This window comes from Akebia trifoliata, chromosome 14, assembly GCF_017979445.1.
Source record: "Akebia trifoliata isolate Shusen 1 chromosome 14, ASM1797944v1, whole genome shotgun sequence".
NCBI lineage: Eukaryota > Viridiplantae > Streptophyta > Magnoliopsida > Ranunculales > Lardizabalaceae > Akebia > Akebia trifoliata.
In genome coordinates this window covers 26,652,169-26,724,257 of record NC_141388.1, presented here as the reverse complement: position 1 = coordinate 26,724,257, position 72,089 = coordinate 26,652,169, and the positions used below count along the sequence as shown (strand labels likewise).

The 72,089-nt window shown below is 35.8% G+C and overlaps 1 protein-coding gene and 2 long non-coding RNA genes across 7 annotated transcripts; 1 reads left to right on the top strand and 2 right to left on the bottom strand.

Annotated features, from left to right (window-relative positions):
- Nucleotides 1–18,905: 18,905 nt before the first annotated feature.
- LOC147386633 (uncharacterized) lies at nt 18,906–30,471 on the bottom strand. Its single transcript, XM_086422189.1, has 8 exons — nt 30,400–30,471; nt 30,208–30,316; nt 29,086–29,145; nt 28,929–28,975; nt 28,644–28,739; nt 28,508–28,554; nt 27,265–27,320; nt 18,906–19,192 (listed from the first exon to the last, which is right to left on the bottom strand). Exons 3-8 carry the CDS (start codon nt 29,120–29,122, stop codon nt 18,927–18,929), a joined length of 549 nt encoding a protein of 182 aa, XP_086278315.1. The 5' UTR covers nt 29,123–29,145; nt 30,208–30,316; nt 30,400–30,471; the 3' UTR covers nt 18,906–18,926.
- On the top strand, nt 22,953–25,674 carry LOC147386634 (uncharacterized). 2 transcript variants are annotated; one of them, XR_015171708.1, is made up of 3 exons: nt 22,953–23,408; nt 23,706–23,847; nt 24,058–25,674. It is a non-coding gene; the product is annotated as an uncharacterized LOC147386634 (long non-coding RNA). The 2 variants fall into 2 exon arrangements; XR_015171707.1 differs by lacking the exon at nt 24,058–25,674 and having other exon boundaries at nt 23,706–23,976.
- A 515-nt stretch (nt 30,472–30,986) lies between the features above and the next one.
- Nucleotides 30,987–37,762, bottom strand: LOC147386632 (uncharacterized). 4 transcript variants are annotated; one of them, XR_015171705.1, is made up of 6 exons: nt 37,337–37,752; nt 36,253–36,398; nt 36,082–36,153; nt 35,962–35,991; nt 31,214–31,374; nt 30,987–31,095 (listed from the first exon to the last, which is right to left on the bottom strand). It is a non-coding gene; the product is annotated as an uncharacterized LOC147386632 (long non-coding RNA). The 4 variants fall into 4 exon arrangements; XR_015171706.1 differs by lacking the exon at nt 36,253–36,398 and having other exon boundaries at nt 37,337–37,373; XR_015171704.1 differs by lacking the exons at nt 30,987–31,095; nt 31,214–31,374; nt 36,253–36,398 and adding an exon at nt 33,702–35,312 and having other exon boundaries at nt 37,337–37,762.
- Between the last annotated feature and the right edge of the window lie 34,327 nt (nt 37,763–72,089).

The window sequence follows — 72,089 nt, the reverse complement described above, 5'->3', positions numbered from 1 at the left end:
TTAAATATAGATTGAAATAAGTGTAGTAGGATTATTTCATTTATAATAATTATTGTATAATTTTGATTGTAATAATTTTAGGATTGTAATAATTTTAGGTGAGGAAGACATTGGGACGAAACAATCATGGCTCATTGGTCAACTCTAATTGACTCATCACCCATCTTGAACAAGAGGTAAAACTCTTTCCCCTCAAGAGTATTGCAAGTGAGTTTTTTTTTATTGCTTTTGTGTGATATTTTGTACACCATTGATTGCACAATAGTAATAAGGCCACCTCGAAAGGGATGTCACTGAAAAGATAAGATAAGAATCGAATTTCATCATTGATTTCTTTCCTTTTAAGATAATCAACTCACCTAGTTGAGTCAAATCAATTTTAATCTAAAACTAATTACACTTGGAACTTAGGGCCCATGGGATCAATAGGTGAGGATAAACCGAAAGCAGCACCGATTGTGCTTTTTGATCAAATTGATACCTCAGCAAAGTCATGTCTCCAGGAAGAGTAATAAGCTCTGTTCAAGGGGGATGCTACTTAAAGTGAGACCATTGCCAAATGCATTGTGACTCCACCAAGCACCTAGGGTTGATCTAGTCAATTTGGTTTCATAAAACCGAATCTGAGGCTTAGGTAGTTCTTCAAAACAGTTAGGAGCTGTCTAAAGTCTAGGACCCTATTAGGTCAAGTTTATTCTTTTTCTAATTTGTAGACTCAGGAGATTTATATGCTGGAAAAATAATCGAAAAATTAAGGGTGAATACTTTTTTTTGGAATAGAGGCAAATAATGATATCAAATATGTCATGTCAAACTTAGTAAGTGTGGTAAACAATTTAAGTAGAAGGATAAATGATTTCCAAGTGACAGCAAATTACAATCCCCTTCATGAGTCAAATTATGTCATGGAAGTAGGAGAGAATCATGGACCATGTGTGTCCTGTGCGACTACTATGATCACTAACCGGGTGTTGTCCAAGTTTGCCCATGCTTAGGGGTTGAGCAGGCTAGTGTAATCAATGAGTACAACTCTTACAGGAACTTGACACCCGATTTGTTCAATCAAACATATCATTCAAAAAATTATTTTCATCAAAATTTCTAGTATGGGTAGAAGGAGCCCACTCATGATAATCCTCCAAGCATCCATATGAATCTTCCTAGGCAAAACACTTTTCTAATGAACCAAGTCATGGTTCCTCAACAATCCTATTCGTCTCCACAACAATTCACTCAATATAGAGTCTTAAGGCAATATACAATGTCCAACTACCCTACCCCTACTTTTCAACATTCTTTTCCGTTAAATTCCATGATGGTTGAGTTGTTAAAACAACAACAACAACTCATTTAACAACATCCGAAAATCAATCATTCACAATCATAGATAAATCAGGATACTGCTTAAGCCTTAGTCAACATGGAAATCCAACTAGGTCAGTTAACCTTATCCTTAGAATAAATGGAAAACGATCAATTCCTAAGTGAGTAAGTTCCAAATTTAGAAAACCAACATTTACTTCACCATCTCTAGTCTCTTGAGGAACTCTATAATTACCCAACAATGACTGACGACCAACAACCAATGGACAGTGTCCCACCAATGTTTCATGATACACCAATAAAAAATATACCATCAAAGGAAAATATTTTCCAAGAGAAAGAGAAACGATTCTGACCCACAAAAAACTTTTAGTTACGTCAATTCTTCACTTCTTACAAGACTTGACTATAGTTTAGTGGAAAACCCCTTGGAAAGCTATTATGGTAGCCCAAGCTTTGTGTCTCAATCAAAAAATAATTGCATTAAAACATAAGGACCTTGGATGTCCTACAATTTCCATTCTCATAGAAGACAAAATGGTTGAGATTTGTTTCATCAGGATAATAACATTGACAATTGGTGACATAAATGAAGGCGCCGCACATCTTGATGGAGCAACCCTCACCGCCTAGTTTAGGTCTAGGAACCAAAATTGACACTGAATCGAATTTGGGTCGGTCTGCGTTTGAGATTCTTGGTACGTTGGTCAGGTTATGGGATCTGGAAGGTATTAGGCACCGGTTTCGCTTGATTCAAAAGTTGGTCTCTACTATGATCCATCGACTATCTTGTGGGCCACCTAAAAGGACTATGATTAAAATGCCATTTTAGGGGAAAATGTCCTCAACAATTTCCTATTAACTTGTTGTAAACAAAGAGATCTATTTTCAATTGTATTAATGTCACTTAGTACAAAACTTTGAGTTGAATCTATGCAAATTAATGAAATTATTTCCAATTCAATGCATGCTACATTGCATAAAAAAAAAAAAAAAAATCAATTCCAGTTGATGAAATAAATTTCATTTATGTACCATGTTGCATAAAAACAATGAGTTGACTCGAAGTACATTATGTGAAATACTTCAATTTTGGACAATGGAACACCCCAAAATAACGAGTCAACTTGTTGCACTTTTTTCAAATGACCAAATTTTGTACCATAGATCAACCCCATAATCGTGAGTCAACTCATGTTTTCCTTACAAAGAAAAAAATCGACTTTTTTATGTGGTGTCTTAGCCCGCCCCCCCCCCCTCAAAAAAAAAAAAAAAAAATACCAGTAAGTTGACTCGACACTATGGAGATGGGTAATATGATTACCACGTGTCACCATGACCATCCACCATGTAACTTCACTAAATTACTATGCTCTACCACAAAAGCCGCCACATGGCATCATATTAGACTTTAACTCCAATAGTACGGAAAGAGGGTTAAGTCTCACATCTTGACCATGGTGCACATATAGAATCACCAATAAAGAGGAGGCACCAGACCATATAAAGGTTATGCCAACGACTGACACGTGATAGAGGTCGACAATCCTGACACTTACATGCCTTTAACTTGGGTAGACTGCTACCTCACCTCGGACTTGATAGAGACAAGTCGTCGACACCATGCTAGGATGTAATCTTACCTTGAACCTGACAATGACAACTTGAAATAACCATGTTAGAGGGGTTAACTAAGAAAGGGACCTTTCTCCTCCCACTATAAAAGGAGCTAGAGGTTACCATTGAAGGGGTTGGACCCTTGGATCACATATCACTCTAGATCCTTCTTCACATTTTATCTTCATTTTGTCTTGTATACAACAAGGTCCACACGATTGTCTACAATCAGCTCAATGGGACCTTGAAGTCTTTGTAAAGAAAAAATATAATTCAATGTAAAAGACTTTATCAGCACCTTTCAACATTTGGCAATTCCACTGGGGACAAACACAAGACTCATTCGCAGGATGAGGATGCAAAGCCAATCTAGATCCACATGTGGTGATGACAACAATGAAGACACCAATCGCAAGCAATGGCATGACCAAACGCCAAATACGGTTCAAATACCAACAATCCCTGATGAAGGCCATGCTGTTATTGTGATTGTTATGGAATCATTGACCAAAATTCTTCGAGGATTCGCAAAGACAAACTTGGAGATCTTGGCAAGATTACAACATGTGGGGAAGTAGCCACAAGATTCACTGAATAACCAACCAATCCTTGAAGAAGTCATCAAATCAAGAGGCGTCTCGAGTTTTTTCGCATGTCATCCGATAGTTGGTGGTGCTGTGTCATTTGACCTTGCGTAAGCGACTCAAAGCATAGATTCAGAAGTACACGCTCGTCAAGAGGACACTCAACCTGGGTATGTCACAATTGAAAAATTATCACGGCTTTTAAAAGAAAGAACATGGTGCTAAGGAAGGGGACATTTATGAATACTACCTGCTGTATCCCAAAAATCTGCAACACAAGCTTTATCTGAAAGGGTATGTTACTCTAACTTTTTTCTTATATGATAGCAAGGGTAATGCGCGAGAACACATATCTCAATTTTTGGAGGCGTTTGGAGAACATAAGTGTGAAGTGGATCTTTGACTACGCGAATTCTCAAAATCACTAACTGGATGAGCATACACATGATACAATTATATGGCACATGGTTCTATGCCTTCTGGGAGGCATCTTGCAAATGCCTTCCACCGAAATTGTTTCCATGTTAGTGAGTAAGTGACCCTAGCAGATTTAGGCCATCTTCAGCAAAATGGTGACAAACATCTTAATGCATATGTGATGCAGTTCAAGAATAATGCGATTGTTTGCCACGAAGCGATCAAGGACTCGCGACTAGTAGAAATGTGCATTGAAAGAATGTTAGTTTCCTTGCGGGCTTACTTGGAAAACTTGAAGATATCATCCTTTTCGGATCTCCATGATGTAACCAGGTGCACCACGGTGTCGGTGACTATTAGTATTGAAAAAGTAAGAGTGTGGAAGGCGCCTAAGTGGTCACAAGTGGAAAAATGATAGGCCCAACACATATTTTTTTGTTGATGATAGAATCAAAAGACGACCGAATGATGATCAAAGGGCAATTCAAGAGAATAGGAGAGTTGACAACGGCAAATATCTAGACTTTCCTTATACTATGGATACTACCTCAAAAAGCTAAAATTCGTTATTATTATAGTGTTAAACTCGGCGGCCCAAGTCTTACGTTTATTTTCATTGGCCCAAAACCCACATTTAAGCCCAATAAAAAAATTCAACAGCCTAAGCCCAACGAACCACCGAATTTTTTTTAACCAAACAAATTAAAACATCAAATAGACTTTCCTTCTCAGCCATCTCAAGGAAAACGAGTTTTGTTGCACAGAAGAGCTCCCATTTCAATCGACAACTAAAAAATCCTATTTTGATTTGGTTTGATCAAACCAGACATTCGAGAACACCGAGCGATTGAGAGCACCGAACGATCTCTCAATCTTACTCATTGAACGATCTTTGAATCTCACTCACCGAACGAACTCTTTTCACTTTGTCAATGGATTTTTAATCTTTCAAAGCTCAAATTAAATAAAAAATCAGAGCTCAAGTTAGAAACCCTAAGAACTGAAGCTCACTTATCAGTGCCACCGATTAAACCACTCCAAATCTCATCTATAAGTCATTATCTTTCTCTCTCTTTGAAAAATCCTAAAAAATCCCCTAAAAAACCATCTTGTGTTACATGATGTTGATGTTTCAGGTTCTACTTATATATTTTTGGTAGATTTAATGTACTTTTAAATTTTACTTTTATATTTTTTGTTCAACTTGATAAAAATATCATGGATATTTATAAATGAAGTCTAAAACTGGTAGATCTGGTGGTGTTCTTTGCTTAGATTGCTTGGTTGAGTATGGAGTTCAAATCTATAACTTTCATAACGTTTCATTGTCTTTCTTCCCTATTTCCCCTATTTCTCATCCATTCTACTTCTTAAGCTCACTAGAAATTACCCAGAAATGCTTCTGAGATAGAGATCTTCACTTTTTGTTAGAATCTCATTATTTAATTGCTTCATTCAGAATCAATGTTTTAAAACTTGTTGGAGTCATCTTGTCTTTGTATCAATCCATTTAACTTGGTGTACAATTATATATTAATAAATTTATTTATATATAAATAATTATATTTATTTATTATAAAATAAAGTGGATTAAAATATGCTTATTCACAATACCATCTTTAGATGATAAATGTTTAAATTATAAAAAAAAAAGTTATTTTAAATAAAAAATGTAAAAAAAAATCTGATTAACTTGGTCAAGTTTTACCAATAGGCAATAATCAATATTATCAAAATATTGCCCGACTCATCTCGATTATCAAACGAGATGATTTTGGTATGATTCACTTTGGATGATATCCTGTTCATTATTAACTGAAGTCATCTTGGTGGATGAGATCCGAAATCACGTTTAGAAGACTACTATTATATTTTATAATTAGCTTGGACATTTTTTTTAATGGATTAGATAAGAAGGGGACTAGATAAATTTAATTGAGGTATATCTTTAAATTTTTTACATGCGTTGTATGAAATATATATGTTGTATATAAATGATGTAACTTTTAAATGAGTAATTTAGGTTGAATGTGCTTTGTAAAATATGTTTGGGAATAATTGAATAATCATAATAATTTTGTGAGAAAAATATGTGTTAGTATTAATGTTAATGTTAATGGTAGTAGTTAAAAATATGTTATTTTTTCCTCTTACCTATTAGTTGTATGCTTGATGGAGAGGTTCGAAGTTCCAAACAAAGAGTGGATGTTGAAACCTAGGTTATCAATGAAATACATTGATGGTATAGTATCATTTATTGATGGAATACATTAAATACTTAAATGAATAAACAAAATTTCAATAATGATGATCATTAATTTTGTCCTTATATCAAATGTTGTAATACCTTATCGGGAAGAAAAAATATAGAAATAATCATAGAACACTTAGCCTGTGACGATATAGATACCTCTTACACGAGATGGACATTCCATGGAGAACTTTAGAGTGGCGAGGATCATGTAACAGTCGGGGCTAGTACTCATGTTTATTAATGTGATGAAGATATGATCTCAAAAATGATTGAGATGTTAAATGACGTGTTTGAATATTTTTTTAACGAAGAAGATGAAATTACTTGCATAGACAAGTGTCCTGATAGAAACAATGACCAAGTTCATGATGATTCAACATATGATATTCAATATTACCAAATGATAAAGGAAACGATGCAATCTTATATCACTCATATTGAAAAGATGATACAAAATTGTCAGTTGTAGTTGAGTTGTTGAGTATGAAGACTAGACATCAATAGTCTTAGAAGAATTTTGATGAATTATTACAAATGATTAAAAGGAGATTGCCACATTATAACTCCTTACCAAAAGAGTACCTAGTCCATGAAGAAAATGATCAAGATTTTACGGATGAAATGAGAGATTATTCATGCATGTTCTAATGATTGTATATTGTATTGGAGAGAGAATGAAAATAGAGATAGTTGTCCAAAATGTGGCAAGAGTATAAAGAAACCGGTTAATGAAAAGAAGTTAAGGAAAAAACTTTTATCAATGAAAATATTGAGGTATTTTCCACTAACGCAAAGATTGAAATGAATGTATAGTGTGTCATGGATTGTAGAGAACATGAAATGACATTCTCAAGGAGGTCAACAATGAAAAAAGTTTATGTGACATCTAGTGGATTCATTTTGTTGGAGAGAAGTCGTTAGTAAATGGAAAGATTTTGTTGTTGAGCCACACAATATTCTGTTAGGACTTAAAATAGATGGATTTAATCCATTTGGGATGAAAAACAACTATATAGTTATTGGCCCGTTATGGTTATTTTGTATAATTTTCCACCATCTTTATGCATGCAGAAGGAGTTTACGATGTCGATACTTTTGATTCCTAAGAGAAATAGTCCAGGACATGACATTGATGTGTATTTGCAACCACTGATTGTAGAGCTAAATGAGTTGTGGTCTACAGGAATTGAAACATATGATGCCAGCACTAAACATATGTTTACAATGAGAACAATTTTGTTATGGACTATACATGATTTTCCAATATACGGTTATTTATCAGGTTGTAAAATAGTAGGAAAATTTGAATGTCTTGTTTGTAGTGAAGGAATAGATTCAATATGGTTAAAACACGGTGGAAAATTTGCTTATATGGAATATATAAATTTTTAACTAATCTCAATTATCCTTTCAGAAGTTAAAAATCTCAATTTAATGGGTATGAAGAAAAAGAAAGGCAGAATCGTTGTTTTAGCGGAGTTGATCTATATAACTAAGTTGAAAATAATTCATACAAATTTTGGAAAATTAACAAGAAAATAAAAAAATCTATGAAAGATGAGTCTTCATGATCGAAGAGATCAATATTCTTTGACTTGACTTATTGGTAGGATTTGCCACTTCGCCACAATATTTATGTGATGCAAATTAAGAAGAATGTGATTGAAAATCTCTTCGCAACAATTATAACAATGAATGATAAGATCAATGATGACTATAAAACTCGATTAGACTTGAAAGAGATGAAGATAAAAAAGAATTTGTGGTCAATGAACATTAATGGCAATGAGGTTTTACCAAACGTTCTTTACAAACTGTCTAATAAGGAAAAATAATTAATTTGTAAAACTATGGGATTTGAAAATTCCTGTCGAATATAGTTCAAATTGAAAATAAAATATGAGTTTACAAGAAATTCAATTGAAAATTTTAAAGTCACATGATTATCATATACTTATGCAACATTTATTACCGGTGTTGCTAATGCAGGCGTTCAAAATGAAGAATCAGAAGTCGTTGCGTGCCACTATTCAACAACTCTCGATATTTTTCAGTGTCTTATGCTAAAAAAAATCAATTGTATGAAGCTACAAAGCTTTAAAAGACGTATTGCAGAAACAATGTGTGTATTCAAAAAATATTTTCCACTTTTTTTTGTTTTATGATACATCTACTTGTGCACTTGGTGGAGGAAGTGTTTATGTGCAAACCAATTATATATCGTTGGATATATCTTTTTGAATGGTATGTGGTGATCAATAAGCAATGAATATTTTAATTAATATCTTTATTTATTTTATCATTGTCTAATTTGTAAAACATTATTAGGATGATGAAGAGTTATAAACGATACATAGTGAGTCAAACATTCCCAAAAAGTTTTATCATAGAATATTATCTCATGAAAGAAGCAATGATATATGCTATGTATTAGGAAGTCATCAAGGAGGCCAACATATGATTATGAATGATGATTGTGAACCTACCTACCCTATTGATAAAAATGGGACATGATCTGAAAAATGTGGAGTACGAGCAAGTTCGTAAATGGGTATTTCGTCAATCTGCTGAGAATTCTCAGTAGGAAAAATATGCAAAAACAACTCAAATTTATTTCTATATCATATGAATCTAAACATCATTAATTCATACTATCTTCTATAAGAAATATAATGAATACCTTCAAAGTTTTGCGTCAAAGGCTAATAGTTGAAAGACCAGTTCACAAGCAAAGAAGGAAATACCATACACTCATTGGGTTAGAGAACAATTACAAGACGATTTCAGCCCCTCAATCACAAAAAGACTTGCTAATGGCCCAAATGCTTAAGCAATTTCATATAACACATATGTAGTAAATGGGAATATTTTCTATACAGCGAAATATGAAATAAATTTATCAACACAAAACTCTAGGGTGTCAATGAAAGCTGTAACTAGTTTTCGAGCAAATGCAAGAGATATGAATTATGTAGATGAAGAAATTACCTATTATACTACTGTAAATAAAATACTTGAGTTGGACTACCTAGATTTCAATGAGACAATATTTTATTGTGATTGGGTGCGTATAAAAGATTCAAATGGGTATATGATTGATTGAGACACAAATTTATGATATGTTAACCTAGAGAGATTGATGAGAAATACAAAAATGGACGATGAACCATTTATTCTTGCCTCATAAGCAACTCAAGTTTTTTATTGTAAGGATCATAGTCGGCCTACGGAAGCTTAGCACATAATTTTAAAAACTCCGAAGAGATTGAACAAAAATGTAGACGCTTTTGAAAATCCTCTAGCATTTGCAGCAAGTAACGTGGATATTTTATCATTTGTTCTTAAAGAAGATATCATTGAAAACGATGATGAAAACTAATTATATTGGTACATTATGTATATATTTATGAAAGATAGTGTGTTGTAATAGTAATGATATATTTTTATTTATTTTAAATGCAAATTCATTGTTAATATTGTGTAATATTTCTGTTTTGGTTGTTATTTAACTCACTATTTGATTTATTACTTTCATTTTAATCTTATTGCTTTCAAATATCTATACTATTTTTTTTAATGTTATTCCATATAGGCATTATATTGTTGATAAAGGATTCTGATAGTTTGGCACCCTCGATTTCTACACGAGATAGTTATCAGAGCTCGTTGAAATCAGATCCACATTCATCATCTGATTTACGCCTACATTTGAAATTCAATTCTATAGGACAATGCATTGGGGATAATTTGATAAACTTATCGACAAATATAGGCCGCTATGCGATGGCACACATGCCACCTTTCTATTCTTCTTAGAGGAAGGTACAGACGGAGTTGCTTAAACTTATTTAGCATTTTCTCCAGGTAGTTTAAATATTACATTGATTAGTTGCGATAATTATGTATATTTTCATTATATTAGAATTATTTATTTGTTCATATTTTTACAATCCCGTTACAACATTTTCGAGGACTACAAGAAGTTTTGCCTATAGAAAGTCGACCATGCATGGAGAGATTGGAATATCGATTGGGGAAGGAATATTGTAGAGTTGGTAGTACTAATACAGAGCGAAAGTTGAATAAACCCAAAAGTAGATGGATCAAACAGGATGATTGGGAGAAGTTTGTCGATTTGAAATCGACATTGGCTAACCAAGAAAAGTGTGAGAAAATGAAAGAGCTTCGTAAGAAAAATAAAACTCCATATACAACCGGTAGAAAGGGTATAAAAAAAAAAGACAGAAGAAATGATAAGTATTAATCTAAAGTTTACAGCTACAAAAATGTTAGCATCCCTCTTGTTGTTTATAGAAATGTTAAATTTGCATTTTGAATATTGTGTCGGTTGATTTTGTAAGTCATAATACCATGTTGATATTTCAATGTCAATTGTGGCTACTGGCTTGGAAAAACTAACGAGGCCTCCATGTGGAAAAGTGTGAGGTAGGAAGAAGTTGAGCGTGTGGAGAAAATGGGGAAGGGAAACCTTTAAAACACAAATAAATCATTTTGGGTAATGATTCAGAGATTTGTGGGTAGGGGGGAGATTTTGGAGGTACTTGACAAGCCTACAGGGATGTCTAGGTGTTATCATAGTTGGTGGGAAAATAATTCAGTTAGACTATACTTTTATGTGGTGATCTGTTTGTTATGTATTGGACTAGTTAGAGGACTTATGCCTCTTCGTTGTTTGGATGTATTTTGGAGTCTAGACTACTTGATTAGATACTCGAAAATAATATATTTCTTTTTTACGGTTTGAATAGGAGTAAATTTTCTTGAATTTGATTGACTTCTGACTGAGGTTGGTTTTGGTAGTCACCCCATGATTATTCTCATCATGTTGAATGTGTATTTAGCTTTAATAACAATAATCAAAATGCAACTGATCTGCATTCTGTGGTGGACCCATTATTAGAATCTTCACGAAAATCTTATGCGTTGAAATCTATATCTTTTTACTTGTGAGCTCAGGTTACCGTAGAGAAGTAGTGTTGTGTCAATGTCTTGCATTTTGCATGGGTGTATTAAAGGGCAGCGTCCTCTGGCAAAGGTTTCCATTGCTTTAGAAAATTTAGTTAACCAGTAGAATGGAGAAGAAAAGTAAAATTTCTTGAGAGTTTTATTATTTCAACTTGAACTATGTTATCAAGCACATTTCCAAATTATTGTGAAAATAATCAAAAATTATTCTGCCACCTGTCATCAAGTTTGATCGGGAAAGATAAATAGTAATTGAAAACTTGTTATGGAGAGAATGGCAATGGATAAGGTGGAATGGTCAACCCCCACCCTTTAGTGTTTTAACCTTTCCAATCTATCAAATGAAAAAAAATGTTTGTCCTTTTCATTGAAATTTTCTTTGTACTGAATGTACCATTAAACCAACAGTACTGATACAGTGATACATTCATACTACTATTTCATACATTATGGTATATGTACTTTTAAAAAAGATTAGTTATGTACAAAATCAGCACCAACAAGATTAGAGCCCCACTAGTTGTGTTGGTGGGAGATATTGAGGTAGGCTCTACATAATAAGGAGATGTGGGATCCTTTTGTTCCTTTGTACTATTTTCTCTTGTTTGGGACTTTGAAACTCCCTTAGTGGTATCCTTCTTTCTTTGTATAAAATTTCTACTGTGGATAATATCTTTACTTGAAAGTGGATCATAGTTGATTTATGTTCTCTATGTAAAGCAAACGGTGAGACACATGGAACACTTGTTGTATTGTAACCTGTTCATAAACATCTAGAGATTCTTCTTCAATTAGTTTGGGATTTGCTGGATAATATTAATTACCGTACGAACATGTTGAGTAGTTGGGCACATCTTTTCTATTCACATTAGATGTGCTTGGTTTTGATCATTTGACCTCAAAACAAATAGCTAGTTGAAAAGGCTTATATGTTTTTTCTCTATGGGTTTTGTTCGTTTCTTTTGTTCTTTTTGGAGTGTTAGCTTAGCTCTTTATGCAATCTTCTGTACAAAGTTTTTAGCTTTCTTCATAAGGTGTAATGGGTTTCATTTGTTTTCCAGTTTAGTTTGCTATGATTTAGAGTTCTGTTCTAAGGTGTAATGGGTTTCTTTTGTTTTTTTTTTTTATCGAAACAGAAAAAACATAAAACGGGTGGTCGGTAGCCCACAAGAACATAGCTTTTCATTGATAGTCATACGAGGAGTGATAGTAGTGCTCTCACTCCTGAGTTGACCAAATCCCTCGTAAGTGAAATCATTTTTTGGTCAAATTTTTTATTTTTATTTTTGAAAAAATTATTTATCATCTTAATGTTTTCATTGTTTTGTAGGGTCAAGAAGATCCTAGCTTTGCCCATAAAGATATCGACCATGATCCTATTTTCATTGTATGTATGACTTTTATTATTTAATTTTAACTTTTTATTTACATATATTATATTAATCGTAGTTGTGCATTGGTGTTTGTGAAAGATGGAAAAGGAAGAGTAAAAAGTATGGGGTGTGGAGTTTCAAAGACTTCATTACATTATACAACTCGAAGTCGAAATTATACGGATAAGTTTGAAAGTGACATTGTTAACTTAACTAGTTCATGCACTAATGAAAGATAAGAAGAAAAACAAGTACAAGAAGAAAAAATCATCTATTTTTAAAGTTTGAGGTCCTTCTTTTCAAGTAAGATGTAAAAACACTTTAGCTTGGGAGATTCTTCATTTAATTTTTCATTAATATTTAATTCATTGTAATGATGAATTTCAACTTACATATCTAATCATAAACAATAATCCCATTTTATTGGCGACATCATATTCTACAGTTCCTAATAGGCGAGGAAGTAAAAAATCAGTATTATAACCATTACCATCATTGAATAATGGTAGGGTATGCTTATTGATGAACTTTAGAAGGAATGTGATCTACACCAAATGAACACTAGTAGATCCTGAGAAGCCAGATAAGGAGTATTATTCGATTTGTATTGATGAGATCATTGACTCTTCGATAGAGCTGGTCCCTAGAGGACTTTACTTGATATTCTTTGTGGTGAGGTGATTAGATGGCCTAGGAGCCACTATCATGTTTTTTTAGAGACTCGTGTTTTGTTAACTTTTTTGTAACACATTTTCACATATAACTTTGATTTATATTACTTAGATAAGTGAAAAGAATTTGTAACATGTTAAATCCTTTCTTTAAAGTCTTATTATTCTTTGATACTATTGATTGAATGCTAATTGGATGTGGATGGATGAGATGTGGATGTGGAGTGGATGGGATGTAGATGTGGATATGTGATTTTTTTAGCAGATATAGGTTGAAGACATTTGGCATTTGGGCGCATAAAGAAATGGACTCTGTTTAAGTTATACAGTAATTCGACGGCTCAAAGCTGTCAAATTTATGATTAAAAAATACCAGATTCGACGGCCCAAAGCCATCGAATTTATATTTTTAATGGTTCGCAGACGTCGAATTTATTTGTTTCGACAGTTTTTAAGACCGATGAAAATAATTTCTATAGCTTATGGCTGTCGAAATTTTTTTCGACATGGCCCAATACGACGAACAAATTCGATGGGTGAGGCTGTCGAATTTTGATGAATTCAACAGTTTTGGGCTGTCGAGTTTAGGGTATTTTCACGTAGTGGGAGGAGATCGAAAAAATATTAGATTTGTGGGTACAAGATGATGTTATATGTCTACCACCTGCAAGCAGAGAAGTCACACCTCAGTTGTTGTCTAACCCACGATTTTGTCGACATCATAGATTTTATGGGGCATGCAACGAGGGAATGTAACACGTTGAAGAGAATCTTTTTGGAAAAATATAGTAACAGGGAATTATAGTTCGATAACGTCGAAGAAATGACTAATGTGAATCCTTTGTCGAACCTTGATTGCCCCGTTGCAATGATGACTGTAGGAGAGACAAGTCTCCGAGGAGCTTCCAAAGAATTCACACATATTGCAACTAAACTTCAATAAACATCTATATTCAAGCAGTTCTTCAATAATCTAGCATTTACTGAAGAGAAGCATTATGAGGCTGCGTTAGAACTTGCGACAATATCGACCCAAGATGAAGGATAGTTAATAACAGCACTAGACTGCAAGGTGGAAGGATTTATTACATTCGCAAATGCGAAAATACTCATGGATTTAGATTACATGCGTCTATTGTATGTCACGATGCTATTGAATAGAAGAGAATTAAGAAGAGTTTTTGTAGACACAGGTTCTTCTCTTAACCAATTACTAATGGGGATGTTAAATATAGTCAGGATATCGAGACACAAAGTGGTACAGGTACCGACTAAAATACAAGGTTTAGTGGTCATAACTTTAGCATGGTAGGGTACATCACGGTCAATTTGCGGGTTGGATCAATTCGATCTCCTACACATTTTCATGTTCTTGAGACAGACGCCTTGTACCACATGTTGTTAGGGTGCCTTGGCTTCATGCAAATGAGACGGTGTCCCACCACCAATCTGTGAAAGCTTTTGTTTGTGGCAATGTAATAGTAATCTCGACTTCAAAAAGACCTTTCACCCTAGAGGAAACTCACTTTCTAGAGGCAGCCTTCTTCGAGAAGAAAGTTTTGCCAGGAGAAACAGATAACCGCATATACTCCACTCTATTGCCTAAATGGGATGATATAAACCAAATGGAAAAAAAAGTGCCTAAGGCAAGAAAGGTTGAGCGGGTTACAAGGCCCGATGGAAAAATTGTCGATGGAGGCGCCTCCTCTAGCAAAGTACATGAAACACACACCGTCGTGGATGATGAGGAAGGAGAAATGATGGAGGCGCCTCGCCATATGGAAGGAGAGATAAATGAGGAAAAAAAACTCGAGGAGACAAACATAGGAACAGATAACGAGAGGCGCTCTCTGTTCATTAGTAGGACATTAATGCGTGACTAAAGAGAAGGAATTATAAAACTGTAGAAAGAATTCTTAGATGTGTTTGCATGGGTGAACAACAAAACGCCTGGTTTAGAAGAATCTGTGGTCATGCACCACCTTTATGTCAAGAACAGCGCAGGCCCAGTTAAGCCAGACACTTAGGCAATTTAGACATGAAATAGAGAAACAGATTAAGGAGGAAATTTAGAATTTTTATTAGCAAGTTTCATAAAACCTATTCAACACCCTCTATTGTTGGCTAATGTTGTACCATGAAAAAATGAATGAATGTATACGCTGCTGTGTTGACTTTCGTGACTCAAATATCAATTTTTTAGTAGATGTTATGATTAACCAAGAGATCTTTTCGTTCACAGACGGATTTAGTGGGTATAATCAGATCCGTATGGCGTTGAAAAAAGCGGAAGAGACTGCTTTCCGCACACCAATAGGGAATTTCTATTTACTTTGATGCCATTTAGACTTAAAAATACGGGAGCAACATACCAACTCACAATGACAACCAGTTTTCATGATATGCTGCATTCTGATGTGGAAGACTATGTCGATGATATAGTAGTGAAGAGTAAAGATTGAACGCAACATATAGGTACTTTAAGGAAGGTTTCCGAACAATGTTGAAAATTTCTACTACGAATGAACCTCCTTAAATGTTCCTTTGCGGTATCTTCAAGACAATTCTTAGGTTTTGTGGTTCATAAGTGGGGCTTCCAAGTTGATCCCAACAAAGCTGTCACTATCACAAGCATGTGCCCACCTTGCATGTTAGACATGTTAAAAAGAGCTTCTTAGGAAAAATTTCATACATAAGGAGGTTCATCCCCAAGTTGGCTCAGTTAGTTTCGTCTTTTTTGACATTACTGAAGAAAGGAACCAATTTTGAATGGAGTAAAGCACACCAACGCACGTTCAACAGGATAAAGAGTCTCATGGGAGCCACCCAAACTATGATGGCGCCGATACCACAGAAAACATTGTTGATATACATAACAGAAACAGATGAAGCTATTGGAACTTTGTTGGCCCAAGAAGATAAGGAAAGACATGAGAGACCAGTTTACTACATTAGTTGAGCATTAAGGGGTGCAAAGTATCAATATTCAAAAATTGAAAGAATGGGCCTTGCCTTGGTTTATGCCTCTCAGAAATTTAGACATTACTTGTTAGCTAATGAAGTCCACGTAGTGACGAAAGCTGATTCCATCAAGTATCTTTCGTCATAGCCCGCACTAACAGGTCGAGTGGCAAAATGGTTACTTCGGCTGATAGAATTTGACATCAAATGCATCATGCTTAGAGCCATTAAAGAACAAGCAGTTGTAGACATTCTGGCTGCATTTCCAGGAAACGACGTATGTCCTATTGATGAGGATTTTCAAGGGAATTGTCTCGAAGTTGCAATGGAAAATGAGCAACCTAGATGGACAATGTACTTCGATGGATCTTCAATGACAAAGGGAGGAGGTGCCGACCTTGTATTTAAGGGCCCAGACAAGTCAACAATCTCTTTTGCGTTCAAATTATACTTCATATGCAGTAAGAATGATGTGGAATAAGAGGTGTTCTTACTAGGTCCTACTTTTGCAAGACAAATGGGCATCAAGAGTCTTGAGATTAAAGGTGATTTCAGCCTTTTGGTGAATCAAATGATTGGGACGTTCTCTTTAAAAGAACTGAGGTTGGCACCTTATCCGATGAAAACTCAACATCTATTACGTTACTACGAGGACTCCACTATTACGCATACATAGCAGAATTCCAACATGCACGTTGACACTTTAGCAATACTGGCTTCAAAGTTGAAATTCAAAAAAAAACTAAAAATGTTCAAGTTATCAAAAGGACGTTACCCTACTTATGGGATTGCATTGGAACAAAGTGAAATAAAAAAAATGATTGGTGTAAAGAGTTGATTGGGTTACTAAAGATAAGTGATACAAGTACAAGTCAAAGTGAAGTCCCTTTAAAGAAGAAATGTGACTATTTGATTTACGATGATGTGCTCTATTTTCAAAGACCTGATGCACCTTGGCACACTGTGTAGGGAAACAGGAAGCACAAGAAATTTTAAGAGACATGCATGATCAAGTGTGCGGCCACACTTTGGATATCCCACTTTATCGAAGAATTCAATGTTAGGGCTACTTCAGGCTAGAAATGGTTCAAGAATCTCAAGCTCTACAAGAAGCATTCCCAAGCTGTCAAAGCCCGTAGCATCATGGAGAAATTTGTGTCATGGAATCCACCAATGATTTGAGGAAACAATATCAAAAGTATCTCGAAACTAAGGAGCTACCTCTTGACAAACAAGCAACACTAAGGATATGAAAATCCGCCACCAGATTTGTGGTCATTGATGGTGCCTTATATAGGAAGAGCGTCGCTGGAAAATTGATGAGGTATCTTACAAGTGAGGAAGCGAAAGCTAGTTATGACGAAAATGCACGAAGGTGAGCACCAAGGGAAAGCCAAATAGTGTCAACAACTACTAAGTACCAGGTACTGCTAGTCGACTATTATCAAGGATATGACGATATACGTGCAAAGATACAATGACTGTTAGAAACATGTTGACCTTATTCACGCCCTGGTAATTCCATTACAGGCAATATCAACACCATGGTCAATTTTATTGCTAGGGACTTGATTTGGTAGGACGGGTCAACCCTAAGTTGTCAAAAGGACGTATATGGATAATCACGATGACAGAATACTTTACGAAATGAGTTGAAGCAACAACGCTAAAATCACGCCGAGGACCGTTCACTGTCAATTTTATCAAAGAAAGGATCATTTTCCGATTTGAGATACCAAGGCAGTTAATTTCCGATAATGATACACAGTTAGTTAATCAACATGTCAAGCAATTGAAAAGTGACTACAACATCCGTAACTTAAGGTCAACTCCATACTATCCTAAAGGGAACAGTCAAGCAGAGGCTACCAATAAGATGCTACTATGCATACTAAGTTGAACAATTCATGATTACCCGAAGAAATGGGTTGAGCAATTAACTTTAGCTCTGTGGACTTATCGTACATCACCGAGAAGTGCGACAAATCCGACACCCTTTTCACTAGTATATGGAATAGAAGCTGTGGTGCTAGTCGAGATCAGAGTCAAGTCAGCAAGGATTGCAATGGCTAGTGGCTTAAGTAAAGGTGCACTTAATGTTGTTACAATGGTGGAAATTGATACCATTGAGGGACAAAGAGAGAAAGCAGCATTGAACGTCCAAAATTACAGAAAGAAGACGTCGCGAGCATATAAAAAAATGGTTAAACTTCGGACGTTTGTTGAAGGGGAACTTGTGTTTGAGTTCGTGTGCACATGTGCGAAAGAATACAAATGCGATCAAGTTTGCACCAAAATGGGAAGGGCTGTATGTCACTCGAAAGGTGTCACCAAGTGGATACTATCATTTGGAAATGTTAGAAGGCAAAGAGATTAAGGAGTCTATCAATGGGAAATGGCTAAAATTGTATTTTTCTTAACAAAAATGTAGTGATTGTTTTGTATGGCACCTAACTATGCTGTTCAAGGTGCCTAGCCTGAGAGTATGCTCTTAAGTGCTCTTAAGAATAATCTTGTTTTGTTAAGGTGTCTAATCCTTTGGTTAAGGCACCTTATCTTTTGTTAAAAGACACCTAGGATGGAGCCTCTCTTCATGTGCATATGTAGTAATTTTTGGTATAATTAAATTCTTAATGTATGGGTTAATGCACCTAGGTCATGATAGTCAAACTCTGTAGAATAATAAAGCAAAACCGTACTTAGTGAAATACGAAAAAAATACATTGTTAATATCAAATCACTACAAATCATCTATTGCAAAGGCATTCAAAGATGCCTTGAATAATTTCTTACGGTCATGCATGGAAGCTACTGTGCCCGGGTTCATCTCATACTCTGCATGAAAAGAAAGCACACACTTGTGTGCAAGGGAAATTTGCTTCTCAAGAGCAACTGTGTTTTCCTCCGCCAAGCGCAAATTCTCCTTAGCCTCCTTGTGAACTGACTCAGCAGACTCCATTTCCAGCAAAAGGGTCTGGTGTGAGTAAATAAGTTGTAGAGCCTGATCTGTACGAAAACGAAGACACCCAACGTTAAAGTGTAATTTCTCGACAACAGTTATGCGATGACTCCATGAATTAAGTTGTTCAACGTAATGTCAGCCAATCACTTATTTTTCAGAGCACAAACAATCCACAATACATCAGGGGTTTTGAGATGATTACAAGGTGAAGGAGGATCATGTATATCAGGGCTGTCAGAAGTATCATCAGGGGTTTTGAGAGGATTACAAGGCACCTTGACTGACGTGTAAGGAGCCTTGTGAAAATCACAAGCACCTTGAGTCTACTCAGATTGGTGCTGATCGGGAGTTACAAAGTCACTAAGTAAAGCACTACTGTCAGACGCTCCACTAGATACATGTGGAGGCAAATTGTCAAGAACCCCGAATAAATCCTCAATGACACTCTGTGGCATTGGAAATTGGAAATTTGTGCTTTTATGAGGATGTTGGTCTTCATAAGAGCGTAGTTCGACTGCAAATTTGAACATGTGCTCAGATGTTAAATCAAGAAAATTGAAATCATCTAAAGGAATATCAACTAAGGTAAATCCTCCCCAGGGCACCGAGATGCATCGTGCTTTGGATGGTTTGTTGATCATGATGGAGAACAACTAGAATGGACATGAGGTGATGAACCGTCCTCCCATTTCTACCAAAATTGACACATTAAACCAAATTAAGAGTGATTCTAAATAATAAGGGAAGATTATAGTAGGAAGCGGTATGTACCTTTCATTGCAAAAGCATGTTCAAAGGGATGTTGTCTTCAGCGTCTGAAGATTTTTCTACCATATTAGGGGAAAGATTGACATCAGGAATCAAGATCTCACTGACAATGTTCACAATGGCCTCTGTGTAACCCATGTCACAAATGTGAGACACTGCAGCCAAGCGAGTTGGAATGTCTCTTAAATCTGGTGACAGAGCAAAAGACTTCATTGTATTAAAGTCATAGCAAGAGGAAGCTAGGTCAGCCATGCATATCACCGCCTTCTGAATTCGATCGAAGACAGAATGGTCATTGTCACTCACATTAGTCGACGAAAGGGACTTATTTCTTCTCTTGGGGAATCGAGATTTCACCTTTCTTACTGACGTGGGATATTGAAAACAATCACTAAGATCATTGTCGCAAGAGTATGATGACTTACAAGGAGAAACGTTAGGGGATTACTCACGGTGCTTAGGCCAGGTTGCCTCTTCACGGCGCCAAACGAAGGGCCCGACTCATGGCGCCGAGGTGATCGTGCTTGTCATAGCTCCTAGGTAAAGGTGCCTTGCCTTTCTCAATATCTTCTACCCTTTTACCTTTCCTAAGGGTGATTTAAGGTCCTCCGAAAAGCATTTAAGACGGGGGTTAAGATCAAGAATGTCATCTTCTAGGGGTGTGTGCTCGCAATACGACATAGTAGCATAATTATGTATCTCGGACAACACATTTTCCCAATAAGAATGAGCGGAGTGAATAAGCAGACCACCAAGTTTCTTGCGGGGAAAGAATAGCGAGGTCTCGTGAAGGCGAACTAATTGGTGCATGCAAAGGCAATAAAACGCATCTAAAGCATCATCAACTGAAGGAGACATATGAAAACCCATAGGGACATCGTGATCAAACCTGAATTGGAGTGCGAATCGATCCGGATTATACGATAAAGGGATCCATATCCCCTTAATAAAACTTATGACGAAAGAAGGCGTACTATATAATAAAAAGATGATCTCAGCACAGTCGAGGGGAGGCTACTAACATCAGGGTATACTTCAGCTGGAGAAACCCCCCTAGGTGTATGTCTGTAAGGTCGAAAGACAAAATAATGGTATGAGTTTAAGTACGGCGCCAACCCAAGTCCGCCTTTCGTGTTGAACCATCGCCAAACCCAAGGCATATTATTTAGAACATCATCAGTGGCAATCAAGGCTGAACTAAGTACTCCCCCTCTCTTAATAGATTTTGCAAATTTAGTCATAGGAGGAGCATACTTTGGGAAGTGTTCCCATAGCCACATCTACAAGAAAAAGGCACTGATAAAACTCTGAATTATCCTCCGGCCATTTGACTACCTCGCATCTTTGACAAATAAGTAAAGATTTTTACATAAACACCCTAAAAAGACTACTCCTATAGGGAGAGTAGTGCCCGATGACATTTTGGCGGCTAAAGGAAAGATGAAGTCTTGAACCTTTTCGAAAGGATACCATTCAATTACATGGCGAGATAAGCATAAAGCGATCAGCACAGCAACATTACAAGAATCGTCCCAACAGGCTCCTCGTATAAAATCCTCTTCAGTAGAAAATCCGTAAAAATGATGTATCCACCCGCAAAATTGGCCCGCCTTGAATGATCATTCTTTGTATGCTTATTTAAAAGGTTGGTGTTTCGTTTGGATGCCACAAGACCAACTACTAAACCGTCGACTAGACTTCTCCTCTGAAGATAATATGGTAAGATCAGCAGACAAACAAGATGGTTGTCATAGTTAATACGCCCGTGGTGATATATTCACAAAAAACGCCGGTGGCTCCAACTATAAGTGTAGTCCATTTTTCTAAATGGAGCAACAACTTATTTTTTCATCAAACCATGATGATAATGTGCCTTCTAGTCTTTGCAGGAAGAATCAAAATCCGAAAAATCTTGCCATGCCTAGATTTTGTTCTACACACACTATTATCTTCTAACCTAGAACATGTAATACAAAGGAACGTCGCTTGAGACTTCAAGAACTTGAGCAATAGTGGCATATTCGATGACTCTTCGAATTTTAATTTGATAAAAGCCATGGCCTCAGGACGCAAACCTACTATGGTCATCGATGACGGTCCATAGAGAAAAAATTGTGAAACGATATGCATGGTTCTTTATTGCATTTCCACAAGAATTGAAGATGCCCAAAGAATAAATGTCACTTCTGCTAGAGACATAAGATTTACTAACATTCTTGCAGTTGGAGAAATTTGTTAAAATGCATTGTAACATCTTCAAACTCCAGCAATTGACAAAAACCAAAGTCAAATTGTTGTATTGTAAAACGTTAAATATGGAGAAATATGGGCTATAAAGTTGTGATGAACCTTCCCAGTCACCACATAACTCGAGGAATTTTTTGATGAGATATGTAAGATCGAATAGTTTAAAATCATTAAATTAATAAGTCTAAAAGAGCATTAGAGTTACCCAATAGTTAAATTGACCATGTCCAGTTGAAAGTTGACGGAGAACCGAAACGATGAGGAATATGTCATAAGGACAAGTTATATAAGATACAATTTTGGGAAAACATATTTCCATCAGATAGATCTTGAAAAATTATTCACACGTTGTATTTCGACGAAAAGCGCGCTTGGACCCGAAGTTGGATTCCGAGAAATGGTCAACCGTATCAACTTGGGTTGATTTGGGTCAAAGTCCAAATAATTCCTATTATTCTAACCTAGGATGGGTCCCACCACTAAATTTAACTAAGCTTATACAATTGGGACCATGGTTAACAACTAACCATCGTTAAGTTGCGAAGTCAAAATTTTTTGAATTTGGTAATGAAAACCAAGCCACCTCCACTTGTATCTCAGGGAGTGTCCATCCCATGGACACATGTTGATATCTCCTCAGCCCGTAGACACTTGTCATGCGGAGATCATGTAAAAGTTAACCCATGTTTAATCAAACCATGGTTGATTAATCATGGTTACTCAACACACCCCACATTATATAAGTCTCATTTGAGACAATTTTACCTTGTTATCGTTCTGTCAAAACAATTCAGCAACCTTCCAACCAAATTTCTTCAAAAACTTCATCACTCTTCCATCCTCAAACTCTTCAAAAAAACCATCCCAAATTTCTTTAAATCCTTTGCTCGTAATCCTCACAAATGGTTGAAATCGTAACAATCAAAAAGAAAAAAAAAATCCAGCATGGTTACAATTTGAACCCATCCTTATAAATATATGGTGTATGAGAGACATTTAGTTCAATTTTTTTTTTAAGCAAAAATAAATTCAGCAAACCTGTACCCTTTTTCTTCCCAAATTTCAGCAACATCTTTCCCTAGACACTCTCCCAAAATGCCAACCATATGGCCTCAAACCTCTAGCTCTTCAACCCCCACTTTGTTTAACTCGATCTCTAAGAAATCTAGCTAGATTGGAGGGTAAATGGCAAGACTACTTCAAGGTTTGGAGCTCAAGGGTGAAAGGGAGTCACAAATTGCTCAGGTAGATTTGGAAACCTCATTGGTGCTAGGTTATTTTGTAGGTTCTTATATAGCATAGTAGGAATTGATTTAATAAGCTATATTTATTTTAAAAACATGATCTTAAATACCATGGTTCAAATACACGCATGTCATGAGTGTTATTTTTCTATTAAATTCATGAATCATCGATTTTGCATGTTTTATATAATTAATTGCCACTTTGAAACATACCTGAGGAACTTAAAAACACATTTAAACAAGAGTAGATCGAACTGAGGCGCAAACATCAAATCTACTAATGTCTGTGACCGTGTAGGAGGAGCCCAGGTGGGAAGCTCGATGCCACCACAACCCATCGTAGGCAAAATCTGTGGTCCCACAGCAGATTTCACTCCTTTTCCACCACAGGTGGCACTGTTGATATTGTGTGACCCTTTTTTGAAAATAATCTATTTGAAGTAAGAAATGGTCTTTCTTTTACTTATTTTGCATTTGTGTAATTATGGATGTTGAGTTGACAAAAACTCACTGTTTATTTATTTTATTATTGAGTTGAGAACAACTCGGTGTTTATTTATTTTATTGAATGGGTTGAGGAGAACCTGTATTTATTTTACTCTTTGATCAGCGAGTACCCGTATTGAACTTGTGTTTATTTTTATTGTTAGGTTGAGGAGAACCCAGTGTGCATCTACTTTTGGGTCATGAGGGACCTAGTGTTACGTGAGTTTTTATGGTGAAGGAATGTGAGAATCGAATGTCGGAAGTATTTTAGAAGTATTGGATCTGGTGCACCTAGGGTATTTATAAAGGTTGGGTCTAGGCGAATTGCGGGTTTATAAATACGTACTTATAAAAACTAAGTTTGAAGGTTCCATTTTATGCAAGTACGTGGGAACAAAACCCAGAGGAGTAAAATGGACGTGATCGTTATAGTGAGTGACAATGAACGTGATTGTCCTAGCGAACTACAGAATGGTGGGTGACCATCCAAGGTTAGGTGGAGGACCTCTCGACTAAATGTATACTTGGATGTGATCGTTCAAAGAAAAATAATCAGGTATGCGAACGTGCCTATGCTGGTAGATCTAGTGGACGTGGTCATTCCTTAGGTAGAATAGTGGGCATGATTGACCCTAAAAACCATATTAGATGTGATCGATTTGAGTGATGGGTAACTAATCCAATTAAAGAGATTGGACGTAATTGTTTCAAAGGGAGTTGGGCATGATCATCCCAAGAGAGTGGTTTTGGGTGCGCTTTGGGATGTAATCCACATACGTGTTATTTTTTAACTTTTGATTTGAAAAAGATTGAATAGATATTTTATAAAACAAAATAAAGTTACCTAATTTTTTAGCTGGTCATTGTTTACTATATTTGCGAGACCATTTATCCAGTTCAAGCTGGCCATTGGATGTAACTGTAAGTAATAGGTCTCTTTTCGATGTATCAGAACGTTCAACTACGTTAGATTGTTAGTGATCACTGATTAATCATTTTCGTCTATTTCTATTAGTCGTGCATATGATTCTCATTATACATTCCCAATCATGTATGACCACCTTTAAAATACAAATTCACTGAAAAAGATAAAGAGAAATAAATGTGAATTCCCATGGTGACTCCACTTTCATATACGTCACATACCACATATGAGTTTGTTGTCCTTACTGTACATCTCAGGATAGTATATCACTCCGGATGATATGACAGACTATCCCTTTATGCATTCACAAGTTCTTTAACAATTTACAAAATAACTACATATACATATCATTTCTTTTCTTTGAAAATAAATCAAAATTAACATTACAGAGTTGAGAATGAATATCCAATTTCTTACCATGCAATAGAAGCCCACCGACGTAAAATAAATAATATACACAACGCATAATCGTAAATAAATATGCAAGTTACCTCATAACAATATAAAGTAAATTAACCATGAATATCCGTTTATCAACCCACACATTGAATCACAATGTAAAATGCATGCATCACCCCTCAAGTGTGATTCTAACATTTTATCGTTTTATCCCTTTTTTTTCATTTTTTCGATTTTTGTAATTTTCAATCTTTCGAACACAATATTCATTTTTTGATATTCATCAGCTCGATATGAATTCATTAAATATTAAAATATTTTTCAAATTTTGAAATTCATTTTTATCAATTTAATTAAAAATTTACAAAACTTGGATCAAAACGGGGTACGAGCAGTGCATAAGACCCAACTAGCAGAAATAACTCAGTAAAAGATTTACCCACATATAATTTGTTATAAAATACAATTAAACCCATCAAACATTAAGATCTTGGCATGAATTTGAAATAATGAAAAGAATTCTACAATTTGTAAACACATTACAAATTTTTATTAAAAATCCTAAATGTAATTTTCACAATTTATGATTGCTAATAAAAATAGAGAATCCCTATCAATCTCTTTGCGATAGGATTGAAGAGTGTGCACGAAAATCAAGATGATTGGCATGGAAGTCGAGGTGGATCTAATGTAGATTGTAAAAGTTACGGATCCAATGGTGTGATCAGATTTTACAAATTCTTTTTCTAGCAAAAATTTATTTTTTTAACTTGGTTTGACTCGAAAATCGAAGATTTTTTAACTTTTTTGTTTGGACTTGCATTTGAGCTTGTTTATAAGTAAAAATATGTTTTTCAGTCATTTTAAATTTAATAGTGAACTCAGATTTCATTAAAAATAGTCAAAAAAAAAAATTCTTAAAGTTTTACCTTAAGTCCCACATTTAGAATTTTCTCAAAATTTCACTATTTATTTTTTCTCGAAATACGAATAAAAAACTCGGAGTTTTACATTCTCCCCCTCTTAATAAAAATTTCGTCCTCAAAATTTCAATATCGTATCTTATTCTTCAAATAGTCCTTATGGTTGATATTTACACTACAAAATATGAGTTTTTTAGAGGCAGTTTTAAACTGCCACCAATTTTGAATAAACCGCCTCCAATATGATTAAGGGCGGTTTTGTCAAACCGCCCACTATAGTGGCGTCGCTGATTTCTTTTAGTGGCCGACTAAGGGCGGTTTTAAAACTGCCTCTAAATACTAATTTAAGGGCGTTTTTTTTATATTTTAGAGGCTATTTGAAAACCGCCTCTAATAATAATAATTTAATGGTGGTTTAAAAACCGCCTCTAAAGAATATGATTTAAGGGCGGTTCTTATATTTGTAGAGGCTATTTTAAAACTGCTTCCAATAATAATAATTTAATGGCGATTTAAAAACCGCCTCTAAAGAATATGATTTAAGGGCGATTCTTATATTTTAGAGGCTATTTGAAAACCGCCTCTAATAATAATAATTTGAGGGCAATTTGAAAACCGCCTCGAAATATTATTATTTGAAGGCAGTTTTTATATTTTAGAGGCAGTTTGAAAATCGCCCCTAATAACAAATTAGTTTAAAAAAAAAAAAAACAACATTAGAGGCAGTTCAAAACCGCCTCTTATGTTGTAAAAAATAATAATAATAAAATATTCGTTCCAAAATAAAACCTACAATTATATAAATAAAAAGAGCTGCTATTGGCACTAAAAATTTCACTTATCACTTGTTTATAAAAAGATACCACAACCTGTAAATGAATATTTTACCAAACATAAGCTACAATCTACTAAAAATGCATCTACGAAATCCAAAAACAAATTACGCATTAAAAAAAGAGACAACTCTATGCTCACTCCTGCAAAATAAAATGGTAAAGCCATAAATCATGTACAACCAAAATACTTGGATATCGTGAGGTTCGTTGTTTTGGGTAAGTAATCTACTTAACATTTTAGCGAAAGCGATGCAGAAGTATGGAAAGTAAAAGAAAATAACGTTGTACCTTTTTGTGAATGAATGCTCTCACTTTTTTTCGGCATATTACCATTAAAGATCACTCTGAAATACAAAGAAACAAATAAAAGGATAAAATCAAACAAGATGGCCATTATTTATTTACATGATTTGTCCACTTAGCATACATTTTAACATATGAACCTGCAATACTACAGAGACTTGCAATACCACTCAATGTCATAAGGTTTCATATCTATCCATATCCAGTTTCAAACTCACGTATCCCTATCCTTTCAGAGTCAATTTAACCAAGACATGGTTCAATCCCAGCTTAGTCATAAAAACAACTCCTACATTAATCAATCCCACATTAATAACCTTGATTTGAAAGTTAAAGGGTGCCACTACAACCAAGTCCATCTAGTAAAAAAACATTCAACTTCACCGACAAGGTACTTGCTAAGTGTCTGACTTAAATAATGAGCAACCTTTTATAAAGTACATGGAGATTCCCTAAACGTAAATCCATCTTGCTAGCTACCTCATCGACTATTGCCAATGGAAGACTTGAAAGGACCATATTCCTACAAACAGATTTGGACAAGGCTTGTGGTTGGTCACAATTAATAGGAGTTCATTGTGTTCGATCTGAGAAAAAAGGATACATACAGTCAATGATTAAAGCTCATCTCGTTGTCTTAATATTAACAAATAAATCCCCAAAAGGCTAGTTCAAACAAGGTGCATTAGGAGGGTCCACCATTTCACACTTGTTATTGTTGAAGCAGTCTTACTACAAACTTAGTTCAACAATGTGGGAGTGGTATAAGAGGGGACTTGGGAGTGAGGGTAGGGAAACATATATTGCAAACAAGTTTTAGTTTAATTGCTACTAAGTTTTAGTTTAGCTTTTATGGAAAAAAAAAAAAAACGAAGGTGGTGTCAGTTAGACTACAAGGATGATGTGCCAAATGTGATATACATAGACAGGGTGGGGCCTTGCAGAATGGTAGGTTCTACTCTCTTGCACATGCACCACATGTGCTACACTGAGGCCGGTAGACAGTCTGCAGTCTACGGGTAACCACTACAATTTTTACCTCCTAAAATGTTAAGGGAAACTGTTTTACCAAATACCAAGTACCAAAAGTAAGGATAACACTGAAAGTAACAACATAATGAGACAAAAACGGCATTTAACTTGGTATAGAGAGAGAAATTTTTCAATACAAAAACATAACTCTAAAGATATAGCCTATAAGAAGTAAACAGTGAAGTCATTAACAAACCTGCCAAAATATAATTTTTTGATAACGTATGCACTAAGTAGACCAGTCTGCAAGAGAAAGAGAAGAAGGCTTATCTTACACACACATGAGAGAGAGAGAGAGAGAGAGAGAGAGAGAGAGAGAGAGAGAGACTTACAAACATTCCTAACAATGTGCTTATGGTAAATAAATATAAGAAGTTGTCAACAAAATGCAAGGCAGTGTTGGAATTGATGTGAGTGAGATCATAACTCTGGATTGCATTAAAAAGTACCGCTGATGTAGCATCATTAACAACACCTTCCTCAAAGAATAAACTATATAATAGAGGTGTCTCATCCTAATTAAGCACCTGTACCAGCAAATGAAATAAACTATAGTTTTTGTTTATTCCTATTTTGAGTAGTTCAAACAATACACAACTTTTTAAGTCTTTCCATACCTGCAATGTGCAAACAGAATCTGTTGCGGAAAAGATTGCTCCAATGGCTGAAAGTAATCAAATGGGATACATATGACAGCACAAAAAAAGGTGAACTAAAGCAAAAGACAGCATAAAATATAGGGGAGATAAGAAGAGAGTGAAATAAAGAGAGTACCAAGATAATCTCCAATCTCCAGGGCACCTACGTCCATCTTTTTAAATATTTGTCTAGCACCTAAGTCATGGATTGGAGAAAATCATGAGAAACTAATGCGACACCTCTATTATACAGGACACCTAAGTCATGGTTTTCCATCAACATATCAATGTAGGACACCTATGCACATGTCTGTGTCTTTGTTACACAGCTTGTCGCTATCCACGTGCCTGCTCAAATCTAGATTTTAGTTCAATCCACGTTGGATGCTGTATCAAATCACAAAATAATAATAATAATAATAATAATAATCTGTAACAATGTGCCTACATGAGATTTTGGTCTAGTCCATAATTGAAGTAGGGCCCCAAATATCATATAAAAAAGAATGGACTAATTGCATGATAGACATGTCATCTATTAAGTACAAACATAATCAAATAGGTGTGTAAGATGACGAGGAATGAGGATAGCACAACCTCCACAAAGTAACAACAAGAAGGGTGCAAAGCAATAAGAAACCCAAAAAAGTGTGCTCATTCATTGAAATTTTCCTAGCTTAAAGTTTTCCTAACATAAAAGTGAGGGGACTGTTGAGTGTAAATTTTCCTCCACTCTCAGGTGTCATACCCTAGTTAAGCCCAGTGAACCTCTTATATTCATAGTTCTCCCTCTCTCCAACAGATTGGTCTTTTGTAGTAGTTGGTTGGTTAACATCATAAATAAGATGTCCTAGCTTAAAGTTCAATCAAATAATCCCAACAGATTTCTCTCCCTCTCCAAGATCAGTCTTTTTGTAGTAGTTGGTTGGTTAACACTACAAAGGAGATTTCCTAGCTTAAAGTTTGATCAAATAATCCCAACCACTTCTTGATAAGATACTTCAAAAATAGAGAAAATGAAACAATGAGAAAGAAACTATCCATAAATTTATGTGTTACCATGGCCAGCTGATCTGTGCGATGGGCCAATAGAGCAGATGGTTAAACACTTCTTTCATTTATTTATTTTTTTGAAAAATACAAATAAAAAATAAAAGTACAACATAATGTACCATTCAAAGTATAATATAAGGCACCCTTTGCCTTATATAAACACGTACAAATAAACTAAATTAAGAAGTAACAGGGGGTGGAATACCGTTATGGCAATCTAAAGTCCACTGCACTTTTGATGCCTTGGGATCGGGCAATAGTACACAGAGGCGATCCACACCAGTAACGGGTGTCCTTAAAACAGAACAAACAGCCTAAACACAGCTAGTTAGAGGAGTTGGCTTAGCACACAACATAGTTAATTTAATCAAACACTAATAATGGAAAATTGTATTACCTTCAAAAGCACACTACATTTCACTTGAGGCGCAGAAATCGCAAAAACATCAAAGAAATCCGGCTTAAATGTTATAGATTGATAAGTAGACCTTGATGAATTGAGAGTGTGAAATGCAAGCTGCACCAAAAAAGAGTTAGAAATAGGAGAAATTACCAATGCAGTGACCATTCTAATTCCAAAAACAACATATTATAGTTTTCTGAATTAATCTTTTACCAAATAGGAAAAAAATTGTTTTAAATCACTAAAATACCCTTTAGTGTTTATTAATAAAATGCCCATTTGATAAGGGTATTTTTTCCATTTAACTTAGAAAAAAAATTAACTCCGAAAATGGTAATTTACCATTTGCGGAATTGAAATGAATGGGGTGCTAAAATACTCAAGCAAGGATTACAAAATTCAAAAACAGAATCCAACAATAATCTGAATTAAAGCAGTATATGATATAATAGGATTCATGTTGCTGACCCCAATAATTGGGATGAGGGGTAGATGATGATGTGTGTATGTCTTTTGGAGTAAAAATATATATACATAGAAAAAAAATAATTATTGAGCATACCCCCTCTGTACTAAACGGATGAAGTGTTGGGGAGGAACAAAAGCACGTTCCATATCAACTAGTGCAACCACCATCTTCTTTGCTTCGTTCTTAAACACGTCCAATGCAGCACTTGCAATTGCCACAACCTGGAATAAATAATCGAGTGCAGATCATTGAGACATGTGTTATTCTAAGTGCAAATATGAACCCCACAGAAAAATAAGAAGCATTGATGGAAATTCCCAACCATATAATAGGCCGCACCTTGTACAAAACTACAATCCAGATCAGGACATTGTGGTGTTCCTGATGAATCCAGCAAAATTAGCAACTCATGCTTGTACGTTGTTACATTCAGGTTGTAGCATTTGCGACAACAACAACATTAACAACGCATCATCCCAGAGATTTGGTGTCAGTTAAACCTTGTTATGGAACTCTATTTCAATCCCAAATCATGAAAAGAAGATAAAATAAAAGTAAAAGGGTATAAACAGGGGCGAAGCTAGTGGAAAATTGTATAAGGAAAACTATATTTATGGAAAAGAAAAACCATGCTTGAATATGAACAAACACATATATATTAATCTTTCCATTATTGTAATTTACAAGGTAGAGAGAAGGACAAGTCAAGTAATAACAATCAAAGAAGCATTACAAATGGTGAGAGGCAAGTTGGTTTATTTAGCACAGTTTCATTTGAAGAAAATGATGCCAAATGGACTTGTTAAACCGGTGTCACTGTTTGTCGTTCAGATTCCGAGACACGAGTTTCATAGAATTTAGCAATGAAGGCCGAGGCTTTCTTGTCTATATCTGGTTCAACTATCGATCTCCCTCTATATTCGTCACTAGGACATACTTTTCGCACACTAATTGCTTCATCCAACCCCACATCATCCCTGTTGTGTGGCCTCCTAGACTTGAAGACCTTGAGAATAAAATTAAAGGTAGCAGATTTCCTCTGCCAATTGTTTCCTACCATTGTTTCTGTTCTTATTCAATTTCTACACAGCTGTCCACAAAGTTCAGATTCTCAACCTAAGATGCCATCAAGAAAGGTAGATATTATAATTGGGAGGAACACTAGCTCTCAAGGTCTCGAGACCCAAAAGCATTTCGGATTGGATGTATGATTCCTGTGGAGAGCTTTTTTGGGCTTCCACTCCTCAAGATGTAAACTATTTCCCTATGATGGTTTGATCTTGATCTAACGGTCTACTTTCTTCGAGAGCGATGAAGAGGAAAACCAGGTGTCGAATTTGCAGTAGCAGAAACTATGTCTACCAGCACACGTTGCACCTGTTTGGTAGTTAATGGAGTACCAGCTCACTTGTGAAAACTAGACTCCATAGTGCAGGGACAGTTGGCTGATTGATATATTAAATGAAACCTTTGGTCATAGGTTCAAGTCCAGTTTACCTACCTCAAACAAAGAGTAGAAGGGACAGTTTTATACGATGCCTCAAATCTTTTATTCAAAATGTACCTATGACACTAAGCCACATTTGAACAAGAACTAGACTCCATAGTGCAAATGACATTGGAGTTAACATTAAGTTCCAAAACAGAAATAAAATGATAACATGGAAATAAATAAGACTTAATTGTATATCAGAAACAAAGTGAACACATATCCAAAGGACGGAAATAGGTCAGATTATAACCAAGTAAATACAAAACCACACACAGACGTGTGCACACCGATAGACACACATATACACTGGTACACATAGGCATACTCAAATTCAATTGCAAGTAAATTATACTTTATGTTTTTTAAAATATCCTTTTCTACTACTTTAATTCAGATCTGGATATCCTCAGATCTGACCCTAACCCAAACCCAACCCATTTTAAGCCCTACAGCTAAAGTTCCAGTTCAAATCTTAGCAACTTTAGGAAGTTTTTGAAAGATAATTTTATGATGTATCTCAGTACAATATCTCCAGTCTGCTGATTGTTATGATAAAATCACACCTAGAAGTGATGGTGATGATAGAGTTTATACTACTTCATATAAAGTATAAACTAATTTTAGTATGTAGGCAGTCTAGGCCTGAGACTTGTGCAGGCAAAAAAGATTTGCAGCTCACGGGGAGTCCTAGAAAAGCAAGCACTTCTGCTGCAGAGATTAAAAAATTTCGCAATGTAAAACGCACTTGAAGTTTTGGTTTGTCCTACGAGCATATGGGGAAGATTGTTGACACAGATATGTAATGCTGACAATGATAGTTGTGATTCGTACAATAGGGGACCTACCATAGGTTATGTATTCAAGCCCGGGGCAGCTGCTGCCACTCGGTGCAGCTTTCGACAAACTGACGTACAGTTGCTCCCTCTTCCACAAGGGCTGAATATAGGAGTGATAGTGAAGTCACAAAAGAGTAGTTGTGCGTGGGGAACATGTTGAAAGAAATCTAGATATGGATGACCAGTCAAGTGTAATGACAAGTTGAAATGCACTAGCCAGCCACATCGAAGAACCCGAATACATGCTCATTTTGTCTCTCGAAAGGAGTTGGGAATAGGATAGGAGAAACGGATTGAGAATGTTTAATGCCCCTCATTAGTACTCATTAATGGATCAATAAGGAAGGGCTAGAGGAACCAAAATGAAGTTCAAAAGGAGGGGAAAAAATGATGGTCACCCTCCTGCCTCTACATATGCTGGCCTTACCTTGGAACATTGCCTTTCTTCAAAAGAATCATTAGCCTTGGAACATCCTATTTTCATTTTCTTTTCTTAAAAAAAAAAAAAAAGGAGAGATTCTATTGCCACACCAACTTTTGCTAACACCACTCCAATTCATATGTAAATCACCAAAGAATTAGCGCACATCTTGGGTGGCGTTAGCAAAAGTTGGTGCAGTAATAGAAGTTCTCCAAAAGTAAAAAGTTATGGAATAGATGAAGCTAAACATTTTCATCTGGAATCTTTGATATTTAGATAAATGCATGGACAATGTCCTAATTTGAAGTCACAAGAGTACCAAACTGGAGCAATTTAGAAATTTATTTTTCTAGACCAACCTCTGCAATAATTTCAATCGACACAATTCCAGTTTCTTCCTATAGCTGTCTAATGGCTGCGGACTTGGGTTCTTCACCATCTTCAATGCCCCCCATACATTGTCAATTCCAAAATGGGGTTCACATACTAAAGATTAGATACAAATGAAAGAGTCAAAACTGAGTATTTTTAGTAGTCAATTTTTTTGGGCAGGTATTAGTTTATTTTGAAATAATTATGGATGAAAAAAAGAAGGAAACTAAGCAGTCTATAAAACTCCCCTAAAAATGAGAGAAGTTATCTGAACCATCCATAAAACCCCCATATATCCCCATTCTTGCCTATACACTAGGCGGTTAGGCGAGCTCCCAAAAAATTACAACCTTCCAGTGTCTAGTGTTTGGGAGACCTAGTTTGTCTCCAACAAACTCATTACAGGCCAGCAAAGGTAAAGAATTTACGTAATCAAATAAAGCATTAGTCAGGTCACCTAGGTGTCAAGGCACCATTGCCTTGATCACCAGGCAAGCACCTTTGAGCATTTGCATTGGGAAACAATTCTTATTTTCTTTTAGTATTGGAACCAATGGTATACTAATCTAGTTACTAGTATCTATCACCTGAGGCATCTGCCATGCACCAGGGACATTCAATCTTGAAGCCACGAAAACCAGTAGGAAAATAACAGAAAGTTATCAATTTTGCATCAGCTTACTATTTTATATAAATAATAATGACTTCTCAGGGATGATCCATGTTCTTCGTGCTCTTGAACCTCTGTTATTAATTATTCTTAATATGTCCAAGTTTTCAATTTGACTTAATCCCTCTAGAAAACCCTTGATATTTCATACAAGGGATGCCATTTACCTCAAAGGGATGCCATCAACCTCAAAAGTACTTCTCCAATGCAATAATTCCTCCCAGATTGAATTACTATACATATTACCTAGTGTCTGTTATGTTTTAATCTAATTCCAAACCCAATACCTCCTTCCCAGCCCCAGCCCCAGCACCACCCATTTTCAAACAGAAGATAGATGATAAAAGCTTTAAGATATGGCTTACGTACATCCACAATCCTAATACCAAATAAGAAATCCTAACATATTTTTTTAGGAAAGAAAAAATGAAATTAGAGTTTTGGGTCATCCCTCAAGTTGGCTGGTCCAAGTTTCAAAGTGGATAGAATTAAAGAATATGTAAAATAAACATTTGATTATAGAAAAATATAAGAATCACCGCTTTTATACATGAAACTTTACTCTATCTTCTCAACACCTCCCAATCTCAAGAATCAGAATTTTCAGGCCCATTGAGGTGATGAATCTCAACAACAAAATGATGAATCTGAGATATAGAATGAACCAATAAAACAATAAAAATATTAACTAAAACATAAAATCAAATCTTAAATTGAAATTTGGCCATGGTGCACTACAGCTATGATGTCCTCTCTCTCACAGAGAGAGAGAGATTGAAAAACAGAAATAAAAAAGTAAAAAAAAGTGAAGAATATATGAGAGGAAAGAAAAAGAAAAGAATTAAAAAACAAAATAGAAAGAGAGAAGGAAGAGGCATACCAAAGAGCTAAACAATGGTAAACTCAACTCAAATTGGAAGGGGTGTTTATTGATCAAGAACTATTTGTTGGAACTAATTGGAGGTGATGAGTAGCATAGTAAGACTAGTGATACTAGTCAAGCTTTATAAATAATACAAAAAATGCAATCAAACTATGGTCATGGGGAGAATGAAATAACTTTAAAACAAATACAGATTTTTAGTCTACTATGTATGACTATAAACTACAATTAGGTGACAATTGATCTATTAACGAGTACAAGTCACCTCATTCTCAGATCAGGCATCATAACATAGATTTATTTGGGTAAAAGATGGCTTACGGATCCTAATTGTTTGTGATATGGGAAATTTTCAAAATTAGAAGAGGAATTTGCAAGAGGGCCATATAAATGATATGTATGCCAATAATTACCTCTAGCTTCCTTTTCTTCTCAACTTCTTCCTGTTTCAGCTCAAGATGTAAAGCAACAATTCTATCAGTATCAGTAACAAAGAAAAGAAATTTAACAAGTCTTATTAAAATTTTGCTTACCAAAGTCTGCTTGAGGCGAGCATTCTCCTCTTGGAGCTGGTTCAGTGCTACTTCTAGCTCCACCATGTACGCCTGTAGATGTGTGAGAGGAGATTCATTAAAGCATGAAGTAGACAACAGAATGTGAACTAAGAGCAGAAATAAAATGAACTATGCCAATTGCCAGTAGACCTGCAGTGCACGACTATCAGGCCAAGATTGGGTTGTATATGATAAATTCTTTTCAAAATTTCACGAACGGCGAGTGTGTCCCTGGGCACTCCATGATTAGACCATTCAGGGTATTGTATATGGAGAACATAGGGTGGTTCCTCAGACTGAACAAACATAAATAAAAGTAAAGCAGAAAATACCAATCCATTACATCAAGGGTCTAGAATTATTGGTGTAAACTAAAACTAACCAAAATAACCAAATAAAGTACAAGTGACAAAAAACTGGAAAATTGTAAGTCCCATAGTTATGCATGACCAGAAGAATTGATATCAGTTGAGCCAGAAGTTACAAAATCAGTAGTTGGGAAAAGTGATTTAGAACAACCATATCAAAAGACCATCTCTACATAAAAGCATGACAATAAACTTGGAAAATTTACCATATAACATGTAATAATCAACATGTAACTCACAAACTCTTCTATCAGAATAACAATAATAAGATCCAACGGCATTCAGTTACCTCAACTGCGTTGGGAGGAATTCTAGAAAGTGTTCTTTTATTTTCTGAAACCAAGGGCAGTTTTCTACTACCAGGCCCCCAGTCTTCATCTTCACTGATTTGTTCATTTTCAGGCACATTCTTGCCAAACATTTCCTAGTAGGTTAATAGACAACACAAATACAGAATACCTAGCTATAAAAATGAGATATTAGGGTTTTGGTTTGAAACTGAACCAAAGATAGAATCAAAACTATAGAAATTTGGATTTTGGTTTGAAATCGAACCAAAAATCAAATCAACACTACAGAAATTAGGGTTTCGATTTGAAATTGAACCAAAAATAGATTAACAAACCTGATTAAAGTTTCGATAACAAGAAGAAAAAACAAAACCTGATGAACCTTAGTACCAAAACAACCAAAGATTATACAGAGAGAGAGAGAGATAGATAGAGATCAATAGCTAAAACGCACAGATCTGAAGAAATAATAAATTAAAAATCCAATATCACTAAGTTAGATAGATAGGTCTAACACTAGAACAGATCGAGAGCTCGAAAAAAAGAAAAAAAGAAAAAAAGAAAAAAAAAACCAACCTCATGAACCTTTAGCTTGAACAGATCGAGAGAAGGTGCGATTTTGAGAGAGAGGGCAGATTGAAAAGAATTGCACCAAAACATTTCCTCAACAAATGCCCCGTTGATCTGGATTTTGAGGCGTTTTTCCAAAAACCGCCGTCATGATCTGGTTTGTGCGGCTTTTTTCGAAAAACGACCCTGTTGGTCTGAAATTTGAGGTATTTTCCTAGAACCGCCGGTGTGTAAATGCCTCCAATCAATCTCTGTCGAAGCTGTTCTTCGTTCTTCCATGGCATTTCCGATGAAATCGCCTCCAAAACCGTTTTCATTGGCTTATCTCGACGTTTCAACCAAACCACCCAAAATAAGAGCCTCTAAAAGCCCTAATTTTTGTAGTGTTATATCAAATTTAACATCTGTACCTTTCGTTCTATATTTTACTTATCGTGATATTTCCTCAAGACTCTTGTCATAAACCTTATGATTTAAAATCGTACTCAAGATGATAATTCTTACATTCCAAATTTTTACCAATCACCTCTAATTAAAGATATATATTTCTCATTCTATTCTATATCAACCAACCTACACATCTTCTTTAATCACATTCAATAAATTGTTTCTCAATTATGGATCAATATAGCTCCCAAACCAATCCCGGATGCATCAGTAAATATCGTTAACCCTTATCCAAAATTGGAGCGGTAGTCAATCCTTTATTCAAATCCTGAAATACAATCTCACAATTATCGTTCCACTCAAACCTAATATTTTTCTGAGTCAGTCTTATCAATAGTGTTGCAATAGTGGAAAATACCTTAATAAATCTTCTATAATAGCCTGTCATCCCAAGGAAACTTATTATATCTGTCACTATCTTTGGTTGTTTCCACGATAGCGACTTCAACTTTGGAAAGGTCTACTACTGTCTCTTCACTTAATACTACGTGCCCTAAGAATTTCATCTTACAAAATCAGAATTCACACTTGCTGAACTTGGCATATAGCTTATGTTCTCGTAAAATCTGTAGTGTGATTCAAAGGTGTCTCCGTGATTCTCCCTCTACTTAAAATAAATCAAGATATCATTTATAGATGTCATTGTTTCATAGATAACATCTTGTCGAGGTGCTCCCAAAATATTTGGTATATAAGATCCATAAATGATGCTAGTGCATTCATCAGACCGAAAGGCATCACTAGATACTCGAAGTGTCCTAGCTTAGTTTGAAATGCAGTCTTCAAAATATCCGCCTCCTGAATTCTCAATTGGTGATATCCAGATCTCAAATCAATGTTAGAGAAATATTAGGCACCCTATAGTTGGTCAAACATGTCATCGATACGCGAAAATGTATACTTATTCTTGATGGTTACTTAATTCAGCTTCCAGTAATCAATGCACAATCGAAGCGACCCATATTTTTCTTAACAAACTGAACTGGTGCTCCCCAAGGTGAGGAACTTGGTTTGATAAACCCTAAGCTCGTAAGCTCATCAATTTGTGCCTTCAACTATTGAATTTCTACCAGGGCCATTCGGTAGGGTGTAATAGAAATAGGCCCCGTGTCTAATACCAAATTAATCGAGAATTCTATCTTTCGTCATAACGGCAAACCTGTTAATTCTTCTGGAAAAACATCTCCAAATTCTCTAGTTACCTTTACCATATCTACTAGCGTCTCTATCTCCGATACTCTTAAATTTCTCAAATGTTTGTACAGAGAACCATCTCTTCTGTTTTTGAATCCTTGAACTTTGACCTTCGGATATCTCGATCTCTTAAAAATAATTGATCTCACAAAAAAATTGACATAGGCCTAGTTCTGTACTAATCAATACATCCCCAAGATAATGTCGAAATCACCACAAATATAGTATCATGAGATTTGTAATCCAGTCATGATCATTTACTTTAATTATACAGTCTCGACATAATTTTTGGGCAATCTGATGGTCTCCCAATGGGGTAGATAATATTTCATTACTTGACCCGTGTCAGTAATGTCTAACTTTAGTAAATATGCAATTTCAGCAAAAATATATGATCTAGAGGAGCCAGTGTCGAATAAAACTTGAATTCTTAACATTATAAATAAAAATCATATATTTCAAAACTTCATGGTGAACAAGTACCTCCTCCTAGGTCATAACTGTTGTTCGCAATTGTGCTAGAGTACAATCCTTCCTGAAATGTCCCACCTGACCACAAGCATAACACGTCGACGATCTCACCTTCGTAAGTTTCTGTGAAATGGGCAATTGGTAGACTAGAGCTTGCAGTCTCTGAACCTACCTTGTTGGTTCTTCTGACCCTGTTGGCATCACTAGAGTCCCAATTGTTCCATAACTTGGTGATGGAGAAACCTGTAACTCCGTAGTGGAGGAACTCTGCACTATGGATACATTGATTCATAGGCGATTAGCCTCGAATACATTGGCCTCTTGACCAGATCTGATCTAGAAGGAAGAGAGGTCTGGGGTTGACTGGTATGTCCCCTGGACATCTATAATTACATTCCCTTTCATTTTCGATCGCTAGTTTGGTCTGTTTGGGGTGGTATGAATACGTTATCAACCTTGTTAAAACCCAGTGGCCTTATTGGTTCTTGGATTTGCTCGTCTAACATCTTTTTGAGTAACGCATCTTTAATCAATTGACGTCAACCTGAACATTGCTCTCCTCTATGTCCTAATTTACTACATTCATAACATGCCACAACTCTCTATTTTAACTGATTTAATAGTATATTTTGTTGTTTCTCGTAAAATCTTTCCATCTATTGAGTTAGTATTTTTATAATTTCACTTCTTATGTATGGTTGTTTTCCCCGTAACTTTCCTAGTTTTGTAATCGTTTGCCTCTTATTGGATCCTAATTTCTTTCATTATGTCGGGTCTTGAGGCGGTGGTTGTACAATTTCTTCTTTTTCTTGTAGTCCTTCATGTAGTGGGGTACTTATCCCTTGATTTCTTTGGGATTTATACCTAAAATGGTGGTCAAGTCTTTTTTTCTATCATTTTCTAATCTTTTTGTTAATTGCCTCACCAGGATCATTTGGGCTTCAAACATCTCCGACTGTCTCTTTTCCATGCAAGCCTGATTCTAGGATAACTCGAAGACTACTTCTATCATGGTAAGTTTACTCAACCCAAGTAGATCTTTCCCACCAATTTGACTCCTTGTCACGGGTCTAGTTGTACCTTTATTTCCTTACATTTTTCCTAATTTGCAAGTTCAATAATCTTTTATTTATCAGAACCAGGGCATTTCTCGGAACCAAGCAAAAATCACTCTTAAAAAAACATTAATTACTATTTTGACTAAAAATTTAGTAATAGACACCATTTCCATTACTAACATAATGAATTTAGAATTTTATCTTAGGCTCTAGAGACCTCTAGACACGGAAGAACTCGTAATTCCAATACGGAACTACTAATGAGCTTAGATACCGAATTCCTAATTACACTCTATGATTATTGCTTTAATATTTGTGGTATCAGCCAACTCCTTAAAACATAGCAGATCTGTATCCCATATGGATTTAATTATATGCTCTGATACCATCTATGGCCCCCCAAAACACTAACACAAAGTCCCATGTTAAATTTTGAGGTACTAGGTAATGCCTCAAAATTTTGGCATTGTTTCCTCTATTTATGTTATCATTCAAGGCACTAAATACCTATTTCACCTAATAAATAATATACATAATATCCTGCATATATATACAAAATAAAATAATAGTGGAAACATATATACATCTAATAATGTACGATAGATCAGAGTGCAAAAAAAGAAATTAACATACAGGATTATACAAAAACTTTTCACTCTAACAAAAGTCTTAACATTCAACCCAAAATCTACAATAATACATGGTCTAACTGACGGTGCTAGGGGATATAATCCCAGTACTGAGCAGGTAACGGACTCTAGTCATTTATCTGACCCACAAGATGATCCTCACTCGTACTCTATACCAGTCTCACCAAACATTGGATTTGAAACTAAAAAAATTGAGAAGGAAAGGGTGAGTGACAATGATTATCTAGTAGGGAAGCAAACAATTCTTGCTAATAACCTCATCCTAGTTTGAATGAGTAAGCATTCTAAATCATTTCAATACATGCAAAAGTTTCATAGAATAAACTACGATTAACTGGTACATATAGCCAGAGATGAGCAACTAAACATTTTAAAAGATTCATATTACATCAATCAACAATACTCACTATAGCATTTCTTTTATATCATTCTAGTTTAAAACATTAAAACATTAAACATGGTTTCATTTTATAATTCAACATAGAACAACAGATACATAATACATAATGGTGAAGTAGTGGAATTAGAAAGATGGAATTCTACGACTAGATCGCTCCTAATCGAGATATGATGTTCCATAATAAAGTATTAGTTCCTGATTTTGTGGCTGGTCGCTGTTTACCACATTTGTAGGATCATTTATCCGACTTAGGCTGGTCGTTTGACATGATTATAAGCAATGAATCTCTTTTCGATGTGTGCTTTAGATCGTTAGTGATCATTGACTAATCATCTTCGTCTATTCCTATCAGGCGTGCATGTGATTCCCATTATACATCTCCATTCATGTACGGTCCCTTTAAAATACAAGTTCACTAAAAAAAATAGAGATGAATAAATTAGAATTTTAGTTGTGACTCCACTATCATACGCATCTCATACTTCGTATGAACTTTTTGTCCCTACCCTACATCCCAAGATAGTATATCACTCCGGATGATATGACAGACTATCCCTTTAGGCATTCACAAGCTTTTTAACAGTTCACAAAATATCTATATATACATATCATTTCTTTTCTTTGAAAACAAATCAAAATGAACATTACAAAGTTGAGAATGAATATCTAGTTTCCTACTATGCAATAGTGGTTCACCGGCTTGAAATAAATAATTGTACATAGCGCATAATCGTAAATAAACATGTAAGTCACCTTGTGACAACATAAAGTAAATTAACCCTGGATATTCGTTCATCAACCCACACATTGAATTACAATGTAAATTGCAGACATCACCACTCGGGTGTGATTATAACATTTTATCGTTTCATCCTCTTTTTCCCTTTTTCAATTCTTATAGTTTTTAATCTTTCAAACACAATATTCATTTTTCAAAATTTATCAACTTCATATGAGTTCATTGAATATTAAAATATTTTTAAAATTTGGAAACTCATTTTTATCAATTAAATTGAAGATTTACAAAACTTGAATCAAAACGAGGCTCGAGCAGTGCACATAACCTAACTAGCGGAAATAACCTAGTGAAATATCTTATCCATGTATAATTTGTTATAAAGCACAATTAAACCCATCAAGCATGAAGATCTTGGTGTGAATTTTAAATAATGAAAATAATTCTAGAATTTTTAAACATTATAAATTTTCGTTAAAAATCCTAAATGCAATTTTCACAATCAACGATCATCAATAGAAATTAAGAGTCCTTATCAATCTTTGTGCGATAGGATTGAGGAGTGTGCGCAAAAATCGAGATGATTGGAATGAAAATCGATGTGGATCTAATATCGGAGATGCTATTTTTTAATCGGGTCTGATGGTTTCGAAGATCTCGATAACATCGTCTTTTTTCTCTTCTACGACAAAAGACGATTTGGGGTCGAAATAAATGAAATCTAAGGTCGAAACCCCCATTATATTTTTGATGAAATGGGAAGAAATAGAATATAAAAAGATAAGGAAATGGTGAGAGATTGTAGAGTTCGACGCTGCGGACGTTTTTCCTTTCTTCATTGGGCATCGACGGTGTCCCTTTTGTGACGTAATGACGGTGACAAGTCGTTGAAAATCAATATTTAAAAAAAATCATGTATGACTATTGTTGGTACATTTTGGGATGAGAATGAATAGTTAAAAATTTAAAATTCTTTTATATAATTTTGCAGGACGAAATTATATTTTCGACATTGTTTCATTTGATGATAATTCGACCGTCCAGACTCCAAAAGTGACGAGCGAATACTCTATTTTTTATAATTTTTCATTGTGGATCTAATAAAATTTTTATATTCTACAAATTCTATTTCTAACGAAAAATCATTTTTTGGTCTGGTTGGACCCAAAAATTGACGTTGTTTCCATTTTATATGATAATTCGACTTTTTGGATTCTAAAAATGACGAGTAAATACGCCATTTTCTATAACTTTTCGTTGCGAACCTAATGGTGTAATCAGATTTTAAATATTCTTACTCTAACAAAAATTAATTTTTTCAACTTGGTTCGACTTGAAAATCGGGGATTTTCTAACTTTTTCGCTCGGACTCGCATTTGAGCGTGTTTATAAGCTAAAGTATGCTTTTCAGTTATTTTGAATTCAATGGTAAAATCAGATTTCATTAAAAATAATCAGAAAAAAATCTTAAAGTTTTTTCCTAAGTCCCACTTTCAAAATTTTCTCAAAATTTTACTATTTATTTTCTCGAGATACGAATAAAAAACTTAGGATTTTATAATATTTAAACTAGAGTAAATCGAACTGAGGCATAAATGACAAATCTGCTGATGTTTATGACCATGCAATGGGAGTCATGATGGAAGGTTCGGGGGCAAAACAATCCACCGTAGGCAATATTAAAAATAACGAGCTTCGTATTATGTCTAGTCTTAAAGGAGGTGAATAGGATAATTAAAATTTCTTTCAATTTATCTAAGTTTAACTTTGATTAATAATTTGACTGTGTTCTAAGTCATTCACCTAACCTCGATTTTATACTCAAGTCTCTAATTTGCATTTAATGAAAATACACTTAAAATAAAAATATTCATTTCATCATGTCATTCAATGGTCCATTCATATAAGATTTACCTATTCGGCACACATGGCATCTCATGAAATTCCAGGCATTTAAGTGTAAATTGCATAATCATAAACCATGCATTAGTCATAAGACTATAATGGTTCGGCAATATTCCTACATCCATTCTCACAGCTTATTTTTAGTTTACAATGCAATTGAGGTTTACTTAAATTCTAAACATTCATGGCATGTCATACATAGCATAATATCCATTCATCTAAGTATAAATTGATAGAGGCATTTTCATAAACATGAGACAAGCAATTTTACAGTGGTTCGGCGATGTGCCTACATCCACTCCCAATGTCACCTTCTCAAAGGTCTTGATATTCACTAATCAATAAGGTTTATGGTTCACCTCAAACTGTACATAGAATTTTTATACCTAGGCTAAATTTTAAAACCTTAAAGTCAAAATAAACGCATCCTCTCGAAATGTTGTGAGTTTTGTACCTCAAAAACTCACGAACCTTTACCCTTGTCAAGAATCCTCGATTATAACAAAGCTTGGTTTTTGAGGATTGAACCAAGTAACCACATACAAGATTTTGAAAATACAAAATAAAATAAACAAAAACTCACTTAACACTTTAAGGTTTGCCAATGGTGATATTGAGTTCTTCGAGTCCTTGAGCTCAGAAGTACGTCTTGACGGTTGTATCTTCCAATCAAGCTTTCCAGTCGTCGGGTCCTTATGATTATTCCTTCCATATTTTCTTTTTTCTCCTTGCTCCATGAATATATCAATGTGGGTGCAAAGTGAGGTTTGATGATTGGAATGGGATCAAATGAGAGCTCTAAGAAGGTTGAAGAGGTTCACCTAAGTTAAACTCTCATGAGAGTAGAGAAGGCTTTCTAAGTATGTAGTGGAAAGAAACTAAACATCACTAGGATTTAATCCCGCACACAAATGAACTCAAGAGATGAGTTTTAAAGGAATTTGGCAAGCAGAAATTAACTACTGGGCGTCGGGTTATTTCTCGGGGGCGTCGAGAGCTTTAACGGTCATATTTTTGAATTTTCGAACCGTTGGAGTAACTCACCCGATGGCCCTGGTGAACAGCCTGGTGGTCCTAGTGAAACATGAAGCTTGTTGCTAGGGGCCCTGATCATTTTGCGCGGTGGCATTGGGTAAATTATCGAAATGTCCTTTTAAACCATTTTGACCATCTCTTGCTCTCGGAAGCTCCGATGAACAAACTGTTCGGGGATGTTGTATATCTTACTAAATACAAGGTCCCCAAAATTTAATTAAGGGGAGGGACATGTCCTAAGTGGGTAAAATTACTAAAATACCTTTTTAGTCATTTCAGGCCAAATTGAACTCTTGGAAAGTTCGGTGATTAAACAATTCGGGAATTTAGTAGATCTTACTTATATAAGATCCCAAACACTCACCAAGGGTGAGTGATGTTCTAGGTGTGTTAAAACTATCAAACTACCCTTTATGACCATTTAGGACTCCCAAAAGCTCCGATGAATGAATGGGTCGAGGTATAAGATTTCTTTATCAATATGAGCCGACTTAACAATCATCTAGGCGTTAGAGAATAATCTAGGTGGTCTCATTACCTTTTAGGTTTTATGCACACACATTATGAGCATTTTGTTGATGTGCTTGACGTTGAGCGATTTTACCAGGGTCTTTATATGTTTTGTAAATCATTTCGACACACAACTTAAGTCTCGGGATTGACAAAATATGGAACTAACAATCTCCCATTTTGTCAATTACGAGACAAAACCTAATCTAGACCAAATAGACTAGGAAACATTCCTAAAATGACCAACTGAAAGCGCCCTCAATCCGCGGGGTGCGCGGATCCTCTTTTGACCCTTGAGGTTTGGGAGTCGCCACCTAGTTATTACGGTCTAGGAACTGAATATTGACTCTAAACGGATAAAAGAACTAATCTACTGAAGAAAAACTGAATTCGGGGATCACATTACGGGGTTGGAAGGTATTAGGCACCAACCCCGCCCAGCCAATGCCGGTCTCTACTTATCTCAAATAAGACTACATTGCTAATAACAAAACCTAGATAAAAAAATAACATAAATTTTACCTTCGATACGCAAAGATTCTATTCCCTCAGATCTGATAAAATTGCTCCTTGTATCGTACTCCTTGCTTCGTTCTGTCTTCGGATCTGATTTATGATCTCCGAGGCAAGATATCTCTTTCTTGGATCTGGATTTTTCGAATTTGTTATAGATTTTGGAGTTTTTTTGAAGGGCTTCTAGGTGTTTTTTAAGCTAAAATCGAAGTATGGGTGTTAGGTAAGGAGTTGGGACTTCAAAACTTGGGTTTATGGGAAGTTAGGGGGGCTTTTTGACCTACTTCTCTTAGGATTTTTTCTTTGATACGAAAATAGGGTGTGGAGGCTCCTATTTATAAAGTTTTTTAGAAGAATTAGGGTTTGATTAGGATTTCTTTTAGGATTTCAATTAGGGTTTTGACTTTAGTCTTATGAGATTGACTTAGTCTAGGGTTTTAATTTAGGGTTTTGACTTTATTCTTATGAGATTGACTTGATTAGTTTAGATTAGGGTTTTGACTTGATTAGTTTAGATTAGGGTTTTGATTTTTAGTCTCATTTGATTGACTTTAAGATTTTGACTTTAGTCTTTCTTGATTGACTTTAATTTCTCGACTTTAGTCTTTCTTGGTTGAATTTTAATATATTGACTTTATTATTACACGATTTACTTTAAGATTTGGAGAACCCCTTTTTATATCTTTAATTTTTTGAGCCCCCAGATGGAGGGGTCCTTGAATAAATATCCTAGTAACCATCAACAATTTTGCCTGAAAAGCCTGATTGATCGATTTTTTGATTCAAAATTTTAAATTAATTTTATTAATGCTTCACTTTACGTTATTTAATGATTTATTTATAAATTTTGAAATTTTTAATTATTAAAATTGTAAAATTACTATTTTGCCCTTAGAGAGAATTTTTTGCGTTTTAAGTCGTTTTTCAATGTTTTAGGATGTTTTGGAATCAGTTTTTCGTAAGGAATTCAATGGAAATATTGGTTTGTGTCGTTTATGAAATTTTGTGCGAAATGATCGTGAACTTTATGAGGGGTATTTTCGTAATTTTATCAAATTTTGTGAAAATTGGTGAAGTGGTTTATTTGGTTTTGATATGTTATTTTCTGCGTTTGAATGGGTTTTTCTAAGCGTAGCGTGGGCTCTAGGGATGTTTTAAGGTTAGGGGTATTTTGGTAATTTGATCATTTTTTAGTGATTTTTATCGTAAAACTTTTTTTTGTCTACAAGATGATGATTTCTAGGTTCTTGGGATTATATTTTCCTAGCGTAGTGTGGTTTCTATAGTTTTGTTAGTTCGAGATACTTTATCCGGATTTCTAAAACACATCTAGTAACAAAATAAAGCGTTGAAATAATCATCCATCATTGGGAACCGTTGCGATCGGGTTGATGAGTTGATTAATCAGGCAAATGCGAAAATGGGGTGTCTACAGATGCCCCTCTTTGGCAGAGGGTTGAAGCAAACTAGATAGCAAATCTATTTAGGTAGATAGTGCAATATCCGAATGCCAAAGCTAGTGACAGTTCATTTTGCAGCCTAATTTAGCAATTCGTCGGGGCATTCGGATCCTTGAGCGTAAACTCTCCCCGAACTAAAAGGTTGTCAGATCCTTGAGCGAGAACTCTCACTGACAGTGTCAGATCCTTGAATTTTAGAAAATTCTCTTTGACTGATGTAACAACTGTGCAAGTGTGTGGACTTAAAATCTGAGATAGATTTCAAAGAGTTTGAGTATAATCTAAGTACAAAGTGAATATGAATTAAGCATAAACTGAGCATAATCTGAGCATAAACTGAGTATAATTCGGAGAAAACCCTCGGCGGTAACTGAGCATAATTCTGAGAAAACCCTCGGCGGCATCTGAGCATAATTTCGAGAAAGCCCTCGGCGGCATCTGAGCATAGTTCCGAGAAAACCCTCGGCGGTAACTGATCATAATTCCGAGAAAACCCTCGGCGGTAACTGAACATAGTTTCGAGAAAACCCTCGGCAGCATCTGAGCATAGTTTCGAGAAAGCCCTCGGCGGCAACTGAGCATAATTCCAAGAAAATCCTTGACGGCATCTGAGCATAATTTCAAGAAAACCCTCGGTGGTAATTGAGCATAGTTCCGAGAAAACCATCAGCGGCATCTGAGCATAGTTTCGAGAAAGTCCTCGGCGGTAACTGAGCATAATTCCAAGAAAACCCTTGCTAGCATCTGAGCATAATTCTGAGAAAATCCTCGGCGGTAACCGAGCATATTTCCAAGAAAACCCTCGGCGGCATCTGAGCATAGTTTCGAGAAAGCCTTCAACGGCAACTGAGCATAATTCCAAGAAAACCCTTGGCGGCATCTGAGCATAATTCCAAGAAAACCCTCGGCGGCTGTAGACACCCCATTTTTGCATCCGCCTGATTAATCAACTCGTCAACCCGATCGCAAGGATTCCCAATGATGGAGTGTATTCCATTGCTTTATTTTGTTACCAGATATGTTTCAGAAATCCGGAGATGAGGTATCTCGAACTGACCAAATATTAGAAACCATGCTACGCTAGGAAAATACGACCCCAGAAACATAGAAATCATCATCTTGCAAAACCAAAAGAAGCTTCACGATAAAAAACCACTAAAAAATTACCAAATTCCCAATACCCCTAACATCAAAACAACTCTAAGAGCCTACAACACTTAGGAAAACTCTCTCGAACACGTAAAAATAACAAATCGGAACCAAATAAATTAATTTCACCAATTTAACAGAATCTGACAAAATTACGAAACTTGCCCCTCATGAAGTTCACAATCATTCACATAAAAATTTTCATAAATGATACAAACCAACATTCTCATTGAATTCCTTACGAAAAATCGATTCTAAAACATCCTAGAACATTAAAAACTGACTTAAAACGTGAAAAGTCCTCTCCGGGGGTAAAATGGTAATTTCACAATTTTCATAATTAAAAAATTCGAAATTAATAAATAAAACATTAAATAATTAAATTTAAACATTAATGAAATTAATTTAAAATTTTGAACCTAAAAAATCGATCAATCGGACTCTCAGGCAAAATCGTTGAGGGTTCGTGGGATATTTCTTTAAGGACCCCTCCATTTGGGGGTCCAAAGAATTAAAGAAATAATGGAGGGGGGTTCTCCAAAAACCAAAAGTAAATCAAGCAAGACTAAAGTCAAGGTCTTAAAGTCAATCATGTGAGACTGAAGTCAAAATTAAAGTCAATTAAGCAAGACTGAAGTCAAGATATTGAAAGTCAATCAATTAAGACCAAAGTCAAAACATTAAAAGTCAATCAAATAAGACCAAAAGTCATAATAGAGATCTAATTAAATAATAACTCTATCTAATAGAGTTCTAACTTAAAAACAATTCTACCTAAAACAATTTGAATTAAAACACAATTCTACCTAAAACAATTTTAATTAAAACACAATTCTACCTAAAACAAGTCAAATTAAAACAACAACTCTATTAAAAGATTTCAAATTAAATACTAACTCTATCCAAATCAACCCCTAAAAACATCTATAAATAGAGGTGCTCACACCCTATTTTCGTATCAAATCATAAACCCTAAGAGAAGTAGGTCTAGAAGCTCCCCTAACCCCCCATAAACCCTAGTTTTGGAGCCCCAACTCCTTACCTAACATCCCTCCTTCAATTTTAGTCTAGAAAACACCCAAAAGCCTTCTAAAAACATCCCCAAATCCACAACGAATTTGAAGAGTTCAGATTCAAAAACAAGGAGATACCTTGCCTCGGAGATCCGAAGTCAAATCCGGAAGCAGAACGAAGCAAGGGAGCACGGTACAAGGAGTTCTTTTTGTCAGATCTGAGGGAACCAAGTCCTTGCCATCGGAAAGGTAAACCTTTTATTTTTATTTATTTTTATCTAGGTTTTAGCAATGTAATTTATTTGGGATTTAGTAGAGACCGGCTTGGCCGGGCGGGGTTGGTGCCTAACACCTTCCAATCCCGTAACATGATCCCCGAATTCAGTTTTTTTGGTTTTAGATTAGTTTTTATCCGTTTAGAGTCATTGATCGGTTCCTAGACCGTAATAACTAGGTGGCGACTCCCAAACCTCAAGGGTCAAAAGCGGATCCGCGCACCCCGCGGATCGAGGGCGCTTTCAGTGGCGATTCCACTGGGGACATTGAGGATCAAACTTGAAAAACCCCAAGTATGGGGACATTGCCAATGACCTAGTTTTATTTGTTTTGCTTATTTTATTTAATTTTTAGTTAGTTTCATGTTATTGTTTCTTTATTATTTTTATTCTTGTTGGTACGTCATTGATTGTTTGATTCTACTTGGAGCACTTTGATTTAACATATCATCTTTATGGTTTAATCAAGGGCCATTCGGAATGATCCGAAATAATACGAGATTTCGAAGGAATACTTTTATTGAGGATGAGATTTTTGGACCATCATTTTTTTTAATATATAAGTATATTTCGATTGAAAATTTGGGTGCGTGCTTGATTTAACATTTGACCGTTTTCCTTAAAAAAAAAAAAAAAAAAAAAAAAAAGGATTTTTTTTATTAGTTATTTGTTTTTTCGCTTATTAGGTAGGTGTTCGTTTTTATTTTAGTTTATTAGGCAAGACATGCTGTCCATTGACAGCATATAGAGTTTAAAAAAAAAAAAAAAAAAAAAAAAAAAAAAATTTTTTTGAGTTTCTGCCAACAGCAGCTACTCTTGGTGTGCCTTGAGTACAAAATTTTGAAAGTTTTAAAAACTCAACGATTTTAAATGGGGTGTCTTAAGTAAAAACCTTTCTTTTAAAGTTATTTCCAACGTCTTCTTCCCCATTCGGCTTAACCAATCTCGACAGAGCGTTCTGCTGCCCAGAGGTTTCCAAACTCCATGTATTAATTTATGAAGCTCGAACGATCTAGTCATTAATTGTTTCGGGTTTGTCTTCGCAACCGAGCAAGAAAGTGGTGAACTAATGGACTGATAAGGGACGAGATTTGCTGGAGGTTGGAGATCGCGTGACTGTGTTCGATGTTGATTTTCTTCATCACGGTTTTTCCCAGATGAATACTGTGTTGATTATAACCGTTGTGAGGTTTTCTTTTTTACGATCGATTATTCACTTATTTGGGAACGTGTGACTTCCGATTCAAGCGCAAGGAAAGTTTTAAATCCCGTTGCTTTCTTCAAGTAAAAGTCTCCAATCACCATTAGAGAAGTTCATAAAGAGATTTCTCTCGCCACGGAACTGAAATGGTGAACAATTCGTCGAAAAATCCCATGTTACAGGCTGATCTCGACGCTGTTATAGGTTGATCTCGACGCTGTTATGAGTTGATCTCGACGCTGGTCTGCTGTTATGAGTTGATCTCGACGATTAGTTTCTCTGTTGATCTCGACGTTAAGCTGCTGTTATAAGTTGATCTCGACGGTATGCTGCTGTTGATCTCGACGTTAAGCCACTGTTGATCTCGACGTTAAACTGTTGTTATAAATTGATCTCGACGTTAAGCCGCGGCTGATCTCGACGATAAGCTGCTGTCATGAGGCGAGCTCGACGTTATCCTGCTGTTTTAAAACAGCAAGGCTGATCTCAACATGTGCTGGATGAGGTCGGATTTTGGACAGCAACGTATAATCTGTTTTACAAAACTATTTTGAGTTTTTTAAAAAAAAAATCGATTTGTTCCCTAAAAATAAAAGGGGGGAAATTAATTTGTTTTTTAAAAAGAAAAATCAAAATAAGAAGTTTTAACAAAAAGAAAAAAAAGGAAAGCAAATCAATGTTTTTTCAATGTTTTCAACAGCAACATATGCTTGTTGTATGGTTTTATTTCGTTTTCTAATTTTCTTTCGATTGGGCTCAATTTTTTTTAAAAAAATAATAAAGATAAAAAATAAAAAAATGAACAAAACCATCCTCATTATCTCATCAATCATCATTATACCTTCAATTCAATACCCTTAGAAATTTCGAATTATTTCGGGTCGCCCCAAAACACCCTTGATTGGACTATAAAATTTATCAAAATATTGCGATGATCGGGACTATAAACTACCATGATTGGTATATGAAGGTGATGTGCATGCTTATTTCCATGGTTCGGACCATATTATTAATTCATGATAATTGCCTATTTAATGTGCCATAATATCATTGGGAATGCATGTTTGATGTTGGTCATAATGTTGATCATGATTAAATGTTTATGTGATTGGAATAATGCTTAGATCCATATATTCATGTTATAATGATTGGTTTGATTGGGCCATGGGCCCATTTGTTTGGAAAAGGCCCCGGGCACACCCCACCTTACTTCGCACACACCACATGCACGTTTACCGCTTTACTCACTTACACGTCCCATTTAGCCAACGTGGCACTAGTGCGTGGCCCGGTCTCTTCGGAGATGCGACGTCATTCATGAAACCCACAACTCCAGTCACGTACCTTAGGGTATATCGAACTGGGGCATCAATACCGTCTGATCAGGTGATTCTGAGAGACATATTGATGCACCCATGCTGGGGTGACCTGAGCCTTTGTCCTATTGTAAGCCACACAGTCACATGTCTCGATTACCAACGTAGTACTAGTACGTGGTCGGTCCCCTCGTGGGATGCCAAACCATTTATGAAAGCTACAACTCTTGACTCGTACCCGTAGGTATAAAAGGTAATCTAAGTATATCAATTGCACTTCTTGGTCAAAACCGGTGCCTAAGCAAGACCTTGCCCCGCTGTACCCTACTGTACGAGGGGGATAGACTACGTCTATTCTAGACGAGAGGTATTTAAGTGGGCCCTTGCTCAGCATTGTGCGCCACCTCTCAACTGGAGATCAAACTGGCTGTTTTTGGCTTCAGAGAAGTGAATTGAGGTTTTAGATTATCACCTATACGGTATATCAAACCAAGTCACCACGTATCGAAAGGTATATAGGTGTGCTTGGGCAAGGGTGGCCAGATAAAAATGCATTGCACGTAGTAAGCCTAGAGTCTAGAAACCTTCCCCATAGGTCACGACTCGAATTATCGTGGGTGTTCCCGGGTTGTTTATTGAATGAATGTCTGTTGTTGAATGAATGTATGTAAGTGATGTGAATGATGAGATCAAAGTGCATGATTGTCCTCAAGAATCAAAGAAATTTTATTTTTGAAAATTAAAATGGGTGCACCGACCCAGTAAAGAATCCATCCTCTTACAATAATGACCCAGTCCATCTCGATTCAACAGTCATGGTGGACCGGGCCAGTTAAATAAAAATGGAAATCAAATTTTCAAAGAAAAAAAGAAAATATTTTTCAAAAAAAAAAAAGATTAATTCCCAAAAGAAGTGTTTTCCAGAAAAAGTGTTATTCTCTAGAAAAAATGTTTTCTAGAAAATATTTTCCATAAGAACAAGATTTTTCAAGAGAAAATGTTTTCCAAATAAAAACTATTTTTCAAAGAAAAAAATGTTTTCCAGAAGAAAATGTTTTCCAAAAGAAAAGAAAATGAAGGAAAAATGATTTACAAAAGATATATATTTGCATGAAAAATTATTATATGTTTGAAGTTGTTATTCAATGAAAACATTATTTGTCAATATTTTTCAAGAGTGCAGTAAAATTATTTTTCTTCTGAATAATCATTAAATGGGTGGACTTTTTAATGGATTTGTGCACAAAATTCAATAAAATCTCAAGGTTCATTTAAAATGTTATCAAGGGGGTAACACTGAAATTGGTTAAATTCACCTTCAAAGAGGTTTAAGGGTTATCATTGTATCTAAGCTCAATCGTCCATCGTCTAGGTAGGGTTGTAAATCCGATCAGTTAGAGTAAACATCAATATCAAGTCAACAGTCAGAAATGACCTCAAAATTTCTCAACATCATCCAATTGTTCTTTGAAAATCATAGTGCTTCAATCGTACCGGTTGTAAGTAATGTCTCAGTTCTCATCAAGCCCGTTTTGGGTAGTCTTGAGTATTCGTGAGTCATTTGGGTTAGCTCGAGTCCTTTTTTCCAGCAAGGTCATATCTTCCTTAAATTGAGTTTATTCTTTCCTATTGAGTCAAGATAGTTTGTCGAGTCTATAGAGGTGTCTGTCGCCCCTTCTGAATTTGATTGGATAAATGAAATTTTTGAATACCTCGAGTGCATTAACGAATTAACTACTAATCTGGCTTCAATGATAGATTTTTCTCCTGAACAAGAAAATAAGAGTCGGGCTCAAGAAAGCAAAGGTCATTGACCTCGGAACAGAAATAAATTCCTAAAGAGATTCAAATAGAAACCATCTTATCTCTAGAGGAACACAAGGGGATAATGAATTTTCTCAGAAATTTCAAAAGACTTGTTCGTGTGATCATATGAGGGTATGTTAGGTACAAGCTTGAGTGTTGTTCAACATGGACTAGATACTCGTCTATATCAATGGAATTAAAGAAGATGTTATAAAATGTATCAGTACTATCCTCACTACATCTTAAGTTACAAATAACATATTATCAATCGATATGGGGATACCTTTTGAATCGATATCTGATAATGGGTCGTACTTCAAAGCATAAATCACTACTCTATGTTTAAAGTTGAAGATCCGGAATCACAAATCATCCCCCTACCGACCTCAGACTAATGGAGCAGTCGAAGCAGCAAATAAGAATATTAAGACTATCCTTAGGAAAATGTGTCAATCACATCGAGATTGGTCAGAAAAACTGCCGTTTGCCTTATGGGCATATCGAACCTCAATTCGATCCTCAACCGGAGCTACTCCCTACTCCTTAGTGTATGGCATGGAAGCAGTCTTGCCAGTTGAAATGGAGATTCCATCTCTCAGGATTTTGTTAGAAAGTCAGTTGTCAGAAGCAGATTGGGTTCGCTAACGGTATGAAAAGTTGAATTTAATTGAAGAAAAACGACTGAGAGCGTTGTATCACGTGCAAGCTTATCAAAGAAGAGTTGCCCGTGCGTTTGACAAGAAAATCAAGGTCCGTCACTTACAAGTCGGGGATTTAGTACTCAAAGAGAACAGGGCACCTATTTTTGATCCCAAGGGAAAGTTCAAACCAAATTGGGGAGGTCCGTTCATTGTCAAAGAAATATTACCAGGAAAAGCTGTCAGACTTCAAGATCATGATGGAATCGAGTTACCAGAACCAACCAACCTTGACTAAATCAAACGGTACTACATTTAAGGAGGCCATCTTTGGCCGAATCAATTTCCTTGCTACCCAGTTCATTATCTCCTTTCTCAGCCCTTTGCAGCCCTTTCAAAAAAAAAAAAAATTGTGCTTTTTCTTTCTCAGCCCATTCACCTAACCTAGGGGAGGGAAAGAATTCGAACTACGTTTTGGTCTGATCCCAAAATTCTGGGGTACGTAGGCAACCTGAGAAATTACTTCAGGCCCGACCACATCAAAATTAAAAAAAATGTATTTCCCACACAATAAAAAAAAATCAAGAAAAAAATTCAAAAGAAAAGAAATATCATTCAAAGTGGGAAAGAAAATTTAAAGAAAAAGAAATAATTTAAAAGGAAATGCCACACAAGGGGCATTTGGGTTTTTGAGCCTCAAAATCCCTTTCTTTTTTTTTACCCAGTCCTAAGCCTACCTATGAAAGTCCTCCTAAGTACCGTACGAGAAGTCAAGGAAGATAGCAAAGCATGATTAGACAGCGACTCCAGAAGTTCAGAAGAGAAGAAAAAGATAAAAAATGATGAAGCCTGCTAAGTTGAAAACCCGAAAAGGGCGACTTAGGCAAAAATTAAGGCAAGCTCGCAAGGTTGAAAATCTGAAAGGACAACTTTGGCAACAATTAGAGCAAAGAAAAAGAGAAGAGCTCGCTAGATCGAAAACCTGAAAAGGCGATCTATGCAAAAGCTAGAGCAAGCTCGCTAGATTGAAAACTTGAAAAGGCGATCTAGGCAAAAGTTAGAGCAACAAAGAAAAATAGAAGAAAATCCCAAGTTGAGAGCAATCCGAGCTGAAACATCAGAAGTCCGAATAATCAAATTCAATACTTAGCTTAAACCAGGCATAGACTCAGAAGTCACAAGTATCTTGTCTACGATCGATCTGAAAATGTTTACTTCCCCGAGTGAACCAAGGGAGATAAGGGTGAATTCTACGATGAGTCTCGAAAGGAAATAATTTTGTACTCTTGAGCCTGACTCAGAACCTTCAATAAAATTAATCAAAATTAAAAGTTGAGTCTTTATTGCGCTTGTGGTAATCAATTATTTCAAACCTTCATACAAGGGGCATTTTCTTTCTTTTTTAATGTAACTTTTCCCCCTTATACTAGGGGCATTTTTTGCACGATGTGTTCAATTATTTTCAAGGTCATGTTCATTGTCAAACTAGAGGCGTTTTGTTTTTGAGCAATGTTAATCCTAAGAGATAATGAGAACCCAAAATTTAAGATAACCCTCTTGATAACAGTTTTTCGAAAAACTTTTGAGGTTCAAAAGAAATAAAAAACTCAGGTTTTAAATTCATAAAACATTTGGATAAATCCTTGAGGTTCAAACAAAAGCATTTTGGATCTCACATAGGAGATATGGCATTCTTTCGTTCTCCAGATTCTTTTTCAGATCCAATCATTCTTGGAATCGATCATTTCTCTTCCAGATTCATTATCTTCCAGATTTATTCGTTCTCTGGTTCGTTCTAATCAGATTTCTCCAAAATTCATTCATTCCTCTGCCAGTTTTGCTCAGTTTCCGCCAAGGGTTATCTTGGATTTTGCTCAGTTTCCGCCAAGGGTTATCTTGGATTTTGCTCAGTTGCCGCCAAGGGTTATCTTGGATTTTGCTCAGTTTCCGCCAAAGGATATCTTGGATTTTGCTCAGATGCCGCCAAGGGTTATCTTGGGTTTTGCTCATTTTCCACCAGGGATATCTTGGATTTTGCTCAGTTGCCGCCAAGGGTTATCTTGGATTTTGCTCAGTTTCCGCCAAGGGTTATCTTGGATTTTGCTCAGTCTCCGCCAAGGGCTATCTTGGATTTTGCTCAGTCTCCGCCAAGGGTTATCTTGGATTTTGCTCAGTTGCCGCCAAGGGTTATCTTGGATTTTGCTCAGTCTCCGCCAAGGGTTATCTTGGATTTTGCTCAGTCTCCGCCAAGGGTTATCTTGGATTTTGCTCAGATACCGCCGAGGGTTTTCTCGGAACTATGCTCAGATACCGCCGAGGGTTTTCTCGAAATTATGCTCAATTACCGCCGAGGGTTTTCTCGGAACTATGCTCAGATACCGCCGAGGGTTTTCTCGGAATTATGCTCAGATACCGCCGAGGGTTTTCTCGGAACTATGCTCAGATACCGCCGAGGGTTTTCTCGGAATTATGCTCAGATACCGCCGAGGGTTTTCTCGGAATTGTGCTCAGATACCTACCGCGAGGGTTTTCTCGGAACTATGCTCAGATGCCGCCAAGGGTTTTCTCGGAATTATGCTCAGATACCGCCGAGGATTATGCTCAGATACCGCCGAGGGTTTTGTTTTCTCGGAATTATGCTCAGTTACCGCCGAGGGTTTTCTCGGAATTATGCTCAGTACCGCCGAGGGTTTTCTCGGAATTATGCTCAGATACCGCCGAGGGTTTTCTCGGAAATATGCTCAGATACCGCCGAGGGTTTTCTCGGAATTATGCTCAGATACCGCCGAGGGTTTTCTCGGAACTGCTCAGATACCGCCGAGGGTTTTCTCTCGGAACTATGCTCAGATACCGCCGAGGGTTTTCTCGGAATTATGCTCAGATACCGCCGAGGGTTTTCTCGGAATTATGCTCAGATACCGCCGAGGGTTTTCTCGGAACTATGCTCAGATACCGCCGAGGGTTTTCTCGGAATTATGCTCAGTTACCGCCGAGGGTTTTCTCGGAATTATGCTCAGGTACCGCCGAGGGTTTTCTCGGAATTATGCTCAGATACCGCCGAGGGTTTTCTCGAAATATGCTCAGATAACCGCCGAGGGTTTTCTCGGATTATGCTCAGATACCGCCGAGGGTTTTCTCGGAACTATGCTCAGATACCGCCGAGGGTTTTCTCGGAATTATGCTCAGGTACCGCCGAGGGCCGAGGGTTTTCTCGGAACTATGCTCAGATACCGCCGAGGGTTTTCTCGGAACTATGCTCAGATACCGCCGAGGGTTTTCTCGAAATTATGCTCAGGTACCGCCGAGGGTTTTCTCGAAATTATGCTCAGATACTGCCGAGGGTTTTCTAGGAACTATGCTCAGATACCGCCGAGGGTTTTCTCGGAATTATGCTCAGATACCGCCGAGGATTTTTTCGGAACTATGCTCAGTTACCACCGAGGGTTTTTTCGGAACTATGCTCAGTTTATGCTTAGATTATATTCAAATTATGCTCAGTTTATACTCAGACTATGCTCAATTTATGCTCAGGTTTTACTCAGTTTCACACAGTGCACACACTTGCACATTTGCACTTTTTAGTCAGGGAGAATTCTCTAAAATTCAAGGACCTGACAACCTTTTGATTCGGGGAGAGCTTTACCCTCAAGGATCCGAACACCCTGACGAATTGCTAAATCAGGCTGCAAAATGAACTGTCACTAGCTTTGGCATTCAGATATCGCACTATCTACCAAGATAGATTTGCTATCTAGTTTGCTTCAACCCTCTGCCAAAGAGGGGCATCTGTAGACACCCCATTTTTGCATCCGCCTGATTAATCAACTCGTCAACCCGATCGCAAGGATTCCCAATGATGGATGTGTATTCCGTTGCTTTATTTTGTTACCAGATATGTTTCAAAAATCCGGATGAGGTATCTCGAACTGACAAAATATTAGAAACCACGCTACGCTAGGAAAATACGACCCCAGAAACATAGAAATCATCATCTTGCAAACCAAAAAGAAGCTTCACGATAAAAACCACTAAAAATTACCAAATTACCAAAATACCCCTAACATCAAAACAACTCTAGAGCCTACATTACGCTTAGGAAAACTCTCTCGAACACGTAAAATAACAAATCGGAACCAAATAAATCATTTCACCAATTTTAACAGAATCTGACAAAATTACGAAAATGCCCCTCATAAGTTCACAATCATTTCACATAAAAATTTCATAAAAGATACAAACCAACATTCTCATTGAATTCCTTACGAAAAATCGATTCTAAAACATCCTAGAACATTAAAAACTGACTTAAAACGTGAAAAGTCCTCTCCGGGGGTAAAATGGTAATTTCACAATTTTCATAATTAAAAAATCGAAATTAATAAATAAAACATTAAATAATTAAATTTAAACATTAATGAAATTAATTTAAAATTTTGAACCTAAAAAATCATCGATCGACGGACTCTCAGGCAAAATCGTTGAGGGTTCGTGGGATATTTCTTTAAGGACCCCTCCATTTGGGGGTCCAAAGAATTAAAGAAATAATGGAGGGGGGTTCTCCAAAAACCAAATAAATCAAGCAAGACTAAGTCAAGGTCTTAAAGTCAATCATGTGAGACTGAAGTCAAAATTAAAGTCAATTAAGCAAGACTGAAGTCAAGATATTGAAAGTCAATCAATTAAGACCAAAGTCAAAACATTAAAAGTCAATCAAATAAGACCAAAAGTCATAATAGAGATCTAATTAAATAATAACTCTATCTAATAGAGTTCTAACTTAAAAACAATTCTACCTAAAACAATTTGAATTAAAACACAATTCTACCTAAAACAATTTTAATTAAAACACAATTCTACCTAAAACAAGTCAAATTAAAACACAACTCTAATTAAAAGATTTCAAATTAAATACTAACTCTATCCAAATCAACCCCTAAAAACATCTATAAATAGAGGTGCTCACACCCTATTTTCGTATCAAATCATAAACCCTAAGAGAAGTAGGTCTAGAAGCTCCCCTAACCCCCCATAAACCCTAGTTTTGGAGCCCCAACTCCTTACCTAACATCCCTCCTTCAATTTTAGTCTAGAAAACACCCAAAAGCCTTCTAAAAACATCCCCAAATCCACAACGAATTTGAAGAGTTCAGATTCAAAAACAAGGAGATACCTTGCCTCGGAGATCCGAAGTCAAATCCGGAAGCAGAACGAAGCAAGGGAGCACGGTACAAGGAGTTCTTTTTGTCAGATCTGAGGGAACCAAGTCCTTGCCATCGGAAAGGTAAACCTTTTATTTTTATTTATTTTTATCTAGGTTTTAGCAATGTAATTTATTTGGGAATTTAGTAGAGACCGGCTTTGGCCGGGCGGGGTTGGTGCCTAACACCTTCCAATCCCGTAACATGATCCCCGAATTCAGTTTTTTTGGTTTTAGATTAGTTTTTATCCGTTTAGAGTCATTGATCGGTTCTTAGACCGTAATAACTAGGTGGCGACTCCCAAACCTCAAGGGTCAAAAGCGGATCCGCGTACCCCGCGGATCGAGGGCGCTTTCAGCGGCATCTGAGCATAATTCTAAGAAAACCCTCGGCGGTAACTAAGCATAGTTCGGAGAAAACCCTCGGCGGTATCTGATCATAATTCCGAGAAAACCCTCAACAGCATCTGAGCATAGTTCTGAGAAAGCCCTCGACGGTAACTAAGCATAATTCCGAGAAAGCCCTCGACGGTATCTGGCTGAGTAAAACTGATAATGAAGGAATAAATCTGGGAAATAACAATTGAAAATGAATCTGGAAAAGAGGGGTTGAATCTGGGAATGAATAGATTTGGGACAGAATGAATGCCCTATCTCCTATGTGAGATCCAAAATGTATTTGTTTGAATCTCAAGATTTTATCCAAAAGTTTTATGAATTTAAAACCTAAGTTTTTATTTCTTTTGAACCTCAAGGGTTTTCCCAAAAAAAAAAAAAACTGTTATCAAGAGGGTAACCTTAAGTTTGGGGTTCTCATTATCTTTTAGGATTAACATTGCTCAAAAATAAAATGCCCTTAGTTTGACAATAAACATGGAATTGAAAATAATTGGACACATCATGCAAAAATTAAAAAAAATACTCCTAGTATAAGGGGGAAAAGTTACATATTTAGAGAAAAAAGAAAAATGCCCCTTGTATGAAGGTTTGAAATATTTGATTACCACAAGCGCAATAAAAATCCAACTTTTAATTTTGATTAATTTTATTGAAGGTTTTGAGTCTGGCTCAAGAGAACAAAATTATTTCCCTTTTAAGACTCATCATAGAATTCACTCTTCTCTCCCTTGGTTCACTTGGGGAAGTAAAAATTTTTAGATCGATCGTAGACAAGATACTTGTGACTTCTGAGTCTGTGCCTGGTTTAAGTTAAGTATTGAACTTGATTATTAGAACTTCTGATGTTTCAGCTTGGACCGTTCTCAGCTTGAGATTTTCTTCTGTTTTTCTTTGTTGCTCTAACTTTTGCCTAGATTGCCTTTTCAAGTTTTCAATCTAGCGAGCTTGCTCTAGCTTTTGCCTAGATCGCCTTTTCAGATTTTCAATCTATCGAGCTTTTTCTTTTTTCTTGGCTCTGATTGTTGCCAAAGTTGTCGTTTCAGATTTTTAACCTTGCGAGCTTGCCTTAGTTTTTGCCTAAGTCGCCCTTTTCGGATTTTCAACTTAGCAGGCTTCATCATTTTTTTATTTTTTTCTTCTCCTCTGAACTTCTAGAATTACTGTCTGATCATGTTTTGCTACCCTCCTTGACTTTTTCACACGGTACTTAGGAGGACTTTTATAGGTAAGCTTGGGACTAGGCATAAAAAGAAAGGATTTTGAGGCTCAAAAACCCAAATGCCCCTTGTGTGGCATTTCATTTAAAATTTTTTCTTGAATTTTCTTTCCCATTTTGGATGATATTTCTTTTTCTTTTGAATTTTTTTCTTTTTAGATTTTTTCTTTGTCGGGGAATCTATTTTTTTTTATTTTGATAAGGTCGGGTCTGAAGTAACTTCTCAGGTTGCCTACGTACCCCAGAATTTTGGGATTAGACCAAAACGTAGTTCAAATTTTCCCTCCCTAGATTAGGTGATCTGGTTGAGAAAGAAGAAGGTATAATTTTTTTTCTTTTTGAATAGGCTACAAATGGGTTGAGAAAGGAAATAATGAAACTAGCTAATAGGAAAAATTGATTCGGCCAAAGATGGCCTCCTTAAATGTAGTACCGTTTGATTTGATCAAGGTTGGTTGGTTCTGGTAACTCGATTCCATCATGATCTTGAAGCCTGACAGCTTTTCCTGGTAATATTTTCTTGATGATGAACGGATCTCCCCAATTTGGTTTAAACTTCCCTCTAGGTCAAAGATAGGTGCCCGATTCTCTTTGAGTACTAAATCTCCGACTTGTAACTGACGGGCCTTGATCTTTTTATCAAATGCACGGGCGACTCTTCTTTGATAAGTTTGAACGTGATTGTAGACACCCCATTTTTGCACTTGCCTGATTAATCAACTCGTCAACTCGATCGCAACGATTCCCAATGATGGATGTTTATTCCAATGCTTTATTTTATTACCAGATATGTTTCAGAAATCCAGATGAGGTATCTCGAACTGACAAAACCTTAGAAACCATGCTACGCTAGGAAAATACGACCCCAGAAACATAGAAATCATCATCTTGTAGACTAAAAAGAAGTTTTACGATAAAAATAACTAAAAAATGACCAAATTACCAAAATACCCCTAATATCAAAACAACCTTAGAGCCTACGTTACACTTAGGAAAACCCATTCAAACACAAAAAATAACAAATCGAAACCAAATAAATCATTTCGTCAATTTTCACAGAATTTGACAAAATTATGAAAATGCCCCTCATAAAGTTCACGACCATTTCACACAAAAAATTTCATAAATGACACAAACTAATATTTCCATTGAATTCCTTATGAAAAATCAATTATAAAACATCCTAGAACATCAAAAATCGACTTAAAACGTGAAAAGTCATTTCCGAGGGTAAAACGGTACTTTCACAATTTTCATAATTAAAAATTTTAAAATTAATAAATAAAATATTAAATAATTAAAGTGAAACATTAATGAAATTAATTTAAAATTTTGAACTAAAAGAATCGATCAATCAGGCTCTCAGGCAAAATTGTTGAGCGTTCGCAAGATATTTCTTTAAAGACCCCTCCATTTGGGGGTCCAAAGAATTAAAAATATAATAGAGTGGGTTCTCGAAAAAATTAAAGTTAATCAAGTAAGACTAAAGTCAAGTCAATCAAATAAGACTAAAGTCAAAATTAAAGTCAATTAAGAAATACTGAGGTCAAGATATCAAAATCAACCAATTAAGACTAAAGTCAAAGTCTTAAAGTCAATCAAAGAAGATCAAAAGTCAAAATCCTAATAGAGTTCTAATTAAATAATGACTCTACCTAAAAGAATTCTAATTAAAATACAACTCTGCCTAAAACAATTCTAATTATAATACAACTCTACCTAAAACAGTTCTAACTAAAATACAACTCTAACTAAAAGAATTATAATCGAACACTAATTCTATCTAAATCAACCCTTAAAAATCTATAAATAGAGGTCCTCACACCCTATTTTCGTATCAAATCATAAACCCTAAGAGAAGTAGGTCAAAAAGTCTCCCTAGCCTCCCACAAACCCTAGTTTTAGAGCCCCAACTCCTTACCTAACACCATACATCGATTTTAGCCTAAAAAACACCTAGAAGCCCTTCAAAAACACCCCAAAATCCATAAACAAATCCGAAAAATGTAGATCTAAAGAAGGGATACCTCGCCTTGGAGATCAGAAATCAGATTCGAAAACAGACCGAAGTAAGGAATACTGAACAAGGCGTTACTCTGTCAGATCTGAGGGAACGATAAAGTTGTCTTCGAAAAGGTATAATTTCTTATTTTTTTTTATTATCTAGGTCTTCTAGCAATGTAATTTAGTTGGGATAAGTAAAGACCGGCATTGGCCGGGCGGGGTTGGTGCCTAACACCTTCCAACCCTATAACGTGATCCCCGGACCAATATTTATTTTAGTAAATTAGTTGATTTATCCGTTCTGAGTCATTGACTGGTTCCTAGACCATAATAACTAGGTGGCGACTCCCAAACCTCAAAGGTCAAAAGCGGATCCGCGCACCCCGGGGATCGAGGGCGCTTTCAGTGGCGACTCCACTGAGGACTATTGAGGATTAGACTTGAAAAACCCTAAGTTTGGGATGCACTTCCAGTAGGACCTTTTTTATTTGATTTTTAGTTATTTGTTTATTTATTTATTTTTATCATTCTTTTTGGCTTAATTATGGATCATTTGTTTGGATTCCGAATACTTTGTTTTGGTACATTTTCATGGTTCAATCTATGATCATTCAGAATGACCCTAAATAATGCAGGATGTCAAGAGGATAATAGTTTGGAAAAAATGGTTTTTGAACCATTCTCACTATTTGGTTTATTTTATAATTTTTGGTCGTATTATTTTTTTTCTTGGCATTACTTGGTTTGATTTTGGATAGGTCATTGTGGAGTATCTTTTTTTTTATGATTCAATCTAGGGTTGTTTTGGGATGACCCTAAATAATGAAAGATTTAAATTGACATAATTGAAGATGGAATGATGGTGGTTGAGATGAGAGTTATGATTATTTAAAAAAAAAAAAAATTGGATGATTTTTTTGGCACGTTACTAGGCATAGACGACAAGTTATAGAAAAAAATTATTTGTGAGTGATGCACTAAGAAATAAAAAAATTACCTTTTTGAATGTTGTTCATGATAAGGAGAGGATTTCAAGAAAAAAAAATCAGAAAAAAAGCGCGAAAAAAAAAAACTTTCACGTGGTGTGTCATTAGCAGAAAATAGCTTTTGTTGTTTTTATCATCTTCTCCATGTGTTTAAAAATGGAAAACAGCAAGAGAGATGACGTCTCTCTCTCCTTCCTCTCTCTTTCTCTCTTTCTCTCTTTCTCGCTTTAACCGCTATCGTGAACCAAGTTTCTCTCAATTTCTATTTGAATTTGTGAGAAAGAAAACTAATTTTTTTTTCTTTTCATCTTTCAAAACCCTAAATTCCCCTAATTTTCCTGAAATTCCAGCCCTAAAACACCTCTCAAGAAACCTAGAATCCATCTTCGAATCCCCCGATTTTGGATTCTTTATCGACGCCAAGATCGTTGTAGACGAAGACCATGAAATACCTATCCACCGTTGCATTCTCTCAGCTTGAAGTCCCTTATTCAAGAACTGGTTTTCTATTTCTGTTGATGAGAGAGGAGGGAAATTCGAATTGAAGGAACTGTTGAAAGATTTCAATTTTGGGTTCAATTTTTTGGTTGTTGTTTTGGCTTATTTGTATAGTGGGCAAGTAAGGCCATTGCTGAAAGGTGTTTGTGTTTGTGTCAATGATGGTTGTTCACATGTAGCGTGTCGGCCCGCTGTCAATTTCATGTTGGATGTGCTCATAGATGGTGTGAAGCAAGGTTTTAGTTCTGAAGTGTTAGATTATGAAATTGGTGTTTCAATGCCTATGGTATTTGCGAATATTGTTGATGTTGTTGAATATGTGGTTAAGATATTGCAGGGAATTGGTGTTGAATGTGTTTGTTACCATAGTGAATGTTCTTTGGAGGAGCGAACACAGAATTTAATTGATTTTCAATAAAGTGGTGGAGTGCTTGTGTGTACTGATGCGGCTGCTCGTGGGCTTGATATTCCAAACGTTTCATAATTATTCAGGCGGAATTTGCCACTTAAGCCATAGATTTCCTATATAGAATTGGATGAATAACAAAGAGCAGGTCAATCTGGACTTGTCACAAGCTTGCACACTGAATCCATAGGGATCTTGTTGCAACAATGTGTCAAGTTAGGAAAACGGATCAGCTTTACTCTTTCTCCGCAATTATCACATAAATCAGAACTTCACACAAAAAAAAAGAGTCTTTTCGTTTTGGTTCATTTTAGTAAAAAAATAAATCAATCAAGTTATTTAATTTGTTTTAGTAATAGTAAATAACAGGTTTATTCAATTTCTTTTCTCTTATGGAAAATTTTTCTGCTTTAAAAAAAAAAATTCTAAAAAAAAAAAAAAAAGAGTAGTCACTCTCCATCTCCACAACTATCATCCTATTCTCGATTCAATGTTTATTAAAGTGTCAATTTATTTTGGATCACCCAAAAGCGATCCTTGATTGGACCATGGAAAAAAATATATATATTATGCCTGTTTCAATGTTGGATGTGACTGATTAGTTTTGATATCATGATTGATTGCCTATCTACTATGCGATGATGTCTACATATATATTTTTAATGTGTTTGCTTTTATCTTAATTTCGATGTGATGGGTTTTGTATCATTTTGATTGATATTCATGTAGTACCCATGTTGAGATAATATGATCAGACCCATGAGCCCATTTGTTTGAAAAGGCCCCGGGCACACCCCACACTGTTTTTGCACACACCACTAGCACGTTTATCACTTTGCATGTCCCATATAGCCAACGTGGCACTAGTGCGTGGCCCGATCTTTTCGAAGATGCGACATCATTCATGAAAACCACAACTCTAGTCACGTACCTTAGGGTATATCAAACTGGGGCATCAGTACCGTCTGATCAGGTGACTCTGAAAGGTATATCGATGCACCAAGGCTGGAGCGACCTGAGCTTTTGACCTATTGTAAGCCACACAGTCACATGTCCCTTTGCCAATGTAGTACTAGTACGTGGTCGGTCCCCTCGTGGGATGCCAAACCATTTATGAAAGCTACAATTCTTGACTCATACTCGTAGGTATATAAAAGATAATCCAAGTATATCAATTGTACTTTTTGGTCAAAATCGGTGCCTAAGCTTGATCTTGCCCCGCTGTACCCTACTGTACGAGGGGGATAGACTATGTCTATTCTAGACGAGAGGTATTTAAGTGGGCCCTTTTTCAACATCGTGCGCCACCTCTCAATTGGAGATCAAACTGACTGTTTTTGACTTCAGAGAAGTGAGTTGAGGTTTTAGATTATCACCTATACGGTATATCAAACCAAGTCATCACGTATCGAGAGGTATATAGGTGTATTTGGGCAAGGGTGGCCAGGTAAAAATGCATTGCACGTAGTAAGCTTAGAGTCTAGAAACCTTCCATGTATGTCACGACTCGAACTTTTCGTGGGTGTTCCCAGGTTGTTCATTGAATGGAACCTTGATTGATATATGTGAATGATGTGAATGATGAAATCAGAATGCATGTGAATAATGAGGTGAATGTATGTGAATGATGAAATCATAATGTACAGTTTTGTCCTCAAGGATCAATCTTTTCTGTTTAACCTGATCACTAAGTGCACCAACCCAATAACAAATCCATTTTAAACTTGACCCAATCCATCTCGATCCAACGATCATTATGGGCTGAGCCATTTGAATCAAAATGAAATATAAATTTTTTTTTCTAATTCGGATTTTTTAACCCATTTTAAAAGAAGAAAAATATTTTCCAGAAGAAAAATATTTTCTAGAAGAGAAATGCTTTCCAAAAGTAAACTGTTTTCCAAAATATTAAGATTTTTCAAAAGGAAATGCTTTCCCAAAAAATTTTTCTAAAAGAAAATATTTTCCAAAAAAAAAAAAAAAAGGAAGAAAAATATTTTTCAGAAAAAAAATGGTTTACAAAAAATTTTATTTTTGCATGAAAAGTTATTGAAATATGTTTGTGGAAGTTGTTATTCAATGAAAACATTATTTGTCAATATTTTTCAAAAGTGCGAGAAAATTATTTTTCTGAATAATCATTACATTAATGAATTGTTTAATGGATTGGTGTACAGAATTTAATAAAATCTCAGGGTTCATTTACAATGTTATCAAGGGAGTGACACTGAAACTGGTTAAATTCACCTTCAATGTGGTTTAAGGGTTATCATTGTACCTAAGCTCAATCGTCCATCGTCTAGTTAGGGTTATAAATCCGGTTAGTTAGAACAAACGTCAATATCAAGTCAATCATCAGAAATCCTTTAAAATATCTCAATATTTCCCAGTTGTTCCTTGAAGGTCACAATGTTTCAGTCTTACCGGTTATAAGCAATGTCTCGAATCCTCAATCCATAATCAAGCCCGTTGTGAGTAGTCTTGAGTTTTCATGAGTCATTTGGATTAGCTCGAGTTTTTTTTTCAGCAAGGTCATGTCTTCTTTTCCAGTCAACTCTTTTTTCTGTTTAGTCGACTTAGTTTGTCGTGTCATAGAGGTGTCTATCGCCCTTTCTGAATTTGATTGGATAAAGAAAATATTTGAATACCTCGAGCGCATTAACGAATTAACTACTAATCTGACTTTAAGGATAGATTTCTTTCTTGAACAAGAAGATAAGGGTCGGGCTCAACAATTTTCAATCAGAAAGCAAAGGTCATTAACCTTAGAACAAATAATTCTTAAAGAGATTCAAATAGAAACCATCCTATCCCTAGAGGAACACAAGGGGATAATGAATTTTCTCAGAAATTTCAAAAGACTTGTTCGCGTGGGCCTATGAGGATATGTTAGGTACAAGCTTGGGTGTTGTCTAACACATAATAGATACTGGCTCGAGAAAATGAGATCAAGGAAGATGTTACAAAATGTATCAGTGCTACACTTCTCAAAATGGTAGAGCTCCCAAAATAGATTACCATTCTCAGACTAATGAAACAGTTGAAGCGATATTGATATTTGATAATGGGTCGTACATCAAAGTTTAAGTTGTTACTCTATATTCAAAGTTCGAGATTTGACATCACATTATCTCTCTACCGCCCTCAGACTAATGGAGCAGTCGAAGCAGCTAATAAGAATCTTAAGACTATCATCAGAAAAATGTGTCAATCACATAGAGATTGGTCTAGAAAACTGTCATTTGTACTATGGGCATATCGAACTTCAATTTGATCCTCTACTGGAGCTACTCCCTACTCCTTAGTGTATGGCATGAAAGCAGTCTTACCAGTTGAAATGGAAATTCCGTCTCTCAGGGTCTTATTGGAAAGTCAGTTGTCAGAAGCAGATTGGGTTCGTCAACGGTATGAAGAATTAAATTTGATCGAAGAAAAATGACTAAGAGCTTTGTATCACGTGCAAGCTTATCAAAGAAGAGTCGCCTGTGGGTTTGACAAAAAGATCAAGGCAGGTCAATTACAATTTGGGGATTTAGTACTCAAAGATAATCGGACACCTATCTTTGACCCTAGAGGGAAGTTCAAACCAAATTGGGGAGGTCCGTTCATCATCAAAGAAATATTACCAGGAAAAGCTGTTAGGTTTCAAGATCATGATGGAATCGAATTACCAGAATCAACCAACCTTGACCAAATCAAATGGTACTACATTTAAGGAGGCCATCTTTGACCGAATCAATTCTTATATTACCCAGTTCAATATATCCTTTCTCAATCCCTTTGCAGTCTTTTCAAAAAGAAAAATTATGACTTTTTCTTCTTCAGCCCGATCACCTAACCTAGGGAAGGGAAAAGTTCGAACTACGTCTTAGTCTAATCCCAAAATTCTAGGGTACATAGGCAACCTGAGAAGTTATTTCAGGCTCGACCACATCAAAATAAAAAAATAGATTCTCCGACAACGAAAAAATCTAAAAAGAAAAAAAATTCAAAAGAAAAAAAAATATTGTCAGAGTGGGGAAGAAAATTCAAGGAAAAAGTAAATAATTTAAAAGGAAATGCCACACAATGGGCATTTGGGTTTTTGAGCCTCAAAATTCCTTTCTTTTTATACCCAGTCCTAAGCCTACCCATAAAAGTCCTCTGAAGTACTGTGCGAAAAAGTCAAGGAAGATAGCAAAGCATGATCAAAAAGTAACTCCATAAGTTCAAAATGGAAAAAATAAAAAATAAAAAATATAAAAAATAAAAAAAACCTGCTAGGTTGAAAATCCCAAAAAGGGCGACTTAGGCAAAAATTAAGACAAGTTTGCAAGGTTGAAAATCTGAAAGGACGGTCTTGACAACAATCAGAGCAAAGAAAATAGAAAAAATTGTAAGCTCGCTAGATCGAAAACCTAAAAAGGTGATCTAGGCAAAAGCTAGAGCATGCTCGCTAGATTGAAAACCTGAAAAGGCAATCTAGGCAAAACTTAGAGCAACGAAAAAATAAAAGAAAATCTTCGTTGAGTTGAGAAGCTGAAAAGACAGTCCGAGCCGAACATCAGAAGTCTGAATGATCAAGTTTCAATACCCAGTTTGAACCAAATATAGACTCAGTAGATACAAGTATCTCGTCTATGATTGATCTAAAAAGTTTCATGTCCCTAAGCGAACCGACGGAGAGAAAGAACAAATTCTATGATGAATTTCAGAAAGAAATATTTTGTTCCAATTTCTTTAAGCCTGACTCAAAATCTTCAATATAAAAAGTCAAAATTAAAAGTTAAATCTTTATTGCGCTTGCGGTAATCAAGGATTTCAAATTTTCATAACAAGGGCACTTCCTTTTTCTAAAGATTACAGTTTTCCCCCCTTACACTAGGGGCATTCATTTTCAGATTATGTTCAATTATCCCCAATGCAATGTTCCCTATCAAACTAGGGGCATTTTGGTGTTAAAACCTGGTCAATTCAAACCCTAAAGGATAAGGTTAACTTTGAATTAAAGGTTACCCTCTTGATAGCAATTTTGAAAACTCCTAAGATTCAAAGAGAGTTAAATTATTTACCGGACATTCATAAAATCCAGCTTTTTATTTTAAAAAAAAATCAAATGCAAGGTTAATCCCCTGTTTGCTCCCAAAAAAATTAGTTCATTACTCTTTCACCCTGGGTAGGTATAGTAGAACTCCCAAAAAGCTTAGTTCATTACTCTTTCACTCCGAGTAGGTAGAGTAGAACTTCCCAAAAATAATTAGTTCATTACTCTTTCACCTTGGGCAGGTAGAGTAGGACTCCCAAAAAGCATAGTTCATTACTCTTTCACTCCAAGTAGGTAGAGTAGAACTTCCCAAAAAAATTAGTTCATTACTCTTTCACCCTGGGCAGGTTGAGTAGGATTCGCAAAAAAAATTAGTTCATTACTCTTTTACCCTGGGCAGGTAGAGTAGGACTTCCAAAAAAAAAATTAGTTCATTATTCTTTTTCACTCCGAGTAGGTAGAATAGAACTTCCCAAAAAAATAAGTTCATTACTCTTTTACCTAGGGTAGGTAGAGTATAACATTCAACTTTTGTTCAGATTTGTCTCAAATCTCATTCAAATTTTCTCAAGTTTTGTTTTACTCAGATTTTAATCAGTTTCAAACAGTGCACACACTTGCACATTTGTTCTTTTAGTCAGGGAGAATTCTTTAAAATTCAAGGATCTGACACTGTTAGTGAGAGCTCTTGCCCAAGGACCTGACAACTTTTTAGTTCAGAGAGAGTTTAACCCTTAAGGATCCGAACACCCTAACGAATTGCTAAATCAGGCTGTAAAATGAACTGTCACTAGCTTTGACATTCGGATATCGCACTATCTACCAAAATAGATTTACTATCTAGTTTGCTTAAAATCTCTGTCAAAGAAGGGCATCTGTAGACACCCCATTTCTGCACTTGCTTGATTAATCAACTCGTCAACTCGATCGCAACGGTTCCCAATGATGGATGTTTATTCCAATGCTTTATTTTGTTACCAGATATGTTTCAGAAATCCGGATGAGGTATCTCGAATTGAAAAAACCTTAGAAACCACGCTACGCTAGGAAAATACGACCCCAGAAACATAGAAATCATCATCTTACAGACCAAAAATAAGTTTTACGATAAAAATCACAAAAAATTGATCAAATTACCAAAATACCCCTAACATCAAAACAACCTTAGAGCCTATGTTACACTTAGGAAAATCCATTCAAACACATAAAACAACAAATCAAAATCAAATAAATTATTTCGCCAATTTTCACAG

Excerpts from the sequence above, each read along its gene's own strand:
- LOC147386633 (XM_086422189.1), bottom strand. The coding sequence starts at position 29,122 with ATGGACGTAGGTGCCCTGGAGATTGGAGATTATCTTG. Across the intron at positions 28,740-28,928 it reads ATTCTGTTTGCACATTGCAG|AGTTATGATCTCACTCACAT; the intron begins GTATGGAAAGAC and ends AATGCAATCCAG. Across the intron at positions 27,321-28,507 it reads AAAAAATTATATTTTGGCAG|AGTGATCTTTAATGGTAATA; the intron begins GTTTGTTAATGA and ends TTTGTATTTCAG.